Source organism: Mytilus trossulus, chromosome 3, assembly GCF_036588685.1.
Source record: "Mytilus trossulus isolate FHL-02 chromosome 3, PNRI_Mtr1.1.1.hap1, whole genome shotgun sequence".
NCBI classification, from domain to species: domain Eukaryota; kingdom Metazoa; phylum Mollusca; class Bivalvia; order Mytilida; family Mytilidae; genus Mytilus; species Mytilus trossulus.
The window spans coordinates 31,389,724-31,461,812 of record NC_086375.1 but is presented as its reverse complement, the minus strand read 5'-3'; the positions used below and the strand labels follow the sequence as shown (position 1 = coordinate 31,461,812).

The window sequence follows — 72,089 nt, the reverse complement described above, 5'->3', positions numbered from 1 at the left end:
TTTTTTAACAATATAATTAAATATTAATTTCAAATATTGGCTTGTTACAATATCCTTCAGGAGTCCAAGCTCCTCCTGATGTTCCCTGTTACAATCCACTAATCACTCAGGATAGTGATTAGTTGTTAAATACATATGACATTTTGTACATCAAATATATATCAAATAATATCACTTTATAACTGTATATGACTATTCATATGTTTTCTAATAGTTGCTAAAACATTAGTTTTAATTTTCAAATATACTCTTCTATTGGATTCATTGTGAAAAAATGAGAAAACATTGACATTTTTTGTCTCATGACCAGATATGCAGTACAGTCCGGCGGCTACAAGCATATGTCAGACGAATTGTGCACATCCTGCTACAAGCATGAAATTTGGCATAGACCTTCCTCAACTAATTCTTATTTATTTCAGATAGGGAGGCATTGGAAAAAAAAGTCTCACTTCCAGTAAAATCCAAAATGGCGAACTTCATACTTAAATCAGCCCAATATCGAAGTCTAGTATTTGAAAAGGTGTTATTATCATAATTCTATCATAATATTTGGTACACATCTTTGTTATGTACTACTTTGGATATATTATATAGGTTAGATGTTTTCAAAAACCCCTCTTCCGGTAAAATCCAACATGGCGGACATTGTACTAAAATAAGCCTATTTTTTTAGAGAGGGTAATTGAAATGTGTTTCAACGTTTTGCTACTATCATTACATTGTGCAATAATCTTTCTTTGGTGTTTCTCATGGATACAATGTATAAGAAATCTATCTTTCAAACTCCTACTTCCGCTAATATCCAAAATGGCGGACATATAAATATCAATTCATTATTTAAATATTCAACCTTTTCTCAAAATGTAAAGAAAATGTTGTTTTTGTGCTGGTCATTAAACGTTTGGCTTTAAGTTATCCTCAAAACTCCTAATTCTATTCTGTTGTAAATGTTTAAATATAAAGTTGTCACTTCCGGTACTTGTACTGTAAGATCGCTAAAACTTAACAAATTGCAAAAACCATGTCAACATGGTTAACGAAGCAAGAAAATAACTATTTGCGCAAAATGGAAGGATAATTGAGGATATTCCCTCAACTTGGTCAAGTCTTTTCCAGCATGTTTAACGTGCAATATACTAAGGCAGGTGTTTAGGGGGACGAGCTTGGAATTGGCTCTTATGCTACCCAATCCAGGCGCTAATGGGTGACAAAGGGACAACGAGGATCACTTTTAAAAAACTCCTTCTGAGGCCTCATCATTTTGTCAGAAGCTTGTACATGTGGATTTAAGAAAGGATGATGCGGTCGTTGTTAATGTGGAAAATCGGGTCTCCCGTAGACTGCCTTGTGTGCATGTATTGGTGATCGTAAATAAGCATGTATTTTTGGCCTAATAGAAGAAGTAGTTTTAAAAATGTTTAAGTACTTTAGTGATTTTATTTTGTTTTAATCAATTTATTCAAAACTCTTCATCGAAGATATGGACTGAGGACTCATCTTTGAAATTTACGCCAGATTGTTTTTTTTACCAGAAGTGTTGACTTTGTATTTAAACATTCACAACAGAATAGAATAAGTGGTTCTGAGGATAACTTAAAGCCAAAAATTTAATGACCTTTTCTTTACATTTTGAAAAATATTGAATATATAAATAAGAAATTGATATTTCTTTTTCCGCCATTTTTGATAATACTGGAAGTAAGGGTTTTAAAGAAAAAAGTCTTATACATTGTATCCATTGGAAGCATAAAAGAAAGGTTCCTGTACAATGTAATGATAGTAGCAATACGTTTAAACATATTTCAATTACCCTCCTTAAAATATAAGCTTATTTTAGTACAATGTCCGTCATATTAGATTTTACCGGAAGTAGGGTTTTTGAAGACATCTAGTCTATATCATATATCCAAAAGTAGTGAAAAACAAAGGTTTGTACCAAATATTATGATAGAAGCATGACTATTACACCTTTTCACATACTAGCCTTCGATATTTGGCTGATTTAAGTATGAAGTCCGCCATTTTCGATTTTACCGGAAGTGCGACATTTTTTTCAAATGACTCCCTATCTGAAAAAAAGGAGTTATAGTTGAGGAAGGTCTATACTAAATTTCATGCTTATGAGTTTTTTGTAGACGAAACGCGCATCTGGAGCAAATTCAAAATTACAATTCTGGTATGTACATTCAGTAGTATTTATATACCTCTAACATGTTGTGACAAATCTGATTACATTATTTGAGTCTCATATCAAAGATGTGAACGACTATGTGCCATTTTTCATCACACAATCCTGTGTTTATTCTATTCGTTGTTGTTTTACCTTAATAAAATCGAGCTATACTGTGGATTCATTATTATTCGTTGAATACCAATTTTCGTTGTTTTCGTTGTCACAGGTGAACCACGAATTGAAATGTTCAACGAAGTACAAATTTCAAGTCGTATGCGGATTTTTGCAAATCTACGAAATTACCTATCCACGAAAAAGCAAATTTTCCGCAATCCACGTAAATTGGTACCCACGAATATTACTGGTTCCACACTAACCGGAAGTTTTATGTTATGATCGATAAGTTGGATACCACGAATGAACAAGAACTTCTCACCTCTCTTGAACAACTGAATGCATTCCTCTTTTCATGGAAATCTTGTTGGTCAATCTTTTTTTCAATGTATATATTTTGTTTTGTTAGATATAATTTTTCTTTCGTTTAAGTCAAGGTGATGTCTCTTTATCCGAATCATGATTTCATATTGTTTCCCCTGTACCTGAGTATCATCGACCTTACAGTCTAAATGCATTTGGAACAGTATAATTGACTCCCGTATTAATTGTATAATTATGTCCTTATTTAGATGATGTATGTACACGATATTTTGCCTTTGAACCGCAATGTGCATAGGGAATTATTATTGACTGTGTTTAGGTTGCGTAAATGTGGAGGGCAATCTTACCAATATATTGAGTCGGTGCAGATGCTAAAATGATGTTTTGACTTCAATTCGTCAATTTTGAGTTTAATTGAGTTAATCATTTGTTGAAAACAAATCATGCAAAAATTGTATATAAATATGAGATGATTGCACGATATCCATGGTTTCCCTGTTTAACAAGGGAGGAATTTAAGTGAAAATGTTATAATTCAAATGAAATTGCTTTAATTACTGACACCTTACTTTCTTATTTAGAATAATAATGGAGCGTGTTTAGTTTTAACGACATTAATGCAAATAGAAAACAAATGCACATTCATACTTTGAAAACGAATTCAATAAACGTTATATCCGACAAAAGCACATCAATCAGCACATTAACTTTCGCAAAATCCTTTTTAAAAATCTGATGAGCACATAGTTACGATACTTTAAGATTTCATAAATTAAAAAAATCCCTACTTAATGTGTATACGAAATACTCCTTTACAATCTAGCGTCATACATTCCATATGCATAAAAATAAGCAGATGTAAATTGTTTGCCTATAGACAACTATCCATCGAAGTTTATATAAAGTGAATGACAGTTATTATAGGAAAGCGTAAGGCCTTCAAGAAAATCAGAAACCTTATTGTATAGTCAACTGTTACAGACCCCGACATAAAAAACGAAACAATTCAAGGTATTTCATAGATCCGAGATTTGATTCGCCTATAAATGTCAATTTTATAAATCCATCCAGAAAAAAAAACCCAGACGTGCTTGTCTTCAAAGTTCCTTAATTTCAATTTCAGTTGATATACGAGAGAGGAGTACTCATTAGAAAAAAATAATGACTCTTTGGATTTCACAGATATCCCAACTCGGTTTGTTAAACTCGCAGGTGTTTTACTGATGACAGTTAGATGTGGTTGGATCTAGGTGAACAAATAGCAAAACATCTACTCGGCTGGAAAAGTTTACTATCTTCATTACTATCTGTTTCTTATTTCTCAGAACCTAATGTTCAACAACTGCAGGCAAAGGTTACCTTCTTAGTTGGTGCAACAATTTTTGCTATAACTTATGTCTTTTTGAAGTTTAAAGTGTAGATCCTATGTCTAAGCTTTCCTTTCAATTATCTGAAAAAGGTCCGTCCTTTTTTCTGTTTTATAAACTTTTCGAAATATTCTGGTTTTGTAAGATTATTTCACACCTTTATAAATTTGAAGGCTGAATTTTCATTGGCTGATGTAATGTTTACCGGAAAAAAAGTTTAACTGTGTTGTCAAATCCTTGTACGTTAAACTTGTGCATTGAACATTCATTTAGAGAATAAAAAAAACCCAACCGAATGGCATGCTATGTATTTGAATTGATTTATATAAGATGGTTTGATCGACTGATAGGAATTAGAGGGGGCTTCGGTAAAATGAACTGACATTATAATAAAAAAAATAGAACAGCGATTCAGGGATTTATCAAAACTAACCAGTTTTTCCTGTTAACAAAAGGATGTTCTTATCTCCGGCATAGATTACCTTAGCCGTATTTGGCACAAATATTTGGAACTTTGGATCTTCAATAATCTTCAATTTTGTACTTGTTTTGCTTATAAAACTATTTTAATATAAGCGTCACTGATAAGTTTCCTGTAGACGAGACGCGCGTCTGGCGTATTAAATTATAATCGTAGTACCTTTGATAACTACTAAAACAGTTAACGAGCTCATTAGTTTAAAAGAACTTTTCATGTCTGTTTAAATTCGCTTAATTTTGTGCGACTGTCATATAAGTCTGAGGTTTAGCTAGCTATTAAACCAGATTAAATCCCCTATTTTCTACATAAGATAAAACATGTACCTAAAAAAACACCAGACATTTAACTCTAAAAAGTGCTAAACAAAGAGTCGATTGTGAAAGAAACTATTTAAGGTTTTAAACAGGATAATTTTAAGAACCTGGCTTATCAATCTTTAAAGAAAATGAATCAACGTTTCTTAAACATCAAAAGACGTCAACATGATGGTTGTACCAGAAGAAGTCAAGAAGATTAAACCATATTCAACACACATACACAATCAACCTAACTGAGTATATATTTCCTTGGTAGGCGAAGTTTGTATTTAAACTTGTGTTCGTTTTATTTGCTTGCTTTATCCTTTTCACTTTAAACATAAGTTTTTGGAATTACCTTATTTACAATTTGTAAAAAAAAAAACCCAAAGAGTAATTTAAAACAATCAATAGATAATACTTCTCAATACTTTTGTAGATCTACAAATTAAGTAGCGTGCGTGCATTTGTGAAACTTTCTAGAATAAACTCATACCCCTTGAATAACTTCATTCTATAACAAGAAATTCGTATTACGCATACATTTTTTATTAAATGAGAAGTAAGCCAAGGGACTGATAGATTAAGAAAAAGAAAATTAAACTATGTGAAGTTAATGCCACAATACACATCAAATGTTAAGAAAACACTTAATAAATTGTTAAACTTCAAAAAAACATAAACAAATCTTATCAATGTTAGTTTACATAATTATTTAATCGTTATCTCTCCTTATTAATACATGAGTTGACATAATACCTAAACAAATATATATTTTTTTAAATATTAAGCCGTTTGGAACATTGATCTTCATTTTTATTTTCCCAGTGTGTACGTGTTTTTAAATCTAATAACCTAAATGTTCTTTTTTTCGAAAGGGGCATTATCTGTCGAATCTATGTTTATCGATGTTTCTCAAATTCTCATATTTGTTTCGATTTATAACGTTCTAAATTATATATACAAATTGATAAATATCTGAAATCAACAGTTAAAACATTTATGGACTTGAAAATATATAATAAGTATTTTGTGTGTATTTTAACTAAAACACAATCTAATAAACCATTGAGGTGACCTCCAAAGACACACCTTTGCCTTGCAACAGGCCATCTAGGGACCCCTTGCAAAAAGTTGGTAGGTTACCGCTTCGCTGAGAGAGCGATTTTGGCCAGACTCGAATGCGGATTTATTCATCTGTTATTGCTTTTGAAGCTTATTATAGGATTTTGAAGATCCATCAATAGAATTTCACAGATGTAATAATAGCCTGTCTTGATGGTAAACCATATGAATGATTGTTAGTCACGGCAATTCTGGTCTACAACTGAATTTTTTAATGAGTCATTGTTTGTTCGCATGACAAATTATTTCTTTGTGTTTTATAATTTGAGACAGTTGAATAACGTCTATTTAAAATGCTTCTATATAAAAATGAGTAAACATATGTTTTTATTCATTAATAGATTTAAGTTACTTTAACTAGTTTTAGAATCATTTTCCTGAAAACAGGTTTACCATTTATTAGAGTCATTATTTTGTTTTTCAATTGAATTTATTTGATGTTGGGTGAATGAATCAGTAGGTTCAAGTCAAATATTTTTCTGTTGACTAGCTTAATTCTTTATGCTACTAGTTATAGTTTTTAAATAAACTCCTGCATTACTGTTACAAAACCAGGTTCAATCTACCATTTTCTACACAAGAATATTTCTGTACAAAGTCAGGAATGTGACAGTTGTTATTTATTCGTTTGATGTGTTTGAGCTTTTGATTTTGCAATTTGAAAAGGGACTTTCCATTTTGAATTTTGGAGTTCAATATTGATGTGATTTTACTTTTTAAGTTATTATTTGTATCCATGTGACGAGTTAAGCATTGCTCAACCGATTTTTATAGTCCGTTTTTATGTAGTACTGTTACACAAATGTCTCTGGTTAGAATGGGGAGTTTGGGGTTGGGTTGCTGCCTTCAGCAAGTTTAACCCCGCCACATTCTGTATATGGCTGTCTTAAATCAGGAGCCTGTAATTCAGTGCTTATCATTTTTTTTATAGCTGACCATGCAGGTAGAGCTTTGTTAAAGGCTGTACGGTTACCTATAGTTATAGATTTATGTGTCATTTTGTCTCTTGAAGAGATTTATCTCATTTGCATTTTTTTTAATATTTTTTGTATCACTATTCTCGAAAAGAAATATTGAAACATTCACGGTAGTGTCCATGTCAATTTCAATTAGAGATGAAATCAAAATGAAAAATTAAATGTATTATTGCTTTATTTTAGACGTTTTCGGATGAGTGTCAACATAAACAGTGTAAACGTACATATCATGTTGTTTTATGCAGGGATGCGTTCATAGTTTGTGGGCAAATATATAGTTTGAATCTGTTTAATGAAAACAGTGCATCAACACAATTGTTTTTTAAAAAAAAGTTGATTTCTGACAAAAGTTTTAGAATTGTTCCTATTTTATTTTTTTGGGGTTTGATAAATACACTCTGGAAAATTATGATGTTTAAATCAAAGTCTTTTAACAGGTGTTTTTATAACTTAACAAACACAAGAAACATGCAAAATTCTGTAGGAACAACGGTAAACTTTTGTCATAAATCAACTTTTTATTATTACACTAGATTTATATTTAACATGTATTATTCAGGTATTAAACGTGTGTTTTCATACATTTAGAAGATAGTTTTACTTATGTTTAAAAATTAATCAATGAGTGACAAACTTCTCTTTGAAGAAATTGCTAGGTTTTAGTAAATGAACTACAGAGAAATCAATGGCAAATGTATTTACTCGATGGTACAAACGAATTTATAAGGGTTTACTTTTATAAATTTTGACTTGAATGGAGAGAAGTCTCGTGAGCACTCATACCACATCTTATATCTATTTACAACAGTTTGAATAGATCAAAAAACAAGAGACGAATAAATGAAACAGTGGTAAACCGCTGTTCAACCTGTTAAAAAGTTTCATTTATTTCGCAATAACATTTGTTTATGTTTTTGTCGATACAGTTACTACTTAATATGACTTTGGGATGGATGATGTGATATATATCAATAGCAGGAATTGATTACTATGTCAATACAGAGCTTCCTCTCAAGGTGAAGATGTTACATTTCTTTTGTTCTCACTCCGACAATTTTCTGTTTAAATTTGATCTTATGAGAGTTATATTGGTCTTGGTATAACACCTTAATTAAAGACTGTGCTAGTAATCTATATGTATCGTTATGGATGAGTTGTGCTTATTGTGTTGTTGGTTCATTGACGCACATGTTAAGTCCAGTTCACGGACAAATATCGAAAATCATGACAGCATTGGTAGTTTAACACTTTAAATACAGTCATTCACGAAACACGCCATTTCTTTTCGAAATAAACAATATGACCAGATTCTGCACTCTATGAACAGTTTTCTTACAAAGAAGAAAGCCTAGTCTCATATAAATCATTATAAATCAGTTATTTTGTTTTAATTTTAATTTAAACTAATTACCAGAATAAAATTACCAAATGGAAATATTCTTTAGGTATATGTATTAAGAATCATTCATTAATGCAGGTGGTTTAAGATTACACTTACAAATGAATCTAGTATATAAATCATTGTCTTAACAAATGCATAATTGTTTATTAAAACACGATTTCAGCGCCATGCATATGTCTTTTTGAAACTTGATGATATGAAGGAACAAATTACCATATTTTTTTTTTTCTATGTTAACAATACGATGCTTCTAACGCTGGTATAGGGTTCTTTTAAACTGAAAAGCACTAGTAAATATGTGTTTGCTATAAATATGCTTTTAATCGTTTATTTACATCAACGTGTAGGAGAAGTGTTCATATATATATGATATGTTAATTGTTAAATTGTTTAAAAGCCACAGCTTAAGATCTTCTGTTTTTACCTTATCTCAAGATTGTACAATAACAAGCGTCATTCTAAAAAAAAAGGCTGAACAAAAAGTCGATTTGATCTTTTATTTACAAAGACGCGTAGGAGAAATTTATTCCTTTATATTATGTTATTGTTAAAATCTTAGAATGAAACAGCTTTATACCGCTTTTACCTTATCTAATGAATGGCAAAGTAAATAAATAGCATCAAACTGTAAGAAGCTAAACAAAGAGTCGATTGTAATAGAAACTATGTAAGGATTTGACCAGAGTAATTTTCAAACCTTAGCTTATCACGAGTCATTTAAAGAAAATGAGTGTACTTAACAAAACACAAATATTTCTTTTGTAGGGGTTGTTTTTATTTTAGAAAAAAACTGTTTGTTCATTTGGATTCTTGCGCGTACGTCCTAGATTTCTGCACGGTAAGATAAAAAAAGTGGAAAAAATACAAAGAACAATTGATAGCAATCAATGATCAATTCTTCAGAACACTTTTGTATAGTTACAATTAAGTAGCGTGGGTGCACTGTGAAAACCTTTTTAAATAAACTCTTTCTCCTGATCTAACTTCATTCAAAAATTAGAAATTCGTGCTACTCATACTTTTGTCATTAATTTGGAAGTAGCTTAGGAATTGCATAATTACGAAAAAGAAACCATGTGAAGTGAATGCCCCAAATAAACATCAAATGTTAAGAAAACAATCAATGAAATTATATAAGCTGTTAACTTCCAAAACAATAAACAAATCTCTTTTAATCTACAAATTTATTATGTACTGGATTACACATTCAGCATTTATATATTTTAGTCTTTACGCAACTGAATTAAGTTTAAGTATTAATTAAATTTTACTCAAAGGATCTAACACGACTTTTGATTGATGATTTATTGATATTTTTTCATATTTTTTACATTTTGATGGAGTCTTTTAATCCAGGCTATCACTTGAAAAAACCCAAAGACTTGAATATATGATACTTTTCAGCATATTCTTCCAAAATTTTATTATTACAGTCGTTATATTTTTTTCGACATATAATTTAACACAAAAGTACAGAGCTTTTGTAACGATATGTACTCTGTATTTTCAGTAGATAATTTGATTGTGTTAAGTCTGGAATTCCGGGAAAACAATTTTGAATTGGTAAAACAATATATATAATAGGAAATATTCATTATTATAGGCCGTTTTAGATTACACTCGCAAATTAATCATTATTAGATGAGCATAGGACAAATTGTCTTCAAAAATGCATGATCATTTGTTTGCACAAATCTTATTAAAATCCAATTGTCATACGTGAAGCTCTTACAGTCTTTTTTGTAAATTTAAGTTCTATAAAGAACACATTACAATATCATTAAGACATTTTTGTTAATTTTAACAATATCTTATAAGCAATATTACAAAACAAGAAAATATAAGTGGTGCAATTAGAATTTAAAAAAACCGAATTCAAACTCATAAAACAATGATAAAAGCGACAAAAACAAAAGGCAGGCAATATTTTGCAACATTTTACCTATACACTTAAATGTTGAGTACCACAAACACCATCAACACTGATGAATCGTCCCTATCTGTCTACTGGTAACGCTTGTTTCTTGTGATAATGGAAAATCCCGTGATTAGCCTTTCTCAGTTATATTATTTTATGAAAATAGAAACGAATTGTTGGCCTATGTCAATAAAACATATCAAAATTCATCTAAAAAAGATTTTCCATGCCAGCCAATCAAGACGTGTTTGCATATGTAAACTTGGTTCACTAGATTCCATGTAAGAAGCTAACTTCTATAAAAAGAATTATCAATAGACAAATAGTTTAACAGCAGAACAGGATTCCAGGGGAAATTCAAAAAAGGAGAAGTCCATAGCAACCGAAACAATCGAACGTAAGAATCAAACAACCAACTAAATGTAGGCAAAAACTGTCATGTTCCTGACTTGATGCAGGCATTTAAAAGAAACCTCTATAATATCATTTCAGTTTGATTTTACACACTAAAAAACATAAATAATAACTTGAAGTTTTAATTTTGATAATCCATATTGGACTTTTTATCAAGCATCGCTTGAGGTATATCTATATCATGGATAACAACGTAGATTTCAAAAACACCTTATCGTAAGAAAAATCTATATTAGGTGATTTATATTAAAAAGATATAGTCTTTAATCTTGTCTGTGTTTCGGAGAAAAAAATATATAATAGCATTTTAGTATATTTGATGAAAGATGTTACAGAAGTGTTCATATACTTCTTAGATGTTTTATTCAATTCCTTTTTCAAATATTGAGTCACAGATCCTAGATGTGTACGGATATGTCCCATTACGAAATCAACTTAAAAAAGAAAGTTTTATGTAATGACTTATAAGATGGATAGCACAAATGACAAAGAAACTTCCAAACTATTTTTAAGGAATACTGTTGATCGATCTTCTGGCGCGTCTGGCGTACTAAATTATAATCCTGGTATCTTTGATAACTATCTATGCTTTTTAATGTTATTTTTCCTTTCGTTTTTACATGTATTTCATGCCGTTGTATCTATCTATTGGAACGATGTTTACATTGGCGTCTCTCGTATTCCCTTTCATCAATGATCCGACTATCTCAATATATTAAGAAATATATTGTCCATCGTAATCTCTGACAGAATCCATAAAGGTTGTATAATTATGTCCTTAATTTACTGAATTATGTGCAAACTATTTCGCCTTTGACCAACACTTTCCGTATTGAATTATTACTGAGGGAGGGTAGGAGGGGTCCTGATCCCGCAATCCCGGACTTATAAACACGAAATACCGAATTTCCGGGCTTAAAAATACGAAATCCCGAGGTCCCGAAAATCGAAAAAAGAATTCCCGGATCCCGAAAGGGTCAATCCCGAAATCCCGATCTTAAAAACACCCGATCCCGGAGTCCCGATAAACCTTCCATCCCCCCTCAGTACTGACAGTTTTAAGATTGTGTTAACTTGATAAGCTGCATAGAAAAATATTGAGTCTTTTTATCAATACAATACTGAGGTTTTGACTTTGTACTTTATTCGACCTTTTGAATCTATTGTCACTAATTGGTCTTCTTTTTTTTTAGATTGAACGCGCTACGTGAGTACAAATTAGAATCCTGGGAATCATAATGAGTTGATATACATGTAGTTGAAAAAATACCAGTGCAATAGTTTTAAATAAAGCAGAAACGTCAGTATTGCCAAAATAAGCAAAAGTGAATGAGTTTTAAAAATATTTCAGAAAAACACACAACTTAAGTGTAAAATAGAAAAGTGTCTTTTTTTTTAAAGAAAGTTACACAATCAAAAACAAATTCGATACCATTAGCACAAAGGATTGGGTTAACGTTATCACTGGCAATAGCTCATTAATTGTCACATTAGCTTCTGCAATCGCAACTTATTAAAAACGTTGTAAGCACATGGTTAATATATTTAAAGCTTTCACTGACTGTGTATTGTAAATCCTTGATTTGCCGCCATATTTTACATTTGGTTTTGTATATACCCTAGATTTATGTTGCCCATTAATGTCATTCTCAATAAATTGATCCAGAAATAAAACAGATGTACTTTTCTATGAAGAAGTTTTTAATTTCAGTATCGTTTGATATTAGAAACATGAGTACTATCTGAAAATCCTGTCAAGATTATGTCCTTAATTTACTTACTTATGTACAAGATATTTCGCCTTTGACCAACACCTTTCGTATGGAGTTATTAATGACAGTGTTTAGATTTTGTCAAGTTAACATGGTTATCAAACTTAAAAAAATATATTGAGTCTTCTTTCAAACACAATAATGAGGTTTGGACTTCGTACTTTAATTTGCCGTTTTAACTGGGTTTTTTTTAATCGAGCGTCCATTATGAATCATTTGTAGACGATACGTGCATTTGATGTATAAAATGTTGATTATTAGATCTATAATGAGCTGATTTTCACGTTGTTGTAAAAATAACAGTGCACCAGTTGTATATGAATCAGAAATGATTTTTGCTTCGAACTCTATTTTTATTGTAATATTGGAAAGTGTCTGGTTTTTAACCGGAGTTAAGCAATTAGAAAACAAATTTGAAGCCATTTAATGGTGTATATTAATACTTTGGGAGACGTAATTGCGGGCAATAGTTCATTAATTGTCACATTTATTTCCGCAATCACAACATATAAGAAAGGCTTATAACGTTATTTAGCTATTTGACGCCTGCATAAAAATATTTCAGACTGACTGTGCATAAAAAAATCCTTGATTCCTCACTTACGTCATATACAGCATATGAGGTTTGTCATAGATCCTATATTTGCCAATTAGTGTAATTTCCAAGAAATTTATCCGGAAGAAAAGCAGATGGCTTGTTTCTGAATTAGTAATTTCGATATTTTTGGATCTTTTATATGACATATGAGAACTATCTGAAAATTTATGTTATTGAGACCATTTCTTTATCTCTGGCGAAATAATAGAAATAATTCGTTTTTAATTTTCTTGTATTTGTCTTCACTTGTATTGGAATACTTCGTCATATGGTACTTGAACAAAAAGTAGTAACAGAGAAAAACATAATCATTGTATAAGTGTCTTACCTAAATTAAAGCTTTGCAGTACTTTTTACTGCTCATTCAAAAGTCAGAAAATGTAAACAATAAATATCGTCTTAGCGTTCGGCTTGCGTTAACAAACAACAGTGATGTAACAAACAGTCATGGATTCATTAAGTCTTGATTAAAGCCTATCCTACTACCGAGATACAGCCATCTAAAATGACCTTCACACACACCCTATCATATGGAAAGCGGTGACCTTCTGCAAAGCACCATCATGTCGGAATCATGAATATCAGATATTACGAAATTACAGAATCAAATAATAAATGTGGTTCCAATTTAATTAAAGGAACCATGAAATCTATTGTACCGATGTCCATGCATGATTTGTAACAAAAGGATCACGCGTAAGACAGCTACATCAACTACATGTACGAACATCATATTATTTCAATGGCGGTGACCTTCTGTAAATTATCATCATGTCGGAGTCAAGATTATCAGATATTAAAAAAAATACAAAATCGAATATGAATAAAAATGTGGTTCCAGTTTAAATAAAGGAACCATGAAATCTATTATACCAATGTCCAAACATGGTTTGTAACAAAGGGTACATGCGGAATACAGCTTCCTCAAATGACCTGTACGCACACCCTATTATTTTAATGGCGGTGACCTTCTGTAAATTATCATCATGTCGAAGTCAAGAAAATCAGATATTAAACAATTATAAAATCGAATATGAATATAAAAGAGGTTCATGTTTAATTTGTAGAACCAGGAAATATAGCAGAGGACCTGTACGCACACCCTGTTATTTCAATGTCAGTGACCTTCGGTTAATCATCGTCATATCCTTGTCTATGAATATCAATATGTTTTAGCTATTTATAGGGGTTTCCGAATCTAGTCCTTTATATCACAATGAGAACTATTGTATCGATCTTAGCATATGATTTCTGCGAGAGCCTAATCTTTATAATTGATCAATGTGCAGGAAACGAAACTTGATGCATTGAACTATATGTGGAAGGTTTTGACAAAAAAGAATGCAAATGATGTTTTTAAAAAAAATTAGTGAAGGTAATGAATTCGATATCTTAAACAGACACAACCTTTTTTCGTTTTTACCTTTAGATATACAAAGTAAATAAAAACCATCATACTAAAAAGAGTTTATGAAATATTTGATTAAAGTAAACACTATTTAAGGATTAAACCATGTCTAAATTTTTAATTTAGCTAAATTAATAATGATTTCTTCAACGAAAATTAGTCATAGATTAGAAGATACAGAATAAGGTCAACTGAGTGATTTTACCAACAAATAAAAGTTAAAATGACTAAATATTATTGAACACAAACACACACAAATTATAACTGTTTATTTATTCCCTTTCACGGGTTACTGTTTTTCTAATTTTGTTTCATTTTGGTGATTTTACCTTTTATTTTTGTACGTTATTCCACTAGGTACAATGCATATAAGGGGAGTAGCTACAAACAGCATTTTTGAACATTCGAAGAATAATATGGTAGAACAAAATTATGGATTAACAATTATGCATCGTGTGTGATATCGAATAATTCTAGAAAAAAATCATTCTTTGGGAAAAGATTTATTCTAAAACAAGAGATTGTAGCAATCATACCTTTTTTTTTTATTAAATGAGAAATTGCTTAGAAACAGATTAATCTGGAAAGACATTAAAAGTAAAACCATGTGAAACAAATGCATCAATAACAATAACATGCCAAAAAAAAACAATAAATGAAATATCATAAAATGTTTAACTTCATAAGATAAACATTTTATTTATCTAGATATTCCCTTAGCATTTGATTTATGTACTTTATATTGAATTCATAAGTTACCAAAGGCCCTCCTTTTTTTTTCGAATAAGGCGCTTGGGAAAGAAAAATCTCTTTTCTTGAACTTTTTTGTTGAAGTTTATTTTATGAGGTACTATTTAATAACTTTTTAACACATTTTTGTTTTTTTAATATTTTCTTGGTCTTTTCTATACGAGTACATTAGTTAATGTTTGTTAACCCTGTATTCTTATTTTTCATGTCGAAACAATTTAATGTATAATTGTATCTCTTTAATTCATATTCAGGACAAACGATTCAACAATTAACGCAATGAATTTAATTATACAGGTGATGCAATGTAGGTTTCAAATTGTAAAAAAAACCAAAGTTCCAACTTCCAGTTGAATTTTGCTGAAAGTTACAAAAAAGACACCACTAGATTGAATTTTACTCAAAGGATCCAGCTCGACTATTTATTGATGATTGATGTGCGAGACAATAGTAATATAAATTGACAACATATTTTTTCATATTTTATATATTTTAATGATGTCGTGTATTTACGGCTATCACTAAAAAAGCCGGAGACTGACATTTATAAACACGTTTCATCATGAAGTATTTATCCAAAAAATATTAATACAATCTATATATTTTTTGTTTACATATTCATTTCATACCAAACATACAGACCATTTCAAACGACTTGTACTCATGGATCTAATTTGAAAATAACCTGACAACGACATGGCTAAAAAAAGGACAAACAGACAAATAAAGGTACACAAGACAAAGTAGAACTTAGATTGATTTCTGACTATATTGTAATGTCCTTTATAGTTATTTACTCGTCAACTGTTCCAATTACTATACAAAATTGACTTTCAAATATTCGGCTTTGAGAATTCCAGATGAAAGTAAATCCAGACAAGCGCTTCTGATGCATGCTATTCGTAAAGTATTGTTTTTTTTACTTTACAATATGAAATGTGAAAACGTGATAAATAAACTATATACATATTGATAAGATTACAAATAAATAGCTCCACAAACCTTACAAAAAGATCTGGATACCATGAATGAAATGTCTTGAGTTCAGATCTATTTATTTGTATTGGATCATTCAGCAACGATGTCAGAAATAGAAATCAGATGGAAGAATCATATTTGTTTTATTCATTGAACCCCGAAAACACTCTAGTTATATTCGACAGGTTAACAAGAGTAGGGATTTCAATCAACTAATCAATCAATAACAGTCATAGCGAGCTGACTTTAGATGGAACCATTTCCTTTTTTTCTATTTCTATTAAAAGAAATGAACAAAAAAAATATAAGGAAAAACAATTTTTCTACAATGGACCGTACGACTTATTCAAGTCTTTCTTTTACGGGTAAAATATTGATATAACATATAAAATTTAGAATTTTTTGAAATCTTTGATAAACATAAGCATAGATTACCTTAGATGTATATGGCAAAACTTTTAGGAATTTCGGTCCGGACTGCTCTTCAACTTCGTACTTTATTTGGCCCTTTTAACTTTTTGGATTCGAGCGTCACTGATGAGTCCTTTGTAGACAAAACGCGCGTATGGCGTATATACAAAACTTAGTCCTGGTATCTATGATATGTTTATATACAGGCGCCCTCAAGAAGTTCAGTATTATTATATCAAAATTCAAATGAGGTTCCTTGTTTGATAGAGTTACATCTGTCTACTGTTCTCATGACTTTTTTAATGGGGTTTGTTTTGTACAGAACAAAAAACAAACAAAGTACAATTGACCTATTGATATTTATATACCACATTTGTCAAGCTTAGATTTACACGGAATCTGATTAGTTTTGGTTGCACTTTTCTTATGTCAATACATTTAGGAGAAATGTATGATTGATTTTATAAGGAATGAATAGAAACGAGGGGGATCTAACATCGATAGTTTATCCATTCCATATAGGTATAAATACTAGGAAAAAGTCAGACCGATTCATAATTAAATCATTGTAACTAAACTTGTTACATCGAATTGAGAAGCATATATGGTTTCTATTAAAGGAACATTGAATGGAATGTGTTAAACTGCCGATCAAAATAAACAATGTTACTAGAAGTATCATTTAGATAAACGGTCTATGTCAAAGGATGTATTGCTTGAATGTTAAATATAAAATTACTCAAAGCCTTTTTTATTTACACAACTTTTTTAAGAGGTGAACAAATTAAATACCATAACATTTTTGAATATGATATGTGTATAATCATTAAAAAAATCCCCAAATTATACACATCATCCAAATATGTTCTTATTTTTTTCGCATCAACAAATAACAATTACATTCAAAAGTTTATCAAGTTGACATGAGTTAATTGGTGTTAAAATTTCGAAAATTGCTTAGAACGAGACAAACGAAGGCAAGAAAAATAAAACTGAGGGAAGTGTATAACCTCCAATACAAGTGAGTAGAAGTGCTTTGGCAAGAAAAGCATCCCTAGATATTCAAACATTACTACTAGTAAGTATGAATATATAATGAAATTGAGAATGGAAATCGGGAATGTGTCAACGAATTAACAACCAAAGAGCAAATAACAGATACTATGTTTTTTAAGAGGTTTGCTACTCAGTTTCAAAATAACAAGCTTTTAATATATATATTGATAAAGAAATACTTAAGAAACCAAAAGAGCAAAAAAATATAAGTTAATGCGCTTGTTTTATAGTTATTAGCAATTGAAATTTTGGCTGGAAAATGTTCACTCTTGATTTTTAAGCTTTGTCATTGACACGTTTAAGTGCTAAAAAACGATTAAAAATATCAAGGTTTTTATAAGACTTTTACAAATGGCTTATAATTATACATGTAAAAGATTTATAGAAAGAAAAATGGGGGTGAATGGGCAATTTTGTTTAAGGCATTCAAATGAATATTACCAGAGGATTCTAAAATCTGACAAAAATTCAAAAAACATGACAAGCGAACATCCTTAAATCAAATTAGGTTTTAATTAACCCACAAGTATGCTACTGAAACATTTGAACTTCCTTTTGGTCATTCGTAAATAAAAAATAAACTCATCATAGATACCAGGATCAATATTTTTATTTACGACAGACGCGCGTTTCGTCTACAGAAGACTCATCAGTGACGCTCGAATCCCAAAAAGTTTAAAAGCCAAATAAAGTACGAAGTTAAAGAATGTCTGTACCAAGTCAGGAATATGACAGTTGTTATTCATTTGTCTGATGTGTTTGAGCTTTCGATTTTGCCATTTGATTAGGGACTTTTTGAATTTTCCTCGTGGTTCAGTACTTTTGTTCTTTTACCTGAATTATATTGATATTGATATTTATATGATATTCACATCGATTGTAAGATTTAAAAAATCACTACGTCTACTACAATTTGATTTCAGATCTTTTTATAATTGAAAACACTGGTTTTATCGAGATGAGAAACAAACCCAGTATGACATATTGTTCTATTCAACTCGAGTTAAATGACAGAATGTACAGATTCAAATTTGTATGTGTCATCTGTCTTAATATCCGGCGAATAGAAAATATGACGTAAAACGATCTACCAGGATAACTCATCAAATATGTTCTGGAAGAGAAATAAAGGATTCGATTAGAAATAGAAAAAACAATCTGATCTCTTTATATTGTGCTATTGAACCATATAGACATAAGAAATACTCATATAACATTGTTAATGAATCTATGATAATGGAATTTGAATGTTATCAACTACATTGACCTTGAAAGATATAAAAACATGAGGACTGTAACTGAGAAATAGTACGTAAATAATGTGTCTGCTATTCTATTGAAATTTGTCTTCATTTGTAGGTTTGGGATTGGTTCTAAACTATATTAGATTCGTTGTTGTATTATTTTACTGATTCATGTACGTTGCTGACCTTTGATTCATAATTATGACATTGACATTTCTGAAGCGGTCGGTTTGCATCTTAAGCGCATACGATACAGTTTTGAAGATGAATGTTCCTTTACGAAAATTTGCATATAAAGTATATTTTCTAATATCTTATCTATGCATTTCAAATATGTAATAAACATATACCTTCATGTGCTACTTTCATAGCAACTTCATGCAGGAACTTCTTAGGACGAAAGATAAGAAGTAAGCAATATCCTTTAACTCTACTTTCCGCTATATAGATGACGTTCTTTCACTAAACAATTCAAAATTTAGTGACTATGTGGAACGCATCTATCCGATCGAATTGGAGATAAAGGATACTACAGACACAGTTAAGTCGGCTTCATATCTTGACTTACATCTAGACATTGACAATGAGGGTCGGTTGAAAACAAAACTTTACGACAAAAGAGATGATTTCAGCTTTCCAATTGTGAACTTTCCATTTCTAAGTAGCAACATTCCAGCAGCACCTGCATACGGGGTATATATCTCCCAATTGATACGTTATTCCCGTGTTTGCATTTCCTATCATGATTTTCTTGATAGAGGGTTACTGCTCACAAGGAAGCTTTTAAACCAAGTGTTCCAAATGGTGAAGTTGAAATCATCCCTTTGTAAATTTTAATGACGCCATCACAAGTTGGTTGACCGTTATGGAATAACCGTTTCACAAATGATATCGGATATGTTCCTTACGTCGTAACTACAATCCCCTTCCCTTTCATGAATGTGACCTACCTAATTATACTATTTACCGGATTAGTAATCACATAAGCAACACGGCGGGTGCCACATGTGGAGCAGGATCTGCTTACCCTTCCAGGGCACATGAGATCACCCCTAGTTTTTGGTGGGGTTCGTGTTGTTTGTTCTTTAGTTTTCTTTGTTGTGTCATGTGTACTATTGTTTTTCTGTTTGTCTTTTTCATTTTTAGCCATGGCGTTGTCAGTTTGTTTTAGATTTATGAGTTTGACTGTCCCTTTGGTATCTTTCGTCCCTCTTTTAAGAGGTGACAGGGGTTGAAATTTTAAACATTTATAAAAAATTGTGTTTTTTTTTTTTTTTATTTCTATCTTTTGGATAGACAAACCTAAATTTTGATCAGATAAACACATGCGGGTGTTTGTTGAAAAATAATGAAAATCTTTCTTTACATAAATATGCTCTCAATATGCACAACAGTACTTCGAAAATAAATTATCTTTAATTTAACAAAGTTTCAGAATGTTAGGAAAAAAACAGCTTCAAAATTAAAATAAAATCAATGTGGACTTCATAAAATTAGTACAAATAATCCTCAGACGTAATCGAACCTAATGCCATTTCAAAAAAAGAGGTCCACGCACTCGATTTCAAGTTAAATCAGCTTTTAAAAATGATAAAAAAACGGTCGAAAATGCATCATTTCCCGATATGTTATAGTTTGCATTCGTGAAAATAACATTTTCCGTTGACGTCATTACCTCGCCTGTAACTGTATCGTATGCCCTTAAAGCTTGTAGTTGTGTTTCCATTTAGTACAGGAATTAAAATTAATCATCATTTTCATAGTTTGCATTAGCTATGCTGTGACTTAATCAGTTATTGTAAGTGTATAAGAATTATCCGTAAAAAAAACCCACCTCATTCAGCTTTTCAATTTTATACTTTCACCTGTCCATCTTATAGAACCTGTTCTGTAAATTCCATCTGGTTTCGCTTAATAGCATTATAAAGTAAAACCAGAAAAATATTGAACTCCGAGGAAAATTCAAATCAGAATGTTCCTCATCAAATGGCAAAATCAAATGATGAAACACATCGAACGAATGGACAACCACTGTCATATTCCTGACTTGATTTTTATGTTTATGTCTGTTGAATTTCAAAGATTTTCTCGTAATAAAAATTAGACTGTTGGCTTTTTTTTTTAAACAAGTCATTTTAGGCCCTTTGAAGTTTGCTTTTTGGTGCAACGAGTATTTCCAAAAATCGTAATGGACGTCAAACTCAATCAATAAAGATATCTTATCTTTAAAAATATTTTGGAAAAAAATTATATCCGATGAAGTAAAAAAAAAATTGATGGAAAATTTTAGTGTATACTTGAATTTAATCGATAATTTTACCTTTGAATTTATTGACTACAATAAATTAGCATTGGTAATGGAACCATTAAACTTTTGAGTGTCTATTTGCTTATTGAATGAGAACGAACTATATTATATTCTTTTGTTGAAAATACTTAGTCCCATTGTTTTTGAAAATAGTTGAGTGGATTAACCACTTTCGATGGATAGTATGTGTGTCTATATGTGATGGTCAGTGTATATCCTTTGTTTTGAAAATGTTTTAATTTTAAACTTCGCATTCGGTCACAAATAATTTACATATATCTATGGTTACATTTTTTGTCAAAAGGTTACAAAATATATAAGTTATATCATGCTTCTGTATATTGCATTATCATTGGTTAATACTTATAAATGGATTTTAATAAGTACCTTGACGGGTGTCACAAGTGTATTAAGAAATGATGACTCGACCGGAATAGCCGAGTTCCCATCTAGATTTTGATCGGTTGGCTTTGCCAAATCTTTAGATTTCAGGAATTTCTTAGGAGTTTTTTTTTTAATAAAATACTGTCTGCTATTACGTGTATTATTATAAGACCTCCTTGAAGTATCTTCATTCTATGATTAAATAAGTTAAGAAGACGGGTTCTTTAACAAATAATTGGCATTCTAAACTGTGTTCCTCTTCTTGCCAACTTGTTCCTTTAATATATGCAGCTGACAGCATACGTAAGGTTCGTCGAAAAAAAGGAACAGAAGTGAGCATTATCCGTCAACTATCCGCGACATAGATGATATTCTCTTACTAAATAGTTAGGATAATATATATAAAAAAGGTATGATTGCCAATGAGACAACTCTCAACAAGAGACCACCATGACACATAATTTAACGACTATAATTCACCTTACGACCTTCAACAATGAACAAAGCCCATACCGCATAGTCAACTATAAAAGACCCCGAGATGACAATTTTGTACGTATATACACTCATTTAACATGACATAAATGATACGTAGGGTACAGTTAAAACATTGGCCGCATATTTTGAACTATATTCAGGCACTAACAATAGCGGTCAGTGGAAAACTTAACGACAAAAGAGATGATTTTAGCTTCCCGATTGTGATTGCTATGTAACAATATTCAAGCAAAGCCTTTATGTTGAGTAAATATCTCCCAGTTGATACCACATTCATGTGCTTAAATTTCCTATCTTGATTTTCTCAATAGAGTTTTAGTGCTCACAAGGAATTCATAAAACAATGAGTACCAAGGAGTGAAGTTAAGATCATCCCTGGCCATCGTAAAATGTACGAACGCCATCACGTTATAAAATATCTGCTTCATAGATGACATATAAAAAAGAAGATGTGGTATGATTGCCAATGAGACAACTATCCACAAAAGACCAGAATGACACAAACATTTACATTTATAAGTCACCGTACGGCCTTCAACAATGAGCAAAGCCCATACCACATATAGTCAGCTGATATGTGCGCTATTTGTACAAATGGTTGCCTTTTGGTCTTTATCTTTTTTTTTTTGCCATGTCATTGTTAATTAATTTTTGACTTAAGTTTGATTATTTCGTTCATATCATTTGTCTCTTTTTCGTCAGTTCATATATTGCACTATAATACTTCCTCTAGCTCAGTTTTGGAAATATACCTAGAATTTGGCATTAGCGGACACCTAAAATCTTTGACAAAGATACGATTTCATTTTTGAAATTATATTTCCATTCCCTTAAACTAAGTAGCAATATACCAACTTCACCTAGATTTCGGATGTTCATTATTCCAAAATCATTCGGCATTCAAGAGCTTGCAACTACTACTCAGACTTTATAGAAAGTCACCCGTGTCTACGCAGAAAGTTAATGATCCATGATTATGTCAAAGAAAAACTCATTCTTTTTAAAAAAAAATAGTTCATTTGAACATACAAAGACCTTTTTAAAAACATTCTTTCACATACTTTAAAGCTGAGTATGCAGTATGACTTTTGCTCATTGTTGACGGTCAAACGGTGACCTTTAGTTGTTAACAACAATGCAATTTTGTCTCTTGGGGAAAGTGGTCTCATTGGTAGTTGTACTACATTTTTGTATTCTATTTAATGCTGCTCAGTCTTAATTTTCTGTGAGATGGTATTTCGAACAGTTGTTTTATTTTTTCGTCATTTTATTAGCCATGTTGTTGTCTGTTTATGATTATTTCCTTATTCTTTTTTATTATGTTCTCTTAAACAATGTAAAATTTTCAATTTTCTAATAATCTTTTTTATTATGCTCTCTTAAACAATGTAAAATTTTCAATTTTCTAATAATCTTTTTTTATGCTTACACAGGCTATACCACAACATAAGATATCTTGTTGTCTCTCAGTTTTTTTTGCTAAAAAAACCCTCGAAACGATTGTAATCTGTGTTGAAACGAGAAAAAGGATACTTTCAATATTTTTTTTCTTTATATGGCGTATTTCATTTGGCTATACAACTAAATTTAAGAATCAGTTGAAGATAGAACAATTATCATTAAAGATACAAATTCCATTGCTTCATGCAGACAATAAACGCAAAAATGGTTATGAAAATTCAAAACTTTACTTTGATTAATCTAAATGGGATAAAATATTTAAAAGTATGAAAAACAAAATCATTGTTTTTTTGCGGATTGTACCATTTAATAGCTTTTTGAAATGAATTATTGTTAGATAAAACCCGTAATTTGATAAATAAGAAAAAAAAAATGCATCAATTGTTCTTATAGACGCTGCTGATTAATTATTTGAACTGCTCGATTTCGTAATGTTGTACATGTTGTATTCCTTAATTTTTCTCTCATCACATTTGTTTTAAATTGATTTAAAAAGACCCTCATGTCTATTTTGTGTCTGTCAGTGATGAATTAGGACAATTTGATCTAAACACAATGAGTCCTTTATATTGATATGTTAAATTGATATCGGTAATACAAATATATCAATTGTACTAAAAGATTGATGAGAGCAACATTTCGTCTGGTTCCCAGTTGCAGAAATTCGTTGTTTTTCAAACTTATTACATTTTACTTAATACGAATCATCACATACACATCTTCCGAATACAATAGTCAAGTACACAATAAGAAGAAACATCACAATTCCAGCAAAGTAAGACACGTAAGGATATAAACATGCTGCTGCATTGTCGCATGTCTTCTTACTTTCAGTTTGTGTTACTGACGCAATATAACTGGTTCCCTTTGACGGATATGACGTAATTGCTTTCACAATAATTTGTCGAATTCCTGTTGTTGTTGTTATTAAAGTAAAATCACTTTCTGAAGAATTATTAATATTGTTAGTAGTTGTATTGTTATGCTGGGTTTCTACTGATCTTTTATCTCGGTCTATGTGTTCATAAATTGTTTTTTGGAAAGGTAACTTAAATTTATTTAATATATTGCTGAATAAAACGTGTATCTGCATATGTCGTTGAGTGTCTTTATTTTCAGGATATTTTTTATCATGTCCTTTAAAATCATGCATACTTCTGGAAGTCTCCTTGAATTTTTCGCTGTTGATAATCCCTTGTTCTGTCAACTCAAAGCACACTGAAATAAATTGTTTTAGTTTATTAATTTAGCACAATTACTTTAATTCATATCACTAATACATATGCAAATCCTTAAGTATATATTTAACTTATGGAAGGTAAAACAAAAACTTAATACAAATGTATAAAAAGCCCATAAATCAAAATGGACGTATGTGACTCTCTGGTACAAACCACGTTTTGCACTAATTATCACGAAATAAAAAGAAATCGTATGAGTCTTAAAAGTGGAGTTGAATGGAATAGAAAACAAGAGACTGCTTACATTTGTGCTACTGGCCTTATGGTCATAGAAATTTATCGTACTCAGACTGAGAAAACAATCAATCGGTATACATGCTTTGGTGTTTCGAGCACAAAGTTTTGTGTTCTGAGTACAGAGTAAAATTAAATGACCGATAGCTCTTTTCTTGTTCTTTTGGAGTTTATGTAATTCCTTCAGTTAGTGTGTGTTGTTTACCCTTGATTGTCCATACTTATTTCATTTGTGAGATCTAAACATCGTTTAATTACTGGTGACTCTGATATTGTGTTTATCTTTATTTTCCTTCATATAAATGAAAGCTTTCACTTGTGTTTTTGTGTTAATTAGAGTCGTGTTCTTTTCATTTCATATATGTTATCTATTGATATTGTTAATGTTATTTGTCAGTCAGTTTGATTTATTTCTTCAACTTGTTTTAACATTTTCTAGTGTAATTTTTAAAGTTGTTTTAAGGAAACGGTTGTGGCATTAAGCTGATACAAAAGTCACGTTTCAATATAAGAATGCAACAATTGACATTGATAGAGTGATTTATAACCTTGAAAATATTTATTGGAAAAAGCCATAACTCCTATTTAAGATTCCGGTGTCTTTACAGCTTTCTCTGTTTTATTCGGTCTTAATATCTGGTACATGGAAATGTAACGTAAAATTTAATTCAGCATAAATATCAAAAAATATTTCAGAAATAATTTTTTTTGTTTTATATATAACCAAGGAAACTGAACTGTCGGGTAAATTTTAAAAAAAGAATTCTAGCTAAACTCACCAAAATCAAACGTTATCAAGCAACAGAACAAGGGAAAACCAACTGCCATATTCCTGATTAGGTATATGCATTTTCAAAGGAAGATGATGGGCTAAAACTGGCTGTATAGATAATTGAAACATCCTTATTTCATGACAGTTGTTTCTTGTTATATTATACTGACAACATTGGGAAAGCTAGCCAAATAATGTGACAATGCGTGGGACCTTCTAGTCAAAACTGTGAAACATTCATCACAGACGCCAATAAAAGAGATATAGTACAAGACTAAAATTAGGTATGCCAAAAGCGCGTTTCATCTACAAAAGACTCACCAGTGAGGCGATTAAACAATAAATTCACAAACAAAAAACAAAAAAAATCGTTTTTGTCGATGACAGTACACACCAAATATATTGTGTACACTTTCATGATAACAGAAAAATACCAAAGAAAAGAATTATGGACCTATTCGTAAAAACATACCGAATTATACTGATTACAGATTGTGAAATCCTGGTTATCATATCTGATAAGACTGAGGTAAAGGACAAATGAGCTTTTTCATTGATTATTTCAGTACCTTCCTACGAACGTTTGGAATGTTTGTCATTGCAGAATATAAATATTGTTTACAATAGTAAGCTAACTATATTTGTTATAGTGGTTAATATCCTCCTTTGGCATATAGTCGATTTAAATTTTTTCATTTTTATGATTTTTTATGGAAACCTGACATTTAGTCAGTTGTTTTCTGTTAAATTGGAACAGGTTTATTGGATTTTCTGTGAAATATTGGTTTTTGTTCCCATACATTAAATGCATTTCCTGTCTAATTTAGAAACCTACTAGCTTCAAAATTCTATTTCGTATGTTCAGATGAAAATTCGAGCACCTTTCAGCGATGGCAGATATAAAGTTGAGAACTCTTAATATAACACATTAATCCACAATTACATTAATGATATTTCAGAGAGACAATCGAATAAACGGTTTAGGTGCAGTGAATTGATACGTCTAACGGTATAAACAAGTGTTGCTGCAATTGTATTCAAATGGTTCGCCAGACACGCGTTTTGTCTAAATAAGACTTCCTTCTACGTGTTTGTAACAACAAATATACGTTGACATAACTGCTATATAAATATATCAAGTTAATATCTATGGTTACATATTTGTTTTTCGTAAATAAGGCCGTTAGTTTTTTCGTTTGAATTATTTTACATTGTCTTATCGGGGCCTTTTATAGCTGACTATGCGGTATGGGCTTTGCTCATTGTTGAAGGCCCTATGGTGACCTATTGTTGTTAATTGTGTCATTTTGGTCTTTTGTGGATAGTTGTCTCATTGGCACTCATGCCACATCTTCTTTTTTATATCTATGGTTATTGTAACATAACATTACACATGAGGTTTTGGTTTTATGATAAAATGTTAATTTGTTGAGTTTCAGTGATTTTGTTTTCTTTCAAAACGTTAACGTAAATTTCTGCTTAGCTAAGCAGCATGTCAGCTACTATAATTGATCAATTATAGAATTGTAAATTATATATTTCAGATGGAATCGAATCCATCGTGACAGACAATATCAAAGAATGGCATGCAGTTTTATAAAAAAAAATAAAAAAAATCTTTAGACGGCATATTAGATCGAATTATCATTAACGTGTATTGTTTAAATGATTTTGTAAAGAAAGTGTCGAAGAGCCTTTTACACAACTAGATATGGCAGGATGTGTTGAATTCACAGGCGTTTAATTCGTTGATCTTTAAATGCATTTGGCTGTTAATAAAAAGAAAACTTACCAATAATGAAGACATTAGATGTATTTAGTAATTCATCACTACCTTGAATAGAATCAAACGTTAATCATCAAATTTTTGTTTGCAATTAAGAGATGTTTTGGATTTGTATTAAAAAAGCAATATATTTATTTAAATATCATATACATGAAAGCAAGTAATACCTGATCACTATTTAATATTTCAATCGAGTAAGAAATTATTGATTGTTTCAACGGAAAAGATAAACAAGACTTTCCCATTTAACTTTATAAAACGAATTTGGCTGTCAGAACTGTTGGCAGAATTAATATATCTATTTTAATCAGTTTCATAATATCCAGTATCTTAACTAGAAAATATTGTTTAATAAAATTAACGGTAACAATTTTCTTGCACCAGATGCGCATTTCGACAACACATGTATCTTCAGTGATGCTCGTGGCCAAAATATTTTAAATCCAAAGCTTATATAAAAGATGAAGAGCTATAATCCAAAAGGTCCAAAAAGTATAGTCAAATCCGTCAAAGGAATCAGAGCTTTGCACGAGGGAGATACATTTCTTAATTTATAATAATTTCTAATATTTTGTAACTATCAATTTCGTTCAATTTCAATTCAAGAGTTGATATTACAATAAAAGATGAAAAATTAAGGCGACAATCGTTTGATGATGTTCACATATGTCAAATCGATTACAAAGATATAAATCAGGGTAGCAAACAAACAATAAGGGAATCATATGAACTCCAAAAATGTAATCGAAAACGTAATCGTCTCTTCGTGAACAATTATCAGTCGCATTCCGAATTCACGCAGTCGCACAATAAAATTTCACAATCGGAATAAAATATAAATGTATTCTGTTTTCGTATTTAATACATAAAAAGACAACTTTTCAACTATATTAATATCTTTGCATTGACGTTTGCATCTGTATACAACACAACAAAAGCTATATGTTGAACACCTTATTACAGATCGAATAAGAATGACTTATGCATTGTTTTGATTTAATTTTCGTGGATTCTATCAGGTTCAATTTGGTTTTAGATTTTTCTTAATAAAGATATATACAGTCAAGATATCTCAGCAATAAGAAACTTAATTTGCAATTGAATGAGTAATACTTTGATAAATATTAAAGGATTTTCATAACATGCTCTTAAACGATATTTCGATACGGGAAATAGTTAATACGTAATTACTTTCACGTTTGACGTTAGGCAGAGCTGTGGTTCTTTAGAGGACATAAGAAAATTAGTTCGTTTCAATAGTTTCACACAAAACAATTGCTTATCTTGATCTCTTGAATTGGCGCCAAATGATGTTTCGTCATCAAGATTCTATAGATCACGCTACTCTTCTCTTTTTTGGTGTCGAAAATACTTATTTGTTTTCAGATTTTCTCTTCATATTTTCTTGTTATGTGCTATTGCCTGTTATTTAATGCTTAGAGATTTAAAACAAAAATCAGTTCCTCAACAACATAAATAATATAAACCCTAAAATGTTCATATGGTGAATCATATTAATTGCGTTTCGTGTAATTTTGCATTAATCTGTCCTTTTAAACAGTGTCTTGATGAAATTGCGGGTATTTAGAGTATGTAAACTGTTGTCGGTCGAATTTTTGTAAAAGATTTTATGTCTGGAGAATTTCAGAAAAAGTTTCAAACTGAGTCATAAGAACTTGGCGACAGGACAATTATTTTAAGTCCTTTTTTCCAAAGTCCGTTATTTTTTTTATTTTCTGTAAAATTCCATGATTTTCGCGTTATTGTATACTATGAACATACATATAAAATACATAATGTGTATTTGCTATTAACTATCAATTCCAAGTTTTAAGTTCTCCACGGCGACCACTGCTATATTAAAAATAGAGTCTCTATATCGTAGGATTATAATAATAGTATACATGCAGATTAACGCGAAAATAAATGCCCTTTCCCCGTGTAATTATCAAAAATATGTTCCAGGGGAGGGTAAATGGGGGTATTTGCACAGACAAACGTGAAGTAAAATTGCCATTTCACGATAAACGAACAATTAAATATTTTGTGCACATTGATCTTTTTATCGATTTCACAAAACACGTTGAATAACGAACCTTTTTCACGGCTGCACGTGAATTAAAAAGTGTCAAACCACGTTGCATTAAAATAACCATTAACCCCATCTTTAAAGTTTAAAATCGGAAGTCTTGGGTATGACTTTAAATTCGGTATGATGACGGAAACAATATCCGGACGCCTTTTCCTCCATTTTTCTCCCTAAATAACCCAAACTGAATAATTATAAGAATGGAAGACAAATGCGACTATGCATGGTATCTATAGGACACAGAGGCATGATAATTAATTTATTGATGAAGGAAGAGAAGCGACACACGAAATAAGGACTTTTCGTTCAATAGTATAGAAATTTATTTTATCATATTTGTAAGAACGATTTGGACACTAAATTAAAAAAAAAAATGAATGAAATTTTACTCAAAGGAATTAAATCGACTCCCTTTTATTGATGAATATTAGACGGAATTATATACACAATGACACGATTGTTTTATAGATTTCTGCATTTTTTAGAAGTCTTCTCTCCAAGGCTTTGAACGGTAAAAATATGAAAAAAAAATCATTTCTAATACTTTTCACAATAAAGTATTTAAAACAAAATAACCTTATACCTCGGATTTCGAAGTTTCAAAATACTGAGGATTGTGTACAAGAGGGACGAAAGATACCAAAGGGGACAGTCAAACTCATCAATCGAAAATAAACCTACAACGCCATTGCTAAAATTGAAGAGACAAAGAGACAAACAATAGTACAAACACTTGACACTAACTAGAAAACTAAAATATAAAGAACACGAGCCCCACCAAAAACTAGGGGTGATCTCAGGTGCTCCGGAAGGGTAAGCAGATCCTGCTCCACATGTGGATTAAGGAATGAAAAAACTAAGCTGTATCTGGTAAAACCCGTCGGAATCGGAGGTCATCAATGCTTTCCAACTTCGTACTGTATTTGGTCTATTAACTTTTTTTTTATAAATAATAGCGTCACTGATCAGTGGTTACTACTTGTAGACATATCGCTCAACTGGCATTCGGTCTGGTTTTAATGACGAATTTGTTCATAATTATACTCTCAATCTTTTTCTATATATGCATTTCGTATAACATAAATCCAGAGCATTTCAAACTAAGCGTACTGTAGATAATTTGAATGTGTAAAGTCTGGAATAACTAGAAAATATGATAACTAATCAATTAGTGAAACAATTGAATTTAGGAAATTTGCGTTTGTCTAGTCTGTTTAAGATTACACTCGCAAAGGAATCATAGTATGACTAATTATCTCAACAAACTCGTAATTGTTTGTTTGCACAAATCTGTAACGGTCCAAGTATCATGATATACGTAAATCTCATGCACTCTTCTTGTAATTATATATTTTCTGAAGGACAAATTACCATTTTTATAAGTTTCTTTTCAATGTAAAAAATATATTACTAAAACGATTGTATTGCAATAAAAAACATAGTCGATCTCGATTAGACAAAACCATGACTAAACCAAAAAAAGCGAATAACTAGTAATAGCCTCCAAATATAACTCATCACAAGCCTGAAAATAAAGTGTATATGGATAAACCGTTCCTTATCCAGTATTGTTGACATTTATAGTGACAATTTAGCCAGAGGGAAAGGAAAACGGGTGATTAGCTATGACAATAAAGCATATCAGCATTCAATATGTAAAATGAAATTCATGACATTCAACTTAGTCTTGTTGTCATCATTAACCTATGTTCATTAGATTCCGTGTGAGCATTGACGTTCTTTCAAAAATTCTACTATGAAAAAGTAAAACAAAACTACCGAATCAAAAGTATAGTATGCAAAAAGGGAAATTCCATAAAACATGACAAAAAGAAAAGATATCACATCAAGGGAACAATTGAAAAACCACTTCAATAATCCTAACTTGGTACAGCTCGACATATTCCTTTTTTAACAACATACTTAAATATTTATTTCAAATATTGGCTTGTTATAATAACCTTCAGGAGTCCAATCTCCTCCTGAGGTTCCCTGTTACAATCCACTAATCACTCAGGATAGTGATTAGTTGTTAAATACATATGACATTTTGTACATCAAATATATATTAAATAATATCACTTAATAACTGTATATGACTATTCATATGTTTTCTAATAGTTGCTAAAACATTACTTTTAATTTTCAAACATACTTTTCTATTGGACTAATTGTGAAAAATTGAGAAAACATTGGCATTTTTTGTCTCATGACCAGATATGCAGAAGCTTTGTAAATTGAAAACCCACAATGGTTAAAAAATAGTTAAAGTCAAAAGTTTTATATCCATTTTTTTAAATCTTTTTATCTCTGTGTTAAAATTAATAAAAGAGGGTTTCTTTTTATTATATAAAATTGCGTAACAATCAATGAAATTTCTAAAAAAAAAAGAAATAGAAATGAATTCTGATCATTCACGCTTAACTTTTTATTAACCAACGGTTTACCTTAGCTATATTTGGCAAAACTTTTAGTATTTTTGGTTATCAATGCTCTTCGACTTCGTACTTTATTTTACTCATAAATGTTTTGAATCGAGCGTCTCTGATGCGTTTTTTGTAGACGAAACGCGCATCTGGAGCAAATACAAAATTACAATTATTGTATGTATATTTAGCAGTATTTAGTAGTATTCATATACCTCCAACATGTTTAATAAATTCTGATTACATTATTTGAGTCTCATATCATAGATGTTTACGACTATGTGCCATTTGTCGTCTCACAATCCTGTGTTAATTCTATTCGATTTTTGTTTTTTTACCTTAATGAAGTCGAGTTATACTGTGGATTCATTATTATTCGCTGAATACCATTTTTTGTTGTTTTCGTGGGTAAAGGTGAAACACGTTCTTAAGCATCAACGACCTTAGAGTCTAAATGCATTTGGAATAGTAAATTGACTCCCGTCATCTTTGATAGAATTCAAATGATTGTATAACTATGTCCTGAATTAACGGATGTATGTACATGCCTTTGACCAACAATGTGCGTAGGGAACTATTATTGACAGTGTTAACGTGGTGGACAATCTTACCTTTATATTGAGTCGGTGCAGATGCTAAAAAGATGTTTGGACTTCAATTCTTCAATTTTGAGTGTAATTGAGTTAATAATTTGATGAAATAAAATTTTTGCAAAAGTTGTATATAAATATCAGATAATTGCTCGAAACCCATGATTTCCCTGTTTAACAAGGGAGGAATTTAAGTGCAAATGGTATATTCTAAAGTAAATTACTTTATTTACTGACACCTTACTATCTTTTTTAGATTAATAATGGAGCGTGTTTAGTTTTAACGGCATTTATGCAAATAGAAAACAAATACACATTCATACTTTGAAAACGAATTCAATAAACGTTATATCTGACAATAGTACATTAATCGGCACATTAACTTCTGCAAAATCCTCTTTAAAAATCTGATGAGCACAAAGTTACGATACTTTCAGCTTTCATAAATAAACAATCCTTACTTAATGTGTATACGAAATACTCCTTTACAAACTAACGTCATGCATTCCATATGCATAAAAATAAAGAGATGTGAAATATTTGCCTAGACAACTATCCATCGAAGTTCAAATAAAGTGAATGACAGTTATTATAGGCAACCGTACGGCCTTCAACAAATCACAAACCTTATTGTTTAGTCAGCTGTTACAGGCCCCGACATAAAAAACGAAACAATTCAAGGTATTTCACAGATCCAAGATCTGATTCGCCTATTAGTGTCAATTTTATAAATCCATCTAGAAAAAAAACCAGACGGACTCGTCTTCAAAGTTCCTTTTTATTTTTCGAAAAACTGAGGATATTCTTATAGCCGGCATAGATTACCTTAGCCGTACTTGACACAAATTTTAGGTATTTTGGATCTTCAATAATCTTAAATTTTGTACTTATTTGGATTATAAAACTATTTTAATACAAGCGTCACTGATGAGTCTCATGTAGACGAAATACGCGTCTGGCGTATTAAAAAAAGTATAATCGTGGTACCTTTGATAACTCATAAAACAGTTAACGAGTTCATTAGTTTAAAAGAACTGTTCATCTCTGTTTAAATTCGCTTAATCTTGTGCGACTGTCAAATAAGTCAGAGGTTTAGATAGCTATTAAACCAGGTCAAATCCCCAATTTTCTACATAAGATAATACATGTACCAAAAAAACACCAAACTTATACTGAGAGAAACACATCAACTATAAGAGTGAAACAATGGACATCAGAAACACCGAAGTGATACGAAAACAAAAGCCAACACACATAATAAAGAACTATTAACCATTCATGAATATGACAGTTGTTATCCAATCGTCTGTTGTGTTTGAGCTTTTTATTTAGCTATTGCTAAAGGCTTTTCCGTCAAAAAATTAGCTCGGAGTTATTCAAAACATGGGTGTGTTATTTTAAACTACACAGGACTAATAAATACTTTTTTTTAATATATATTTGATCTTTAACTTACATAGACGTGAAGTACAATATCAAGATATTGTTAAAATGTTAGAAAGGCGAAGTGTTCTTCTGTTTTTTTCGTTTTTACCTTATCTAGATTGGGAAAATTGATAAAAAGCGTCATTCTAAAAGGAGTTAAACAAAGAGTCGATTGTGATAGAAACTATTAAAGGTTTAAACCAGTATTAATTTAAGAACTTTTATCATGAATCTTTTAAAGAAAAAGAATCAACGTTCGTAAACATGAAAAGACGTCAACAGGATGGTTGTACCAGAAGAAGTCAAGAAGATTAAACCATATTCAACACACATACACAATCAACCTAACTGAGTATATATTTCCTTGGTAGACGAAGTTTGTATTTAAACTACAGTTCGTTTTTTTTTGCTTGCTTTATCCTTTTTGCTTTAAACATAAGTTTTTGGAATTACCTTATTTACAATTTATAAAGAAAAAAACCAAAGAGTAATTTAAAACAATCAATAGATAATACTTCAGAATACTTTTGTAGATCTACAAATTAAGTAGAGTGCGTGCATTTGTGAAACCTTCTGGAATAAACTCATGCCCCTTGAATAACTTCATTCTAAAAGAAGAAATTCGTATTACGCATACATTTTTTTATTAAATGAGATGTAAGCCAAGAGACTGATTGATTAAGAAAAAGAAAATTAAACCATGTGAAGTAAATGCCACAATACACATCAAAGGTTAAAAAACACTTAATTACTTGTTAAACTTAAAAAAAACATAAAAAAAATCTTATTTAGTTTACATACTTACTAGTATGTAAGCGTTATCACAATGATCTCTCCTTATTAATACATGAGTTGACCTAATACAAATAATTTTTTTTCAAATATTAAGCCGCTTGGAACATTGATCTTCATCTTTATTTTCCCATTTTGTGCGTGTTTTAAATCTAACAACCGAAATGTTCTTTTTTCTAAAGGGGAATTATCTGTCGAATCTAAGTTTATCGATGTTTCTCAAATTCTCATATTTGTTTCGATTGATAACGTTCTAAATTATATATACAAATTGATAAATATCTGAAATCAACAGTCAAAACATTTATGGACTTGAAAATATTTAATTAAATTTAAGTATTTTGTGTGTATTTTAACTAAAACACAATCTAATAAACCATTGAGGTGACCTCTAAAGACACAAATTTGCCTTGCAACAGACCATCTAGGGACACCTTGCAAAAAGTTGGTAGGTTACCTAATCGTTGAGAGAGCGATTTTGGCCTGAGTCGAATGCGGATTTATGCATCTGTTTTTGCTTTTGAGGCTTATTATAGGATTTTGAAGATCCATCAATAGAATTTCACAGATGTAATAATAGCCTGTCTTGATGGTAAACCATATGGATGATTGTTAGTCACGGCAATTCTGGTCTACAACTGAATTTTTTAATGAGTCATTGTTTGTTCGCATGACAAATTATTTCTTTGTGTTTTATAATTTGAGACAGTTCAGTAACGTCTATTTAAAATGCTTCTATATAAAAATGAGTAAACATATTTTTTTTATTCATTAATAAATTTAAGTTACTTTTACTAGTTTTAGAATCATTGTCCTAAAAACAGATTTACCATTTATTAGAGTCATTAGTTTGTTTTTCAATTGAATTTATTTGCTGTTGGGTGAATGAATCAGTAGCTTCAAGCCAAATATTTTTCTGTTGACTTATCTTTATTCTTTATGCTACTAATTATAGTTTTGAAATGAACTCCTGCATTACTGTTACAAAACCAGGTTTAATCTACCATTTTCTACACAAGAAAATTTCTGTACAAAGTCAGGAATGTGACAGTTGTTTTTTATTCGTTTGATGTGTTTGAGCGTTTGATTTTGCCATTTGAAAAGGGACTTTCCATTTTTAATTTTGGAGTTTAATGTCTGTCTTAAATCAGGAGCCTGTAATTCAGTGATTAACATTTTTTTTTATAGTTGACCATGCAGGTAGAGCTTTGATAAAGGCTGTACGTTTACCTATAGTTATTGATTTATGTGTCATTTGGTCTCTTGAAGAGATTTGTCTCATTTGCAATTTGTTTTATATTTTTTGTTTCACTGTTCCCGAAAAGAAATCTGGAAACAGTCACTGTAGTGTCCATGACAATTTCAATTAGAGATGAAAAAGAATGAAAGAATTAAATGTATTATTGCTTTATTTTAGACGTTTTACGGATGAGTGTCAACATAAATCTGTGTAAACGTACATATGATGTTGTTTTATGCAGGGATGTGTTCATATTCTGTGGGCAATAATATTATTTTTTGAATCTGTTTAGTGAAAACAGTTAACCGACACAAAAATTTTTTTAAATAAAAGTTGATTTCTGACAAAAGTTTTAGAATTGTTCCTATTTCATTATTTGGGGGTTTGACAAATTCAAACTGGAAAATTATGATGTTTAAATCAAAGTCTTTTAAAAGGTTTTTTATAACTTAACAAACACAAGAAACATGCAAAATTCTATAGGAACAACGCTAAACTTTTGTCATAAATCAACTTTTTATTATTACACTAGATTTGTATTTCAGCGATCACATGTACATCTATACGACTTACAACGATTTAAGTACATTAAAATACGAAATTAAAAGGTGAATATTGGTCGGTTCTCAAGGGTTGTTATAACAAATCAAAATTCGAACAGTCACAGACTTTCCTTTCAGATATTTTTAACCGAAAAGTAGATAAAAGATGTATTGATATTAATTTGCATAAGGTCAATTTCTATCCGACGCAGCCATGTGTTATTCATGTATTAAACGTGTGTTTTCATACATTCAGAAGATATTTTTACTCAGGTTTAAGAATTAATCAAAAAGTGACAAACTTCTCTAGGTTCCAGTAAATGAACTACAAAGAAATCAATGGCAATTGTATTTACTCAATGGTACAAAAGAATTTATAAGGGTTTACTTTTATAAATTGTGACTTGAATGGAGAGAAGTCTCGTGAGCACTCATACCACATCTTCTTATATCTATTTACAACAGTTTGAGTAGATCAACCAACAGAAGACTAATAAAAGAAACAGTGCTAAACCGCTGTTCAACCTGTTTAAAAGTTTCATTTGTTTCGCAATAACATTTGTTTATGTTTTGTCGATACAGTAACTACTTAATATGACTTTGGGATGGATGATATGATGTATCTTAATAGCAGGAATTGATTACTTTGTCAATACAGAGCTTCCTCTCAAGGTGAAGATGTTACATTTCTTTTGTATTCATTCGGACATTTTTCTGTTTTAAATTTGATCTTATGAGAGTTATATTGGTCTTGGTATAATACCTTAATAAAAGACTGTACTAGTAATCTATATGTATCGTTCTGGATGAGTTGTGCTTATTGTGTTGTTGGTTCATTGATGCACATGTTTAGACCAGTTCACGAACAAATATCGAAAAAATGACAACATTGGTAGTTTAATACTTCAAGTGCATTCATTCACGAAACATGTCATTTATTTTCGAAATAAACAATATGACTAGATTCTGCACTATCTATGAAAAGTTTTCTCACAAAGAAGAAAGCTTAGTTTCATATAAATCATTATAAATCAGTTATTTTGTTAAGAAACTAATTACCAGAAAAAAAAATACCAAATGGAAACATTCTTTAGGTATATGTATTAAGAATTATTCATTAGACGTGCAGATGGTTTAAGATTACACTTACAAATGAAATCAGTATGTAAATGATTGTCTTAACAAATGCACAATTGTTTATTTGAACACGATTTCAGCGCCATACATATGTCTTTTTGTAACTTGATGATATTAAGGAACAAATTACCATATTATCTTTTTTGTTCTATGTTAACAATACGATGTTTCAAACGCTGGTAAGAGTTCTTTTAAACTGAAAAGCACTGATAAATATGTGTTTTACCTAATATCAACGTTGTACAATAACAAGCGTCATTCTACAAAAAGGCTGAACAAAAAGTCGATTTGATCTTTTATTCACAAAGACGCGTAGGAGAAATTTATTTCTTTATATTATGCAATTGTTTCAATCTTAGAAAGAAACAGCTATATTCAGCTTTTACCTTATCCGAAGAATGGGAAAATAAACAAATAGCGTCATGCTTAAAGAGTTAAACAAAGAGTGGGTTGTAAGAGAAACTATATAAGGATTTGACCGGAGTTACTTTCAAATCCTAGCTTATCATGAATCGTTTAAAGAAAATGAGTCTTAGACTCATGAATGAAAAAATGCGTCAACAGAGTTGTTATACCGATAAAAGCCAAAACGATCGAACATCATCAAACACACTCATATCAAACTGAGAAAAAATATTCCCTTTATCATGTTTATAGGGGTGCTTCTATTAATGAAATTTCTAATTGTTCATTTGAATATTTCTCTTTATGCACGCATATCTTAGATTACCGCTCGGTATGATTAAAAGTAGGAAAAACTCGAAAGAAATAAGAAATAGGAAAAAAAATCAATAATTTTTTTTTCAGACCATTTTGGTATATTTACTATAATGTAGCGTGCGTGTATTGTGAAAACATTTAAAATAAACTCATTCGCCTGGTAAAACATTATTCCAAAACAAGAAATCGTATTACTCATACTCTTTTCATTAAATTGAACTAAGCTTAGCAACTGATTAATCGGAGAACAAAGAAAAAGCAGGTTAAACCATGTGATCCAATGTGATGTAAATGTCTTCAGAAACATCAAATATAAAAAAACAATTTATGAAATTTATAAAGATGTTTAACTTCCAAACAATGAACAAATCTTTTTAGTCTACAAATTCATTAAGAGCTATTTTAATGTGTTTTCCATATGAGACACATGCGGGGGAATAATATCTTTATTGTTATATTTGAATTATACCGTACTATAACGTATATCTAAAATCATAAAAATATTAACATAAACAAATAACAATGCATGGACTTGATAATATATATCTGTATTTTGTGTGTAATTTATCGAATTAAAAATCGAGATGATCTCTAATGACTGCCGACGGTCATATAACCTGATCAAAATAAATAGCGAGCACATACAATTGCATTTTCTTTGTCTATTTATTTCATGTTTTAAGCTTCAAAATATGCTAATCATCATGTTACCTAAGAATGATTTTTTTTTTGATCGAATCAGTCAACAAAAAGGCTCAACCGTGTTTTACTCTCAATTTTGATATTCTTATATTCACAATAGTCTTTAATAAACTGACCAGGATATGGGAAAAAAGAAAAAAAACACCAAACGAACAATAAAACCGTGTATGTCTATGAGTTTTGTAGACAGTGTTAAGCATTTTGTTTTGGGTTATTGGATTGAATTGTTAGTATTTTGCAATTTTTCAAGAACATTAGAGGTTGTTTCTGCGTAATTGGAAGGCATGTTGGAGGCATGTCAACTCTTTATTGTATTCATTTTTCAGATGATGTTAATGACACTTCTGATGATAGAGCTTCAGGTAGCAGCTTAGAGACCCCTCTGCAATAACCAGCAAAGCACAACAACTCATTCCTAGAAAAAGTTCAGATACAGTAATTAACTTTTTTAATGTTTTAACTGTATTGTGCTATATATAACAAAAAGTCACCAATAATATATACATTGGTGATTATTAAATTTTACTAAAAGGATCTAACTCGACTTGATTGATCTTTGATGTCTTGGACAATAATATATAAATTGATTTCATTCTTTTTCATATTTTATTAATTGGATGATGTCTTTTTATTTAAGGCTATCATTTAGAAAAAACGTGTTTCTTCTTCTTTTCACTTATAGTCCAGTCGAAACGTGAAACAATTGCTCAGATTGTGGTAAAAGCATCAAACTTTGCATAGTGTTAGTTGAGGTCATTACTAACATTTATACCTATGGACCCAATTCAGAAAATCAAATTGGCGGCTCTGGGCGGCCATTTTGAAATCATGTCCAAAAAGTTAATAAAAATTATTAAAAAAAATATAAAAAATATGTTACTTAACTAATTTTGATAAACTTTTTCGTATTTTTATCACATAGAATATAAAACTGAGGACTATTTAAGTATTTAGTGGCCATCTTGAATGGCGGCCATTTTGGAAACGTAAATTTCCAATATATTATTATTCTCTATCCTATTTTTTTTTAAATTAATACAAAGTTTTATATGCATTTACCACTGGCTTTGCTAATCATTTATTTATGACTGTTGCTTTTCATATAAGATATATTCACCAAGTGCTCAAATAAGGTATGCATATGTTAACAAATACATGTATTTCAAGAAATACGTAAATTCTTTTGATTGCAGTTTAGCATGTAGGGCTTAGGTACTTTTTTTACCATAAAAACATCGTATATACAATATGAGCACTGTATGTTGAAAAGGAAAAATACGTAGGTATCACAATCACTGGAGCTGAAAAAATCTAATAAATAAAGAAGACTGGAAAGAATTCCGTAACGGGAAGAGAGGACACGTGATGATTTACAATGCCAAGCAAATACAAAAAGAGCAGACATAGACATTGGAGCTGGTAATCAGTCATTATTTGTAAGCATACAACTGTTCCACGTTGATAAAGGCCATGCAATTGGAGAATCACAAGGCAAAAGGTACTAATCCTGTCAAAGCAAATCTTAATATATTTAGTCACGAAAAACAAAATGAGTCACTGATTGAAAATACCAGTAGAATTACCAGCCACAGTTGTGATGAATCAACAAAAATAATGATTGCAGAGACTTCTCTCTTTCTTTGTGATGATGTGTCTGACTATCATCATGAAGCATCAACAATTGTGATCGACAATAGAGTATGTGACTGTCACTTGAACTACTAACCATTGTTCGTTTAGCCAGACTCAGTGCTGAAGATTAATATTTCAGGAGCCGATCTCATGCTTAATGTTCGTCAAAACTGCATGACAAGGCACTTAGACAGAATTCGAGACACGGAAAGAAAGTAAAAAATCTGTTATCCATTGAAATGGGGCTTGCCAAAAAAATAGAAAACAGTGACGGCTCACAGTCTGGAACAGATATTGTTTTAATATTTGAAATAGATGATATGGAAAAATGGTAGAGTAAACGTTCTTAGTAAATATGAGTTGTCATGAAGGAATGATTAATACAACATTTATGAAAAATTTAATACTATCTACCATAGATGATATGCAAGCACACAAGAAAGGTTGCGTCTTTCTCTACATTCTCAATGAATATGTTGGGAAAGTTCTGAAACAGGCCATGTCTTTTACAAAATGTTTTAGTCGTAATGGGGAAGGCCTCTTTATAGTCAAAGTAACTATAATAGTTTGAAGAGTTAGGCTTGCTACTTCAGAAAGGTTTGCAGAGACATTCATTGGAGGCTTTCAAAATGAATCCGTTCCACAATCTTACTGAGACATCTTACTCTCTATCAGAGGACTGATAAGTTGCAGTTTTATCCTGTCGACGACGAGTTGCACAATTGAACTATTATAGCTGAGAAATGGTGAATGTTGTCTTCCATTCATCGATATTACTGGATTGTGTCTCGATCTTTTGCAATCCTGTATCGTTCATACTTAGGAAACTTATGTCTGGTGAACTGATTCGTGTAAACAGCTGTTATAGAGTGTCCCTATTAAGCTTTTCTAAGTATCAAGCATATATATGTTGCCTACTATTGCTATGGTGATACCCTTTAATTACGAGGTCTGTTTCAGAGCTTCAAGAATACCTTTGTTGAAAATCAAGAGAACTAATTTATCTTGCTCGTATGCTTGCAAATATCCTTTGTTAGCTACATTTCTATTTTGTTAGATGCATTGTATTAGTTCTTCCTTCCATGATAACTACAAGTTGTTCCAGGCATTTATTGTACAATTTAGCGTGATCTGCAAGCTTGGAGATTGGTACAATACCTCTGCCAGACCGTGTGCCGTCATACTATTTTATTATTTAGGAAAGCACAACTTCAAGGAAAAAGATTCTTGACTTTCTTTCTGTGTTTTTTTATTTGCTATGTTGTCAAGTTTTATCAATCATCAAGCAGGATACTAATGATTTGACATCTTCAGTTCTTACTTTAGCTAATGAAATATGTCTTGTAGTACAGGTGCACAGTCATGTCCCATTTTTGTCGATTTTTAAATTTCGATGTATCATGGAGATCTTCAGATACATCACCACAGAAAAATACATTGCAGTCATTGTTTGTGTTGATTCAGTATCACTTTACAGTGTCTAGTTACTTCTTGTTTTCTTTCAACTGGCAATTTATCTTCAACATCAGAAGTATGTTTTTCCTTTTACTGATGACATATTTTGAGGTCTGAAAATTTGTTTGACAGGATTTGTGCCGTTTGGAGTGCTTCTGCAGTTCCATAACCCTCATTTAACTGTTCAAATTGAGCGAAAGGAAAACCAATTCAAGACCCAACATCGTCGTATGCCTGCATCAGAAAGAGTGATTGCCAGCTCAAACGTCTATGTCTGTTCTGTTTGTATCTGCTTGGCATTGCATTGCCTGCAAAACTTCACATGTCCTCTCTTGCAGTTTCACACATTCCTTCGAGTCTAAACGCCCATCATGTTCTTCTGATATCTAGCTCCAGTGTTTAAGAAATCTTCAATTTTTATCTTTTCAAACAACAACGTTCGGTCATAAATTATATCAATTATACGTAATTTCTGTTTTAAAAAGTTACTTTTGGAAACGTGTAAGTAGCAATCAGAAATTCTTATACTGATATCTTTATTTTGTAAACATGTGCATGCCTTATCTGACCATTTTATAAATATCCAATACAAATTAATAAAAAAAAGTGTGAATGCAAACAGTGAATAAATAAGATAAGCGAATAGTGTTATATTGGAAATTCATATTTTCAAAATGACCATCATTCAAAATGGCTACCAAAAAATCAACAAATATGAAATCCTCAGATGACAGTCCTTGTCATCTGTGATGAATATACCATATGAATATAAAAAAACTTCTTGCAGCAAGCGCTTAAGTTATAAGTCAAAGTGAACACGGTTACTAATGAAATACAAATGTGTAAAGGCAGTATTACGTTGTTCTACTCTATGTAAATGTGGAGGACAATGTGATAGAATATGATAGACAGAGTGTGGTTTGACAAAACATGTTCGTTGCAGTTTTGTTAGATGCTTAGATATTGTTAACGTCAATTGAGAACATTTGAGCAGTTGATGTTCTTATAAAAAACATTAATTACTTGTATGATATGAAATTCATTATGTCTGCAAGGTTTTTGAAAGTTGTTTCAAATGAACAATATCAACAAAACGAATTATCCTGTAATCAGCCAACTATTATTAATGACAGCTATGCAAATATTTTCTTGCTTTATTTATACTTGTAAAACAAAATTATCCTATTATTCTATGTTGAACAAGCGACGGCACGAAGATTGCTTCTAGAGTAATAGTTCATTTTATGATCTTCTTTGTGGTCGCGTTTTAATTATGTCGATTACTTTTGAACATTAGAGACAATGATTCAGATTTCAACAACCATAGTTTCAAGTGATGGGTGTGAACTTTTGGAAGTAATTTGTACCCGTGACGAAACAGAAGAATAACTCAGGAGGGATATAGGCTCGCTTTTCGTCCTGTTTATATAGCTCAATAAATACATTTCTATATCTTCGACATTGTTTTTTTTTTTTAATTTTCATCAAATAATGACTACCTATTTTGGCTTAAAAAGGTTTTTCAAGATGGCCGTCATTCAAAATGGGTAATATTTCTTAAAACTTTGTTCATCAAGACAATTGGAATCAGCACTGTTATTCTATAACCCAGGTTTCATGTCAATATCTTTTCTAATATTATTTTCATGATTTTTTTTATTAATCTATAGAGATCAAACGGCCGCCATTTTAAAATAGCTTAAAATGTTGTCCATGCCATATACTACCATATACCATATACTACCACTATGCCAAATTTCATGCTTTTACCACAATCTGAGCAATTTTGTCAAAAATCTGCACAAATCGACTGGACTATTAAAAAAATAGCCTCATATTCATAGTCGTTATCTCAATTTTAACACATACATTTCACATCCCCCAAAAAACCCAGCGCATATGGACGATATGTTCTGTTTTTCAAAAAGATAATTTAATTGTGTAAAGTCTGCAATTCCTGGAAAACAGTATTCCCTTGGTAAAATAATATATATAATAGGAAATATTCATTATTGTAAGCCGTTTGATATAACACTAACAAATTTATCATTATTAGATTATCATATAAAAAAATTATTTAAAAAATGCATGATCGCATACTTACACACAGGCTTAAACAACCTTAACGTCATAAGTAACGTTCGTACAGACTTTTTGTAATCTTAAGCTCAACGAGGAACAAATTTCAATATCATTAAAATATTTATTTTCATCTGAACAATATTACAAAACTAAAATAGACAGGTGTTTCAGTGAACATCATAAATCGAATTCGAACAATGAATAAAGCGAAAAAGAAAAACAGAAAAAAAAAGAAAAAAAGTAATAGCCTACAATATATTCCTTATACTCTTACTGTTAAGCACCACAACAACTGATTAATCGTCCATGTGTTTATACTGCAAACGTTTACATCAACGATTCCACTATCTTAATATATAGGATAGTATATATATTTTCTGTCGTAATCCTTGACAGAATCCATAAAGAATGTATAATTATGTACTTAATTAACTGAATTATGTGTAAGCTATTTCGCCTATGACTAGCATTTGTCGTATGGAATTATTACTGACAGTTTTAAGATTGTGTTAACGTTATAAGCAACCTGGAAAATATATTGAGTCTTTTTATAGATACCATAACGAGGTTTGGACTTCGTACTTTATTTGATCTTTTAAATCGAATGTCACTAATTAGTCTTTTTAAGACGGAACGCGAGTCTGGCATACAAAATTATATCCTGGTATATATAATGAGCTGATTAACACGTTGTTGAAAAAAATAATAATAGCAGAAACGTCAGTATGGTCAAAACAACGAGAGCGAATGGTCAATTTTCAAGAAATATTCCTTAACATTTTGACATATAACTTTGTTTTTAGTGTAATATAGGATAGTGTCTGGGTTTTTTTTACAGGAAGTTAAGCCATTAAAAACAAATTCTGTTCTATTAAAGGTTGTCTTTTGATTTTTGATTTTCCTTTTTGAATTTTCCTCGGAGTTCAGTATTTTTGTGTTTTTACTTTCTATTTATACGTGAGGAGACATAATCGCTGGCAATAGCTCATTAATTGTAACATTAACTTCCGCAATCGCAACATATAAAAAGGCTTATAAGCACATAGTTAAGATACTTTAAGCTTTCATAAAAACAATTCCTACGGACTGTCTATTCGAAATCCTTGATTTCTTACTTACGCAATACATTGCATTTGGGTTTGTATAGATCCTAGATTTAATTTGCCCATTAATGTCATTTTCAAGAAATTGATCCAGCAATAAAACAGATGTACTTTTCTTGGAAGAAGTTCTTAATTTATGTATCGTTTGATATAAGACATATAAGTACTCTCTGAAAATCATTTCAAATTGTATAATTATGTCATTCATTTACTGATTTATGAATAAGATTTTTCACATTTGACCAACACTTTTCCTATGTAATCATTTCTGACAGTGTTATGATTTTTTAACATGGTAATCAAACTTTTAAAAAATAAAGTGAGTCTCATTACAGAAACAATAATAAGGTTTGGGCTTAGTCCTTCATTATGCCGTTTAACTTTTTTTTTAACGAGCGTCCCTTTAATATGAGTTTTTTTTAGACGATACTCGCGTTTGGCAAATACAATTTTAATCCTTAGATCTTAAATGAGCTAATTTACACATCGTTGAAAAAAAAATAGTGCCCTCGTTGTATTTGAGCCAGAAATGATTGTAGGAAACCCATGTCATATGGTTTGAAATAGGGAGGAGCGACTGGTTAATATTGAAGAAATTTCCTTAAAATATTGACCTTTAATTTTGTTTTTATTGCAATATCGGAGAGTGTCTGGTTTTTAACGTCAGTTCAGCAATTAGAACACACATTTTATGCCATGTAATGGTGACTCTTAATACTGTGGGAGACATAATCGCGGGCAATAGCACATTAATTGTCATATTTACTTCGCAATCACAACATATAAGAAAGGCTTATGGTCTATAGTTGTTAATGTTTGTGTCATTTTGGTCTTTTGTGGGTAGTTGTCTGATTGGAAATCATACCACATCTTCTTTTTTTATATTATAAGGTTGTTAAAATACGTTAAGCGTTTATGAAAATATTTCCGACTAACTGTGTACCAGAAATCCTTGATTTTTCACTTACATCATATATTGCATATGAGGTTCGTCATAGATCCTAGATTTGCCCATTAGTGTCATTGTCAAGAAATTTATCCAGAAGAAAAGCAGATGTAGTCCTTAATTTCAATAATCTTGGATATGTATAAGACAAATGAGTACTATCTGATATTTTTAGATCACTAGTGTATCTGGGGGAAATGATTGAAATAAGTCGTCTTTAATTTTCTTGTATTTGTCGTCACTTGTCTTGGAAAATTTCGTCGTATAATTCTTGAACAAAATGAAGTAACAGGGGAAACAGGACCAGTATATATGTGTATTACTTACAGCTCTAAAGTAGGTCATGTGGTTCATTCAAAGTCAAATAATGTACACCATTGTTCTGATCGATGAGCTTGTGTTGACAAAACAAAATGATGTAATAAACCGTCATTGATTTATTAAGTCTTGGTTAAAGCTGAACCTTCTTAGGAGATACAGCTACCTCAATTTACCCTCACACTCACCGTATCATATGGAAGGCGGTGACTTTCTTTAAATTATCGTCATATCGAAGTCATGACAACATTACAAAGTCGAATATAAATATATAATATGTGGTTCCAGTTTGATTTAAGGAACCATGAGAACTATTGCATCGATGATCTCAGATGATTTGTTGCAAAGCTTAAATGCGTAATACAGCGACCTGAAATTACCTGAACGCACAACCTATCATTTCAATGACAGTGAACGGTTAATCACTACCATGTCCTAGTATATGGATAAATATGTGGTTCTGGTTTAATTTATAGTACAATGAGAACTATTGCACCGATGACCGCAGTTGATTTCTACGAAAGTTACGAAAGTTCAATGCTTATAATTACAAAGTTTGCAATAATCGAAACTCGATGTATTGAACCATATGTGATGGGCTTTGGAAAAATGATGCAAATGATTTTAAAAAAAGAAGTAAAGGTCGTTAAATGTTTGTATTGATCGATATTCTAAAAAAGGCACAAACTTCTTCAATTTTTACCTTTAGATAGCCAAGTAAATAAATATGGTCAAATTAAAAATAGTTCGATTGAACTAAAAACTATTTAACGATTATCGCGTGTCTATATCTAGAATTTAGCTAAATTAATAATGATTCCTTCAACGAAAATGAATCTAAGATTTGAAGATACAGAATAACGTCAAATGAGTGATTTTACCAATATATAAAAGTTAAAACGACTTAATACTATTGAACACAAACACACACAACTTACAACTGTTTATTTATTCCCATTTCGAGGGTTTCTAATTTTGTTTCGTTTTGGGTATTTATTTCTCCTTTTCTTATTGAACGTAATTTCCCTAGGTGCAATAAATACAAGGAGAAAAACTACAAACAGCATTTAATAACAATCGAAAAAAATATGGTAGAGCAAATTTGTGAATTTCAATTATGCATCGTGTGTGATTGTCGAATAATTCTAGAATAAATTCATACTTTTGGAAAAGTTTTATCCTAAACAAGAGATCGAAACAATCATACCCCCTTTTTAAATTTAATGAGAAATTGCTAAGGAACAGATTAATCAAGAAAAGGAAAGTAAAACCATTTGAAACAAATACCTCAACAACAATTACATGCAATCAATGACATATCAGAATATGTTTAACATCAAACCGATATTTTTCTGGTATACATATACATTTAGCTTTTTTTAGGTACTTTATTGAATACAAAAGTTACCATTAGCGCTTATTTTTTAATGACCTTTTTTGTTGAAGTTAAATCTTATGAGGTACTTTTCATTAAATTTTTAAACTAAAAAATTCGTGGGTTACTTGTGTGTTTGTCATATACAAAAATACAAAAATTTTGTTTATTTTCTTTGGTTACATCTTCTGACATCAGACTCGGACTTCTCTTAAGCTGAATTTTAATGTGCGTTTTGTTATGCGTTTACTTTTCTATATTGGCTAGAAGTATAGGGGGAGGATTGAGATCTCACAAAAATGTTTAACCCCGCCACAATTTTGCACCTGTCCCAAGTCAGGAGCCTCTGGCCTTTGTTAGTCCTGTATTATTTATATTTTAGTTTCGTGTGTACAATTTGGAAATTAGTATGGCGTTCATTATCACTGAACTAGTATATGTTTGTTAAGGGGCCAGCTGAAGGACGCCTCCGGGTGCGGGAATTTCTCGCTACATTGAAGACCTGTTGGTGACCTTCTGCTGTTGTGTTTTTTATCTATGGTCGGGTTGTTGTCTCTTTGACACATTCTCCAATTTCATTTTCAATTTTATTCATTTCATTTATTTAATGTTTTCTTGCTTTTTCCCAAACCATATTTTTTTCAACAGTAGTCAATGTTATATATATGTTACCCCTGAATTCGGATTTTCCATGTGGAAACGTGTTTATGTCCAGTTGTACCTATCTAATGTATGTTCAGGAAAAAACGATTAAACAATTAACGCAATAAATACAATGTGTAGGTATTGCAGTGTGGGTTTCAAATTTGAAGGAAACTAAAGTTCCACCTTAGACGAAATCGGCTAAATTATATGTCCTGTTGGTTTATAAAATTTACCACTGTCTGTCTTTGGTTCATTTTAAACATACTTGTTTTTCAAATATCAGACTTTCAGCGTTTCTTATGGTGAAAATCCAAAAAATAATTCGAACGCACGACATGTAAAAATGTGTTGTTCATATTTCATTTTTTACAGGAAAGAAGTGTAGCAGATTTGAACTAACTGGAAAATGCGCAAACGTCTGATAGGGTCAAATAGTTTGCCCTGAAACAGGCCATAATGAACATATTTCTATATTCAAGTGGTGTGTAAGTTTCTGTATGATAGATTCCCTTTTCTCAGTGTAACGTAACAAGCTGTGAATTCCATTTATAGACAACTTTATAATCCTACATTAATCATTCTCAGTTAGCTTATTATGGTATTTTTCAATAGCAGTCAAAAGAAACTCAATGATGTAATGGTACACCATGTCGTGGTGACAACTATATTTATGTTTGTTAGTCACTGCCGCCTTGGTTTACAAATATTTTTTTTAATGAGTCATTGCTCGTTAACACGACAATTGGGTTGATTTCCAGATGATGTAATTTTAGCAATGTCTATTCTAAAAAAGAGGGACGAAAGATACCAAAGGGACAGTCAAACTCATAAATCGAAAATAAACTGACAACGCCATGGCTAAAATTGAAAAAGACAAACAGGCAAACACTGTTTATATATACAAAAATGAGTAAACCTTTACTTTTTGTATTTATAGATAAAATTTTGTTATTTAGGTAAACTAACAGTATTTCCCGAAAACAGTTTCTTTTTACCTGCATCGCCGAAGGAGAAAGCAAATATAATAACCGATCAACTCCATCCGTTTTTCCGTCCGTCTGTCCAGAACACGTTAAATATATTACTGCTATGGAATGTACTAATCTAGTATTTGGACGACAGTTAGACTAATGTTTCAAAAGTCAAAGCAATCTTTGTGCTGGGGAAATTTTTGTCAAAGTTTTCTTAGTTTTTATAAAGTGGAATGGTTTTATACTGACTTTCCATTTCTAAGTAGCAACATTCCAGCAGCAACTGCATACGGGGTATATATCTCCCAATTGATACGATATTCCCGTGCTTGCATTTCCTATCATGATTTTCTTGATAGAGAGTAGCTGCTCACAAGGAGGCTATTAAACCAAGAGTTTCAAATGGTGAAGGTGAAATAATCCCTTCGTAAATTTTACTGACGCCATTACGAGTTGGTTCATCGTTATGGAATAACCGTTTCACAAATGATATCGGATATGTTCCTTACGTCGTAACTACAATCCCTTTCCCTTTTATTAATGTGACCTACCTAATTAGACTATTTACCGGATTTGATATCACATAAGCAACACGACGGGTGCAGGATCTGCTTACCCTTCCGGAGCATATGAGATCACCCCTAGTTTTTGGTGGGGTTCATGTTGTTTATTCCTTGGTTTTCTATGTTGTGTCATGTTTACTATTGTTTGTCTGTTTGTCTTTTTCATTTTTAGCCATGGCGTTGTCAGTTTGGTTTAGATTTATGAGTTTGACTGTCCCTTTGGTATCTTTTGTCCCTCTTTTGCAGCTTAATAACATTGAACTGTAGACATGAAAAATATTTATTACGTCATTTATATTTCAAAGCGTTTAGAATGAGAATAAAACATTCAATTTTAATGTGGCAATAAATAAAGCTATTTAATGAGGTGAACTGTTTTGTTTTCATTCTTAAAATCTCTGTAATGAAATAATCAATTAATTTGCAATTGAATGAGTCATATTTCGATTTATATTAAAGGAAACACATAGAAGCACCTTATAAATTATGCTTTTACTCGATAGTTCGATATAGAAAACGATTTATGAGTAATAACTTTGATGTTTGACATTCACTTCAACTGTGATTCCTCAGAGGATATCAAACAACTGGGAAAATCAGTTCCTCTAATATTTTAAAACTAATTGCTTATTGTGATCTCCTGAATTGGCGCCAAATGATGTTTCTGTGATTCTATTTATTAAAGCGATTACTCTTTTCACTTTTTGCGTGCCACCAATGCTCTCTTTTGATTTTCTAATATTATGTTTAATGTCATTTTAGATTAAGTGCTATTAGATATCTAAAGATCAGTTACAAAAAATGAAATTTGAAATGTTCATTCTGTTTCTTTCTGTATCTTTTAAACATTTGTCTAAATCAGGTCAGGAATACTACAGATATATCGGTTGACTTTTATATCATCTTAGATCCTTACGCAGGTTGTAAAATATTAAAGGAAAACTATAATTGCAGATGGCACACACTAAGTATAATTGATTAAGCAGAATCTTCTTACCCTTCCGGAGAAGCTGGGATCGATCCCAGTTTTTGGTGGGGTTCGTGTTTCTTAGTCTTTAGTTGTCTATGTTGTGTCTTGTATAATATTATTTGTCTGTTTGTCTTTTTCCTTTTTAGCCATGTCGTTGTCAGTCTATTTACGAGTTTGATATACTTGGATATGATAATGTTCACTGTTTATTTCTCATAAAAATTAATGTCCGATAGACTAATTCAAATATTGATATGTTTTGTATAATTTGAAACAGTTTAAGGCGGTACCAAATACCGACACTATTTTCCTATACTTGTTTACTTTTTATAAAATGTTGGCACTATCTTTATTTCGACCCTTTGACAAAAATTTTAAAAAATATGTACAAGTTTGACAAACACTTATCTTGATAATTGAAAAGCTTTATATTTCCTTTACAATAAAAAAATATTAAAACGTTTAGCTGATGTTTATAGATTTATCTCTCTGTACTATAGTTGTACTTCCTTACGTCTTTTCTGCAAAAATTGAAAACAGCACTTTATAAAGCCTATGATTTCGACGCTTTTTTCCAGATTTGCCTTCATCATGAACACTCAAGGACGAACAATTGAAAGCCAAATATGTTAAGAAACAGAAAAAATTGAAAAGCTTTATGACCAAAACGGACATAAAACAATAACCAGATGGAGTTGAATATTTAGTTTCGTGATAATTTCTTGATTTCCAAACATGCATGTTAGAAAGGTTTGTTATAAGGCAGTACCGAAATACTGACAGTACTGATGATACCACCAGACGCTGCAGTGGAGCCATAAGAAAACAAATTCGATAGTTTCTTGTTTGCGTATATATACTTGGGAAATTAATTCAGATGACGTAATCTGTGGCGTTAGCACATTAGTTGTCACATTAACTTCCACAAATACCGCCTTCATAAAAGCTTATTACAACGCACATATTACTCAAGCTTGCATTTAAACAATCCCTAATGACTGTGTATACGAAATGCTCGTTTTCTTACTTACGTCATAATCATATTGCATATGGGGTTTGTCATAGATTCCAGATTTGATTTGCTATTAGTGTCATTTCAAGAAATCCGTCCATTAATCAAAAAATGTGTGTCACTGAAGAATTTATCAATGGATATAGGAGATATAAATACTCTCACGAAATAAACATAAAGGAATGATAGGACTGCATGAGTATATCTAAGATTACATTTTGAGGATTCTGCATTATTTGTTTTATATTTTTATCCTCACAAATACTTGTAAAGGTTGTTATATGAATACAGAAAAACGACAGATCATCAGGGACGAATAATACCATTGCAAAGAGTAATGCATCTTGGATTACAAACCATCCAAATTCAATACATATCTAAAACAAAATAGAAAATTAAGCGGTGTTTTGTTTGAATAAGAATATTATTTTACAATCTGGGACATGAAGTTAAAACTTGTTGATCTGCGATCTATAACAGGGTATAGCAAAGCTATTTGATATTGTTTTGAACATACATATACATATATATTCAGAACAGTTTATGCAGATCATAATGAATATATCATGGTTGTAATAATAACGGAAACACCCAGAAATGATATTATAATAACTCAATTAATAAGAAAAAAGGGACACCTATTGCACTACCACATAGATGATTTGTCGCATCAATTGCTACAAAAAGATGACAATCAATTACATGACATTTAACCTAAACTGTGCAGAAAAGATCAGAATGTTATTTCTAGATGCTGTATTGATCATACTAGAATAACACATGTGTATCTTCTAAAAAAGGAAGATGACAACAGCGTTACTATATACCTTGGAACTTCAAGTTTCCTTTCAAACATGTTTTGATTAATTGTATTGACTTTGCTGGTATTCGTAGGAAGCATTTAAATGTCAATAATATGTTTGTTTTATTTGATAGTGTTCCAATTAAGAATATTGTTTTATTAAAAAAGAAAAATGAATATATTGTAAATTATAAACAAAATATAATGATTTTATTTTATATCACCGTAACTTAGTTACTTAGTCTTTGTAAAAGAGCGATTTGATTAAGAATTGAGTTGCAGTATATCGAAGGAACTTTTGTCTGATTTTAAAATTTATAATTTGAAATTTAAAAAAATATCTGAAGTATATCTTGCCGCGATGTAGCAATCGCTTCATTATTGCTGCATCTGTCAACTGTGTTACTCATAAGCGACAAGAACACGATTTGTTAACGTCGGTTAACGATACTCATTACTGGAAGAATAAACAAATAAAATTTTCTGCAAATATTAAAATATCAAAGAAACAACCGAAAAATTAGATTGTAAAAAGTTATTACTGTGAAATGTTCTAACGATCATTAATATAAAAGCAATTATTTGTTGGTTTATCTAGTTTTGATATGAACCAATGACATCAACAAATGAACTATGAGTCCATTGTCTGCACATATTTCTTTGAAGTTGTAGTTTTTGTGGTTACATTCAAAATTCAAACAATTTATATTATAAATATTGTTCTTGGTCGTCAGCTGGCGTTGACAAAATTAATTGATGTAACAAATAGTCATCGATTTGAAAAGCCTTAGTTAAAGCCGTGCCTTAAGGAGATACAGTTACCTTAAATGACTTTTGGCACACCCTTTCATATGTAGAGAAGTGACCTTCTATAATCTACCACTACGTCAACGTCAAGAAAATCAGTCTAAGCTTCGTGAATACAAAATTACGTCAAACGCGGATGGTTTTACAAATAGAAGTAAAACGATTAAACATAATGGAACACACTCACAATTAACTAAACCTTAGTAGAATTGAGAATGGAAATGATATGGTTTCTAACTATTTACAAGAACATTTCTATTTCATATAAATAGAAATTATAGATAACGTTCAACTGATCTAAAATCTTTCGAAGCCAAAAATTTTTTGAAGAAAACATTTACATATTCTGGTTCTAAATACGGAACAGTTAACCATAAGAAATAATGATGAGTAATACACTTGTATTTTTTTTAAATGTAACAATCTAATCATAAATTGTGCACATTAATATGCTCTTTAAATAATATTATGCTACTGTTGTACTTTATACATATGTTATTAATGCTATTATTATTTTGAGGACATGCTGCAAAATTAGTTTTGACGATTGGGATTATCCTTTTGAAATAAAGATATTTTATCTATCTATATACACAGCGATTTTTGCATATGTACTATTTATTTACTTTAAAACTGTAGTACTTAAAATTAACTTTTAATATTTAGTACTATTTCTTTACTTCAACATTATTGTAAAATTTAGGTACTTTTATTTTTCGAGTACTTGATTTGTTCTTAAAATATTGGTACAAAAGTAAAACCAACAATGATCACAGTATTACATGTTTGAACATCATAGCTATAAGACTTTTGAAATAGACAAACTTTCAAAATGCTAAAAATGTAACCATGTAACCGCAATCTGAAGTACTTAAAATTCAAGTAAAAATCAAGTACTGTAAAATTCAGATACCTAAATATTACAATAATTTTAAAATCACAAAATAGTACTGAATAATAAAGGCAGATTTCCAGCAGTACACATTTTTGGTACAGAAATAGTACCTATGTAAAAGTAGCTATGGGTCTGCAACATGCCAACACAGTGAGAAAGATCCGCTCCCGAAGGTGTGCTTCACTTGGCCCCTTAACAAAAATATGTACTAGTTCAGTGACAATGGACGTCACACTAAACTCAGAAACAGATAAATGAACTAAAATCAGAAAATCCCACTGGCCCCTAAACAAATATATACTAGTTCAGTGATAATGAACGCCATACTAATTTCCAAATTGTACACAAGAAACTAAAATTAAATTAATACAAGACTAACAAAGGCCACAGGCTCCTGACTTGGGACAGGCGCAAAAATGCGGCGGGGTTAAACATGTTTGTGAGATCTCAACCCTCCCCCTATACCTCTAAGCAATGTAAAAAAGTAAACGCATAACAATACGCACATTAAAATTCAGTGCAAGAGAAGTCCAAGTCTGATGTCAGAAGATGTAACCAAAGAAAATAAACAAAATGACAATAATACATAAATAACAACAGACTACTAGCAGTTTACTGACATGCCAGCTCCAGACTTCAATTAAACTGACTGAAAGATTATGATTTCATCATATGAACATCAGGCAAAATCCTTCCCGTTAGGGGTTTAGTATCATACCATCATAATATATCTGAGAAGAACATAACCCGTGTCATGCAAACAACAGTTTTTAGAATAAATGTGTTTAGTTCCGACGCAAAGACCTTATCAGTGACTCAATATTAACGCCAAAATATGCAATCTTTAATTACTTGACAACAGTATCGTAATTATATCCTTCTTAATAAGTATATTCAAAGGTTTTGTAAGTTTCTGAGGTGAATACTGACACCTTTGTGCTTCATAAAGAATATTTCCATAAAAAATTGGATGTGAAATACCTGAACGTATAAGAAGTCTGCATGTTGAGCTATATTTACGAATGATGTCTTTATACCGATGATAAAATTTAGTAAATGTTTTGAATACTCTCACGAAATAAACATAAAGAAATGATAGGACTGCATGAGTATATCTGAAGATTACATTTTGAGGATTCTGCATTATTTGTTTTATATAATTGTCCCCACAAATACTTGAAAAGGTTGTCATATGAATACAGATAAACGACAGATCATCAGGGACGAAAATGCCATTGCAAAGGGTAATGCATCTTGGATTACCAACCATCCAAATTCAACACATATCTAAAACAAAATAGAAAATTTCGCGGTGTTTTGTTTGAATAAGAATATTATTTTATAATCTGGGACATGAAGTTAAAACTTGTTGATCTGCGATCTATAACAGGGTATGGCAAAGCTATTTGATATTGTTTTGAAAATACACATATATTCAGAACAGTTTATGAAGATTATAATGAATATATCATGATTGTAATAATAACGGATTGATTTTGTAATGACTCAGTTAATAAAAAAGGACACCTATTGCACTACCACATAGATGATTCGTCGCCTAAATTGCTATAAAAAGATGACAATCCATTACATGACATTAAACCTAAACTATGTAAACCTTTTAATAATTTTCTGAGCAGAAAAGATCAGAATGTTATTTCTAGATGCTGTATTGATCATACTAGAATAACACATGTGTATCTTCTAAAAGGAAGATGACCACAGTGTTACTGTCTACCATGCAACTTCAAGTTTACTATTAAACATGTTTTGATTAATTGTATTGACTTTGCTAATATCTACCATGCAACTTCAAGTTTACTATTAAACATGTTTTGATTAATTGTATTGACTTTGCTAATATTCGTAAGAAGCATTTAAATGTCAATAATATGTTGGTTTTTTTTTTATAGTGTTCCAATTAAGAATACTGTTTTATTCAAAAAAGAAGAATGAATATATTGTAAATTATAAAAAAATTAAAATGATTTTATTTTAAATCACCGTAACTTAGTAACTTAGTCTTTGTAAAAGAGCAATTTGATTAAGAATTGAGTTCCAGTATATCGAAGGACCTTTTGTCTGATTTTAAAAATTAAACAAATATCTGAAGTATCTCTTGCCGCGATGTAATCTTTTGGGGCTAATGCGGTGTAAAGCAAAGACTTATCAATCGACCAATCAATTGCTTTATTATTGCTACATCTGTCAACTATGTTACTCATAAGCGACAAGAACACTATTTGTTAACGTCGGCTAAAGATACTCCTTACTGGAAGAATAAACAAATAAAATTTTCTGCAAATATTAAAATATCAAAGAAACAACTGAAAAATTAGATTGTAAAAAGTTATTACTGTGAAATGTGCTAACGATCATTAATATAAAAGCAATTATTTGTTGGTTTATTTAGTTTTGATATGAACCAATGACATCAACAAATCAACTATGAGTCCATTGTCTGCACATATTTCTTTGAAGCTGTAGTTTTTGTGGTTACATTCAAAATTCAAACAATTTATATCATAACTATTGTCTGGGTCGTCAGCTTGCGTTGACAAAATTAATTAATGTAACAAATAGTCATCGATTTGAAAAGCCTTAGTTAAAGCCGTGCCTTAAGGAGATACAGTCACCTCAAATGACTTTTGGCACACCCTTTCATATGTAGAGAAGTGACCTTCTGTAATTTACCACTACGTCAACGTCAAGAAAATCAGTCTAAGCTTCGAGAATACAAAATTACGTCAAACGCGGAAGTTTTTACACATAGAAGTAAAACGATTAAACATAATGGAACACACTCACAATTAACTAAACCTCAGTGAAATTGAGAATGGGAATGATATGGTTTCTAACTATTTACAAGAACACTTTTATTTCAATGTTAATCGAAATTATAGATAACGTTCAACTGATGAAAAATCTTTCGAAGCCAAATACTAATTTTTTTAAGAAAGTATTTACATATTCTGGTTCTTAATATGGAACAGTTAACCATAAGAAAAAATGATGAGTAATACACTTGTATTTTTTTTAAATGTAACAATTTAATCATAAATTGTGCACATTAATATGCTCTTTTATTAATATCATGATACTGTTGTACTATATACATATGCTATTAATGCTATTATTATTTTGAGGACTTGTTGAATGGGATTATCTTTTTGAAATAAAGATATTTAGTTATCTATATACACAGCGATTTTTGCATAGGTACTATTTATTTACCTAAAATCTGTAGTACTTGAAATTAACTTTTAATATTTAAAACTATTTCTTTATTTCAAAATTATTGAAATATTTAGGTACTTTTATTTTCGAGTACTTGATATGTTCTTAAAATATTGGTACAAAAGTAATACCAACAATGATCACAGTATTACATGTTTGAACATCATACCTATAAGACATTTGAAATACAAACTTTCAAAATGCTAAAAATGTAACCGTGTAACCTCAATCTGAAGTACTTAAATTTCAAGTACAAATCAAGTACTGTAAAATTCAAATATATTAATAATTTTAAAATCACAAAATACTACTGAATATTAAAAGTAGATTTCCAGCAGTACACATTTTTGTTACAGAAATAGTACCTATGTAAAAGTAGCTGTGTAGTTATGGGTCTGCAACATTCCAAACCAGCGACAAAATTCCGCACCCGACGATGTGCTTCACTTGGCCCCTAAACAAAAAATGTGTACTAGTTCAGTGACAATGGACGTCATACTAAACTCCAAAACAGATAAATGAACTAAAATAAAAAAAATCCTATAAGCCTAACAAAGGCCAAATGCTCCTGACTTGGGACAGGCGGAAAAATGCGGTGGGGTTAAACATATTTTTGTGAGATCTCAACCCCCCACGCTATACCTCTAAACAATGATGAAAATCACAAACACATAGCAATACCCAGTTAAAAAGTCCGAGTCCGATGTTAGAATAGATAACAAAGAAACTAATCAAAATGCGATGATACATAAATTAGCAAAGGACTACTAGCAGAAACTGACATGCCGGCTCCAGACCTCAATTAAACTAATTCAAGGTTACGTCTTCGTCATATGAATATCAAGCCGATGCACAAAACAACAGAGTGTTTTTTTAGATTTACAATCATGAAGCGTGCGTGTGTTGTTAAATACTTCTAAAATAGTTAATTTCTCCTAGAATAACTTCATTCTAAAACAAGAAATTCGTATCAATCATACTTCTGTTCATTAAATAGGAAGTCGCTCAGGAACAGATTAATCAAGAAAAAGAAAGTAAAACCATGTGAAGCAAATGCCTCAATAAACACCAAGAGCTAAGAAAACAATCAATAAAATGTCATAAATGTTTAACTTCATAAACAATAAACAAATCTGTTTTTAATCTACATATTCATTTAGAGCTTTACTGATATACTGTCTGTATTAAACATATTAGTATGCTTAATCTCTTCACATGTTTTTTTATATTTTAAAATAGAACCGCCTATTCGGGATAATTTGTGTTGCTTTTAAGTTTTAAGAGGTAATTTTTTGATAATTGTATATAATGTGTCTTTGCTCTTATTACCTTGATCCCTAAATAAAAAAAGTTTAATATTCTGCCTCTCTGTTCTTATTTTCCAGAGTGAAAAGTTTTAATGTATAGTGACATATATATAAGAAAGAGAACGAAAAAACAAACTACCAATTAACGCAATAGGTACAACATGTACGTTAACCAAGGTATGAAGGGCAATAGATGTTGACTAGCACTGGGAAATAAGGCAACGTTGGATATGGTCAAATATTTTGCTTTCCAACATGTGACTACTGACACTTTATATACTTTTCATGTTTCCTCATCTTGCACAAAGGTTGCAAAAAAAGTGGTGCTTAACGGATTTAACGTCTTCATTCCTGTCAGACGTACAGCGAATGGTTTGCATCCAGGGCAGCCAAACTTTAACCTACTTTAGTAATAGATTTACTGCCAATAAAAGTTGATTTACGAAAAACCTAAACTCCGATGGAAATGTTGTTATCCATTTGAAACAACTAAAACTCTTGTAGAAGGTTCTGAATGATTGGGTTTATTTTCACCTCATTGCGTGTTAACCATGTTAACCTGGAAGTTCCTATCACAAACAAGTGACCTAACCCACATACATCGTGTATATTTTTGAAGCTCTTCATGGCGTTTCGTAATTATTGTCAACATTATTTCAATGATGTAATAATATACAATGTCGTGATGACAAACTACATTTATGGTTTTTAGCTCTTATACAACGATAAATATAGTTTGTCGTCACGACATTTTGGTCTACAAATCAATTTTCAAATGAGTCATCATGGTCATTGCCTCATTGCTTCATCGCATAATTGTTGTTTTCTTCGTGTTACGTAATAAGAAACAGTTGATTAATGTCTACTCAAAAGTGCTTCTATATATCTATATATAAAGAATAAACCGTAAACTTAATTCACTTACACAAATTTAAAATTAACTTCCTGGGTTTTCCATTTAAAGTTTAATTAGGTTATCAATTGAAATGTTCTACTCTTGCAAATGCCAAAAAAAATTGAATCGACTTAAATTAAACATTTTTGTTCATATGCAGATATCTTTCTTTTCCCCCCAAGGTAGTTTTAAACTAAATATGATCTCATGATTGATCTTGGTAGAAGGAGATCTTCTGCCGACGCCCAACGACATTAAAATTTCAAGATTTTTGTCTTTACATTTTTGTTAAAAAAAAAAACCATTAAAAAAAACCAATGTGTTTCAACGAAACGATTTTCTTAAACGTCACCGGTAACGACGCTTAATGTTCTTCTCAGATAGGTAACCTTTCATGTACCTAGTTTGTATCCTACGATTGCAAGATATGTTTGTCCATAAACTCTCTGAAACTTGAAGGGGATCTGTTAATTTTAAACCTTATAGCCAGTAAAACAAATTTAAATGTCCAATATTTTGTTTTATTTTCATTTACAATCTTATAAAAAGAATACAATTGTATTGCACAATTTTTTGTTTGTTTGTATAAGCTTTAAAATACATGTTCTTAATTTTTATGAAAGAATAACATTTAAATTCTAAAATTGCTCATAGAATTATTTTTCTTCTAAACCGCTATATCAAGGGGAAATAAATCTAGTGATTTTATAACATACGTCGATTTCCGTGTAAGTGGAAAACATGATTGAATTATGATTTATTATTGTAGGCATATAAAAATCATTCAAATATATTTGCATGTTTTACAGACGTTACAGAGAAACAGAGTGTAAACTATTTTAATTCGGAATGTCTCTTGATTTTTGTCAGCCAAATAGGCAAATTACAAATGTACGGATCAGGCAAACATACAGTATATCAAGATTGTCATATTTACCGGGATTGTTTTCGTCTGTTAAAGACTCATTTGTAACGTTCGAATCAAATATTTTTAAAAATACCGAATAAAGTATGAAGTTGAAGAACAATGACAACCAAAATTCAGAAAAGAGGTGCTAAATATAGTTAACTTTGAACATGACCCCATATCTTCATTTATCGCTAGTTTACGATATTTTCCTTTGATCTTACTGACTGATAATTTTCTTTCTCAGCACAGTAGAGTGGTACGAAAATATATCGCTAGAAACTAAGGGTGCACGTACGTGCCCGTTGTCAATGAAATTAACAACGTCGTCATAGGTAAAATAACGATAAACAGATTAGCATTGGTCATATAAACTCGATTGCTTTTCTCTTTTTTCACCGTATTGTCTATTTGACTTCTATATATTTGCAGAAAAAAAATATTTAAAAATTTTTTTTTTTTCAAATTAATACTTTTTTCACTGATGTGATGTATTCTAATACTTATCAATATCAGTAAAGATAACATCAAAGTGCGAAATTATCATACTTGCCAATTATATTTATTCGATGTATCGAATGTACGTAGTCTGTTTTAAACATCTTAATTTGATAGCGAAGATAAACCGATACTATTGGTCTTCAGAAACGATGAAAGTCCGTCGGAATGAGACAATAAATAACCTCTTGCACGTAAAAGACCCCCTTGTAGATTTCGAAAACAAATGGAAGGCAAATATGCCGCTACAAGGCAGCACTAGCACCCGCAAAGAGGGAAGGGACTAATATAAGTTGCAATAACTTGTTTCCCAATCCACTATAAATAAATATGTTTAAACTAAAGATAAACCGTTCGGTAATTAAAAAAAAAAACGTATACTCTATTTCTTTTTATGTGTTCAAACTTAAATAGTTTTCTTTTGAATTGTGGACACATCAATATGAAAGATTTTTTTATACTGCAATCGAATATAAATATAGACGTTTGGTATTTGTTTTACACACAATCATAAACATCAGAATGTCGATGAAAGATATAATGGAATGATCATAGTAAGTAATATAGGCTAAATGATTTTATTTGACTTTTATCAATAACATTTCATTTTGCTATTGTATTTATATTATTTCACCTTTTTCTTTTTATTTTGAAATTCTGAAACGATTGTGTCAGTCTAAATGTGTTATTGTTATAAAGTATGGACTACGCGTACTATATATATTAGATATGGGACGGTTTTTATAAGAAATGAAAACGGAATTGAAATAAGTCTACAAACACCACGAATAAAAAACAGTAAAGAAAATTCAGAACGGAAAGTCGCTTACCAAATGGTAAAACCAAAAGCTCGAACAGATCAAACGAATGGGGAAAGATTTCATGATAATTATGTAAAAGCATTGTGCTAGTTAATTGGCTTTTATCTTCGACAGTTTCGCAAACCTGAATAAGAATAATGATTTGTTTTCATTTTCTGATTATTTATAATGCAAATATTAAAACAAAAATCACAAATATACTGAACTCCAAGGACAATTCAAAACGGAAAGTCCTTCACCAAATGGCAAAATCAAAATCTCAAAAACATCAAACGAATTGACAACAACTGTTATATTCCTGACTCGGTGCAGCCATTTTGTAATAGAAAATAGTGGTTTAAACCTGGTTTTATCGCTCACTAAACCTCTCACTGGTATGACAGTCGCATAAAATTCCATTATATTGACAACGATATGTGAGAAAAACAAACAGACATAATAGATAAAAAAAATCTTCCTTTACACTTACAACAATGTTTATTTAAACTAATTAAATATTACGTGGATATTGACAGATCATCTTTGAGAGAAACAAAATACAAATCAATGTTGAGACAAAGATGGGTTATATAGTTGTTTGATGTTCAAAAGAAAGAATCTTACCAACAGAATTAGTTATTCGATTTTTCACAGCTATAATATTGTTGGAATTACTAATGTGGAATTGGTTTTTGTAATGTGCATTCTTCCATGAAACAAATGCATCAAAATGTATGATCTATAACGCTATGTAATAATTCCTGGGGATATGAAGAAAATCAACGTTGAATTAATGACTTCTAGCATTAAAATGCTTTATTTTCCGCTGAGTTATAAATGTAATAGATATACGTATAACCAAGATAGGCTCCAAGAGTTTCACATAGAGATTAAAAGAATGAATGTTCTTTGTATAATGGAACGATTGTAGTGATCTATAAAAGAAATGCCTGTACCAAGTCAGGAATATGACAATTGTGATGCGTTCGTTTGAGCTTTTGATTTTGCCATTTGATTAGAAACTTTCCGTTTTTAATTTTACTCGGAGTTCAGTATTTTTGTGATTTTTCTTTTTACAAAACAAATTGTATGTTTATAATTACATTTCTTTTTTAATACTTATCTACGATAAAACATATTAAATTAAACTTTGTTTATAATCTAACTAATAGAAAACAATACGCAACTCATCAAATACAACGTTAGTATAATGAGAATCAAAAACTATACGAGTAAGAAAAAAGTAAAGTAAAAAAATACCGAACTCCGAAGAAACTTCAAAACAGAAAGTCCGTAATCAAAATGAAATGACAAAATCAGAAGGTCAAACACATCAAACGAATTGATAACAACCGTCATATTCCTGACTTGGTACAGGCTTTTACTTATCCAGAAAAATACACTTGAATCTTCTCAAACTTATTTCAACAGTATATAGAGTATTTAAAAAAAGACAGTACTTACGTAAAACTGTAAATATGGGGAGGTTTATCAGCATGACTTCTCATTTTTCCTCACCATTTGTATTGATCAATCTACAAGTAGTATCCTTTGACATGAACAAAAATCACTAGTTTTATCTTACTATACAAATTCATTATGGAACAGAAATTGATCCAATATCGCGCACACGTTGGTTTCCACGGCATTCAATTAGCGAGTCATCAAATTATTTTCGTTCACTTATTCAGTTTATATTTATTAACTGCAGTTTTAGTCCAATTATAATTCATGACATCCCATGCTTTATAAATATATCGGTTTTGTGCTAAATTAAGCTTTTACTCTCAGGAAGGTATAAATTTCTCTAACGTTAATGATTTCATGTCGATTGCCAAAGATCAAATGTCAAACTCGTCTTTAAGTTTCGATTGAGACGCAACAATCACATAGCGAAGCAGTAGGATGTCTATTCTTGTTTATCAACATCACATTTTTCTATTTAATGTTCTTTCTTCTTTATACATATTTTCAAGCCTGTGAATTGTCTGAGAATAAAGGGGAGGAAATGTTTCACTGTTTTTGAAAGTATTACGCAATATTATCAGTTCATTATGATATCGAATTCAAGTAGATTGTTAATTGTGCCATATGAAAGTAAAACTTTTGATGCTTACTTGTGCATCTCGTTAACATGAATGAGAAACTGAGGGGGTGATGCAACAAGATGCCATATCTCATTGAGATCGTTTAAGCAACAAGACGTTGAACATTTATTGACATAGTCAACAATGTTATAACTTATCAATAATTTTTAATTGAGTCTATACTATTAAACCACATATATGACCTGATCGCATTAAAGGTATTAATCAAAAACGTTTAGGAATGTTGGTCCTCAATGCTCTTCAATTTCGTACTTTATTAGGCCTTTTTAACATTTTTGGATTCGAGCGTCATTGATGAGTCTGTAATTTGTAGACGTAACACGCGTCTGGCGTAAATACAAAATTTAATCCTGGTATCTATGCTGAGTTTATTTACACATCTACCCTACTTGATAACTATAAATTTATGATCTATTTCATGTATTTCATATCCTACAGTACTCTATTTTGCTATCTATACCCAATGTGAATGATAAGCTTATCGTTTCATAGAATTGAATGTTTCACCGGGTAAAGCATGGTTTAATCGAGACAAATCGACAACATCAAATTTTAAGAACTTTAAAAAAAATTAGTCCATATCTATGTATCAAACCTTGCTGAAAAAGGGCAAAACTGGGATATCTGAAAAGACTTAAGATTTTTAAACTAAGAATAAGCCTGTTGTACTCACAATAGCTTGGAATCCATGCAAAGAACGTCAAATTTGAAAATACAAACAAGAATTTTGCAAGCATTTGGTTTTATTTATAGTTTGTTTCGTCTTTGTTTAGACTATCGCCGGTATAATAAATTGGCGAACAGTGACGTAGTCCACTTCCTGGGCGTTGGTCACGCTTTTTAGTTTATTTGCATCTATTGTTTGGTTGTCAAAATAGGATTACTTTTCCTCTGGGTAATTTGAGGGTTAATTGAATTTGAATGACGGAAACAAGAAAAAAAACATTGAAGGTCGACATAAAGGTTGAATTATGTGAACGTTATTGTAACGGAACTTGACAAGTTTTGCATTATGGCATAAGTCCAATTTACCAAAATAATAAACTATATGCGGACGTGTTGATTTGTGTCTTTTCTTCTTTTATGGTATAAATAGAAGACTAACAAATACAGTGATTCTTTCTGTTACCATGGTTACAGATGTTAAATATTTCGGACTCTTGTTTATGACTCTGAAAAAAAGTCAAATCACAAAAATACTGAACTCAGAGGAAAATCAATACGGAAAGTCCATAATCACAGTGCAAAATCAAATAACAAAACGCATCAAAAACGATTAGACAAGAACTGTCATTATCCTGACTTTGTACAGGCATTTTCAAATGTAGAAAATGGTGGATAAAACCTGGTTCTATAGCGCTAACCCTCTCTCTTTAATAACAGTCTCATCAAATATAAGAAATATATGAACTGATATAAATCTTTGAATGCATGCGCATATGATGCATTTAATTTATTTCTGGTATCTGGCACATGTCTATTAATACAACTGTGTCGATGTCACTGTTGTTAAGTCTCCGATGATATAAAAATTTAGGTAGCCAATGTTTTGTACTTGAATGATCTATAACTTTGATACCGGTATTTCAGCCTCGTGAATTGTTTTATATTTTGTATCAAAATTTAAACATTTCAAATTGTGCTTCCTCACGATGAAGACTTGTCTATATAAAAAAATAGATGTGCTATAATTGCTAATGAGACAACTCTCCACAAAAGACCAAATGACACAGAAATTTACAACTATCATAGGAAACCATACGGCCTTCAACAATGAGCAAAGCTCATACCGCACAGTCAGCTAGCTTTAAAAGGCTAGCATGTTTTGTTTGCTTTTGCTTAACAGTATTCGATGGTTTCGAAATTCCCAGACACTGTTTTTGATTTAAGTTCATTGGTAAATTCGAAATACATATATGCTGCATCTAATTGATTTTATCATTAGGTAATTTGTTAAACAATGAGAAATTAATGTTTAAGGATCCTGCAAATAGAAATACCACCAAGTATCACCGTATTAAGATTTATTCTATCAGTTTATGTTTTACAAAACAAATTGATAGAATGTTTTAAAATAAAGGTTTGTTTTAAGTTGGTAAACTTCGTTTGATTTTTTAAGTACGGCTAATACATCTGTCTATGGGTATCATGAGTCTGTTTTTCTGTCCGTCTTCTGCCATAAATGGAGTAAAATGGACGTTAGACGTTGGCTGAATATTGCAGAATGGCATAAGATTTTCGTCACCGTAACAATGTTCTTTCAATTAGTATTCGCACACCAAAAGGTGACTTGGGGGAAAATAAGAACTCTGTAGGTCTTCTGCAGACCGGCATTGCAAACCTGCCAAAGTGTAGCGTCCGTTTCATGCTGTTCGGGATGTACAAGTACGAAGCCACGTCTGGTAAAAATAGAAACGATAAATATGATGCCTGGTGAAAAACAAATGGCACTCTTTTTGAGCTAAAAGAAAATATGCAACAACTCTTTAAGGGGTTTGTGTGTTGCCTGTTGAATGGCAAACCATTTGTCCTTAATTAATAGGCACTGGCTACGGTTACATGGAAATGTAACAATAATAAAAATATTATTGTTACATAGGAGACTAAATGCCGGAATTCAAAGTCGGGTAAGGAACCGATTAATTACGAATGTAACAATAATTACTGAGGCTACGGTTACATAGCGTTATTGTTACATGAAAAATAGCAATATACGATGGGTCTATTAAAATGTACTAGATAATAAAAATTAAAGAAATTTATTTTATATTTACAATACATACAATTATTAAATATAAATTCTTTAATTATTTATTTGCAATGACATTTTCTACATATCCAGTAAGTGGTTTTTGGAGCATTTCTGAGTCCGACACATTTTTGGTGAAACCACTCCACGCAGCCATCACAAACCAGTGAAGCCGCACTGTAAACGTCCGTATCACATACTGTACAGTTCCATTCTGCGATATCCCTTTTTGTCACAAAACAAACATTTGATTTTAATTTCACATATAAAAATGTTTTTAATGCGTTCCATATTGAATGACTTAACTTACATGCGTAATGGGTCTTAGACCCTCTGCATTTAAATGATGTAGATGTAGCAAATATGTCGTTGAAAGATGGCAAAAAAGAGTTGGAGACTTGGTCTGTGTCAATTCAATGTCAATTCAAACTTTGAATTATGAAACGAAATGAATATTTTGACCCATTGATATTTGTTTATAGGTTAAAATAACTTACCTTTGGTTTGAACGAGCTCCGTCTGATTTTGAAACGAAATTACGTCCTCCGTGGATACATGTATACCGAAGTTCACAGTATTTTACTCCGCAGTAAGCAAACTTTGTTATAGATGAATCAATTTTTTTAGAACTGCGTTTGTAAAGCTGAATGAAATTTGTGTCTTGATATTGTTTTAGTTTTGTTTCAAACGAATCCCAAGTTTTAAATTTTTCACCCACAACAAAATTGGTCACAAGAATCTCTTCATCCATTGTGCATTGAATAACGACAGTAATACGAGTAGGTGTGCAGTTAAATATTTAAAGTGGACACTTTTCTCAGCCTGAGTTCTCAACAACAAACCATTGGTCTATATTTTCGCCTTTGGCACTAGATACTTATCAAAAGTAGTATCTTTAAAACACCAAAACCATTTATACGTTAGAAAAAACAATTTAAAAACCATTTGTCCATATTTATTATTTATCATTATTACAAGTATTATTTCGTACATATGCAAGATTGAGGCAACAAAACTATACAAGATTTAAGTTTAATGATAGCTGTTTTTCATGTAACAATAACGCTATGTAACCGTAGCTTCAGTAATTATTGTTACATTCGTAATTAATCGGTTCCTTATCCGCCTTTGCATTCCGGCATTTAGTCTCCTATGTAACAATAATATTTTTATTATTGTTACATTTCCATGTAACCGTAGCCAGTGCCTAATTAATATACCCTCATTTTACAGAGGCAGTCCAAATTTTCTTCCGATCTTCATCCGGTTCGACATCTATTACTGGACCTTCGAATTGAATTTATTGTTGATTTTTTGTTTTGTTTTGTGATGGTTAGTCGTTTGTCGTCCCCTTCCGATGGACTATCATCGTTTCTCAAGACCGACCACACAGAGTGGGGTAAAGGGAGGGGTCATCATGTTTCACGAGATTGTAAAAACGCTGTTCACAGTTCACAGGAATATTGTTTTTCCTGATCACAGTTCACAACAAGTGATAATCATAAAGCACGTTGGCCACTCATACTCGCAAATGGACCGGTGTAAAGGCCGGAGAGCCGAACTTGAAAGTTCAGTCCCTGAAATTGATGGTCAGACCTTTTCCTGAATATAAGTCAATATTTTTTAGTTATAACAACTTGCAATTTTTTTCTGTTAACTGAGAAGATAAAAAGGTCACAGCAAGTGTAATTGTTAGTGGTAAAATTTGCAACCTTTTTCTATGTTCGAGTACCGACAATCCCGCATTCAAATTACATTTCTTTTTTTTCAATACTGGTGTTGTTTTGTACATTTTTTATAATAAATATAATTCATTTATAGTGTATAGAATCGTAACTCATAACAATCTAAGACTATCGCCCTCGAAAGATAGATCGTTAACTCCAATGATAGTTTACTGTGGTAATCTCAGAGCATGTTGTAATTCTTATTTTTTATTTATCCCATTTTGTCAATATATTTGTAACCGAACTCAATATCTTTGAGCAATGTTATGATTCAAATAAATCAGACAGGAACAATAAAAAACTTTAGTATGCTCAAGGACGTATAACTAACGAATGTAGGACATTTAGTCACGGGACAAATAGTCACGGGACAAATAGTCACAGGACATTGAAAAGTCACAATTTAGTTTAGAGATTTTTTTTCTTTGAACTGATACACTTTATATTTAGAAAATACTTTGATTGCATTTTTCTTGAAGTTTTATGTTTGAAGCATCTTTGTAGTTAAAATGTTTTCAATAAATATAAAAAAAATTATCAAAAAATTGTTATGACAACAAAATGTCAAAGTGGCTTGGTACATAAATGACTTCATTTTGTCAATAAATATCATATATTGAGGGGATAGGACCTTTATCGGGACTCCGGTCATATATACCCTTTGCAAGATTGAAATAATGCATTTTTATTTATCAGGATTTATTAATTTTCTTAATTTTGAAATGAATATATGTAATAAATTGAAAATATTTAAAAATATAAATTTAATTTCTGTCCGTTTACCTAATTATTAAACATATAGTCTACATATGCTATACGTCCTTGGAATGGTATTTCCTTTCTGAACTGTGATATCCAAGTAATCCGGATATTGGCCATGGCTGGCCGTTTCTGGTCCGCATTTATTTTTCAATCCAAACTTCCTGTCGATTTTTTGAAAACAAACAAACTGGACTAGAAAGTCTAAGAAAGTTTATCGCAGTATACTCTGGTATTTTGAAGGCAGGATGTGAAGACAACTTCCAGTTTAATAAAACTTAACGAGGTTCGTATCAAGTAAAGAAAAAATAAGAATTGCTTTGATGCTAGGCTAAATAAAATTATCCGCGGTTCGAGAAAACATGTTACGACTAGATTTGTTTTGGTAAGAACAGTAAAAAAAGCCTGTTTTCATATCAAATTTTTAAGAAACAGTAAAACATTGTGAAATTATATAGGTTGCAGTTATATGCCATGGTTTCTGTTAGTTTCAAACTTTATGATATTTGGTAGCAATAAAAAACAGATGTCTTGTTAATGATTTTTTGTAAAAAAATATTTTATTACATTATTTTAAAGTACATAAATGTATCAACTTAGACATTTTATAACAGTCCAATATCCCCATGTATATGTGTCTGTTGAATAAAATAAATAAAGATAAGATTTTCTTATAAATTGGTTTGAAATATCAACCATGTCAACCATGCAGACTCTGCATATCATTAACTAATTCATTTACATGTATACACTAAACTGTACATGTATAAATTATGTATCTAAACATATTCTTAATAACAAAAAAAAATCTTTCAATGAACAACCTATAGACATATGTTCATGTACTTCTGACAGACAAGACCTTTATGTTAAAATTACCACTGTTGCATTTCTTGATTACCAATTACAAGAAGCCAGACCTACATGTAATATACATTTTGTAACAGAATAGAATACAATGATTTTCTTAGGACTCCCAAAAACTCAATATGAACCAGATGCCCAATAGGATTTACCCAAAAAAAAACTTCTTTTATTGATAAATTCATAATGAACATAGGATTTTTTAGATGTTGCCATTTTTACTAAAATAAAAGTACAGTTCGACTTCAGGTTTTTGATACTCTATTTTTATTATGTGTCATAGATTTATTTCCAGGTAGATAATACATGTTATATAACTCAAACTCAGAAAGTCCTCTGAAACTTAAAAATTAGCTATGTCATGCATGTCATGTATGTCATTAAAAAGAAACACACATTTTGTTTACAGACAATAGATATAGGAAGATGTGGTGTGGGTGCCAATGAGACAACTCTCCATCCAAGTAACAATTTAAAAAGTAAACCATTATAGGTTAAAGTACGGCCTTCAACACGGAGCCTTGGCTCACACCGAACAACAAGCTATAAAGGGCCCCCAAATTACTAGTGTAAAACCATTCAAACAGGAAAACCAACGGTCTAATCTATATAAACAAAAAGAGAAAAAGTTGGGGTTTTTTGGCTAGAAACACTGACATGATTGACATATTTGAATCTGTTATATTAAAATTTAATGTCAATCAAGGCCCACCTAATAAATAATTAGATTAAAATTAAAGTATCCACTAATTGCATTACAGGATTACAAAATACAAATATGTAATATGATATGCAATTAAAATATCTTAATTAGTAGCAATTAAATACATTTTATAGTTGAAATGGAATTTTATGAATGAACAGTGAAGAATGATAAAAAATTTGAATTAAATTAAATACAAGTTTTTTTGTCACCTTCTATATGTAAGATAATTTTTTTCAATTGTACAAATGTTGTTACCAAATAAAATCGACCATGTTGACACATTCTGACCTAAACAATCTTTGGATTTCTTGCATGTCTCAAATGACAACACACCATAATTGTTAACCATTATGAATCATTTTATGCTGGTAACTAGGATTTCTTTGTAATGACATTGAGTGATTTCATAGGCTTATATTTATTTATTTCAGTAATACAGAAATTGCAATCATGGTGTTTAAAAGATCAGAGTATGGACTACAGTTTAAAAAATCTCATCTTGTTAAGAATATACCAGAATATTATAACAATGTAGAATACAGAACACATCGTAGAGAATTGGAACACGCTCATACACCACTGTCCTGGGACTTTGAACAGGATTCAGGAGATTCAAAAACAACTTCCGAGGAAGAAGTCTGTGACCTATTAGAACAAAAACTACAAGTTATTGAGGAGAAAGATGATGACAAATCTGAAGATCTCATTAAACAAGCCAAAGATATATTGGCAAAATATGACAGTAAAGACAATCAAAATACAGAAGATTTGAAAAGAGACATTTGTAAATCAACTGAT

At 30.8% G+C, this 72,089-nt stretch overlaps 2 protein-coding genes across 3 annotated transcripts in view; one reads left to right on the top strand and one right to left on the bottom strand.

The window, feature by feature from the left end:
- Positions 1–24,011: 24,011 nt before the first annotated feature.
- On the bottom strand, positions 24,012–64,328 carry LOC134709357 (uncharacterized). Its single transcript, XM_063569526.1, has 2 exons — positions 63,843–64,328; positions 24,012–24,680 (listed from the first exon to the last, which is right to left on the bottom strand). The coding sequence occupies exons 1-2, from the start codon at positions 63,874–63,876 to the stop codon at positions 24,157–24,159; spliced, it is 558 nt and encodes a 185-aa protein (XP_063425596.1). The 5' UTR covers positions 63,877–64,328; the 3' UTR covers positions 24,012–24,156.
- A 5,562-nt stretch (positions 64,329–69,890) lies between these two features.
- The window catches only part of LOC134711238 (uncharacterized), a 4,597-nt gene continuing 2,398 nt past the window's right edge, over positions 69,891–72,089 (top strand). Inside the window, exons 1-2 of one of the 2 annotated variants that reach the window (XM_063571722.1) lie at positions 69,891–70,018; positions 71,723–72,089. The exon at positions 71,723–72,089 is cut by the window's right edge and continues 178 nt beyond it. In XM_063571722.1, the coding sequence (XP_063427792.1) occupies positions 71,742–72,089 (348 nt within the window). In that variant the 5' untranslated portion in view covers positions 69,891–70,018; positions 71,723–71,741. The remainder of the gene's footprint in view (positions 70,019–71,722) is intronic. The other variant, XM_063571721.1, reaches the window with a different exon arrangement.

Bases quoted from the DNA above. Each gene is read 5' to 3' on its own strand.
- LOC134709357 (XM_063569526.1), bottom strand. From the start codon at position 63,876: ATGCTGATAAACCTCCCCATATTTACAGTTTTAC. The intron at 24,681-63,842 runs GTAAGTACTGTC...AATTTATTTCAG, and splicing joins CCCCATATTTACAGTTTTAC to TGTGCTTTGAGTTGACAGAA.